The sequence below is a fragment of the Pituophis catenifer genome, unplaced genomic scaffold (assembly GCF_029215685.1).
Source record: "Pituophis catenifer annectens isolate HBS135680 unplaced genomic scaffold, rPitCat1.0.hap2 SCAF_1, whole genome shotgun sequence".
Lineage (NCBI taxonomy): Eukaryota > Metazoa > Chordata > Lepidosauria > Squamata > Colubridae > Pituophis > Pituophis catenifer.
Genome location: NW_027256881.1, coordinates 332,234,151 through 332,306,239, shown reverse-complemented (window position 1 = coordinate 332,306,239; position 72,089 = coordinate 332,234,151). Strand labels below are relative to the sequence as shown.

At 42.2% G+C, this 72,089-nt stretch overlaps 2 protein-coding genes across 2 annotated transcripts; one reads left to right on the top strand and one right to left on the bottom strand.

Annotated features, from left to right (window-relative positions):
- Positions 1 to 15,860: 15,860 nt before the first annotated feature.
- On the bottom strand, positions 15,861 to 48,429 carry PGPEP1 (pyroglutamyl-peptidase I). Its single transcript, XM_070931756.1, has 5 exons — positions 48,352 to 48,429; positions 42,208 to 42,260; positions 20,239 to 20,355; positions 17,587 to 17,819; positions 15,861 to 16,555 (listed from the first exon to the last, which is right to left on the bottom strand). The coding sequence occupies exons 1-5, from the start codon at positions 48,383 to 48,385 to the stop codon at positions 16,363 to 16,365; spliced, it is 630 nt and encodes a 209-aa protein (XP_070787857.1). The 5' UTR covers positions 48,386 to 48,429; the 3' UTR covers positions 15,861 to 16,362.
- Positions 48,430 to 52,957: 4,528 nt separating this feature from the next.
- LSM4 (LSM4 homolog, U6 small nuclear RNA and mRNA degradation associated) lies at positions 52,958 to 65,161 on the top strand. Its single transcript, XM_070931755.1, has 5 exons — positions 52,958 to 53,066; positions 55,047 to 55,088; positions 59,090 to 59,188; positions 61,229 to 61,412; positions 64,563 to 65,161. The coding sequence occupies exons 1-5, from the start codon at positions 53,064 to 53,066 to the stop codon at positions 64,652 to 64,654; spliced, it is 420 nt and encodes a 139-aa protein (XP_070787856.1). The 5' UTR covers positions 52,958 to 53,063; the 3' UTR covers positions 64,655 to 65,161.
- The last annotated feature ends 6,928 nt before the right edge of the window (positions 65,162 to 72,089 follow it).

The following is a 72,089-nucleotide window of genomic DNA, read 5'->3' as shown; positions in this document are numbered from 1 at the left end:
TTTACCGCAGTCGTGAAAGCAAATCATCGTGACTGTTAAGTGAGTTACCATGGCTATGGCTATTAAGCGAATCATGTAGTCGTTAAGCAAATCTAGCTTCCCCAACGGGTGTTTTTTTCCAGAAATTGTCAAAAAAAAAAAAAGGTTGCAAACTGTGACTGTGTGACTGCAGGAGAGTGCAACTGGACATAAATGTGAGCCAGTTGCCAAGTGCTAGAACTGCAATCTCGTGCAATCACATGACCAAGTAGAAGTCATAAGTCACTTTTTCCAAGGCCCTCGTAACTTTGCACCATCGTTAACCAAATGATTATAAGTCAAAGATTACCTGTAAGCAGGGGGCTGAGCTTGATGACTTCAGTGGCCCCCTTTTGCTCTGATTCTACTGTATGAAATACTTCAGAGAAGGGAAGGGTAATACAGGTAGTCCAGGGGTGAAATCCAGCAGGTTCTGACAGGTTCTGGAGAACCGGTAGGGGAAATTTTGAGCGGGTTTGGAGAACTGGCAGATACCACCTCTGGCTGGCTCCAGATTGGAGTGGGAATGGAAATTTTGCAATATCCTTCCCCCATGAGTGGGGCGGGAATGGGGATTTTGCAGTATCCTTCCCCTGGAGTGGAGTGGGAATGGAGATTTTGCAGTATCCTTCCCCTGCCAGGCCCACCAAGCCACGCCCACAGAACCGATAGTAAAAAAAATTGGATTTCACCATTGAGGTAGTCCTTGACTTATGACCATCACTGAGCCCAACATTTCTGTTGCTAAGTGAAACATTTGTAAAGTGAATTTTGCCCCATTTTACGAACTTCCTTGCCATCATCGTTAAATGAATCACTGCAGTTGTTAAGTTAGTAACACAGTTGTTAAGTTAGTAACACGGTTGTTAAGTGAACCTGGCTTCCCCCTTGACTTGGCTTGTCAGAAGGTCACAAAAGGTCACAAAAAATATGACCCTGGGGACACTGCAATCGTCATAAATATGAACCAGTTGCCAACAGTCTGAGTTTTGATCATGTGACCACTGAGACACAGCCATGGTTGTAAGTGTGAAAAATGGTCCTAGGTCTTTTATTTTCAACGATGTTGTAACTTCGAACAGTCACTAAATGAACTGTTGTAAGCCGAGGACAGGTAGTCCTCCACCTATGACCACAATTGCATGTAAGATTCCATTACTCAGCAATGTGGTTGGTAACTGAGTCGCACATAATTTTACAAACTTTTTTGCTCTGGTTGTTAAACAGATCATGTAATCATTAGGCAAATCTGGCTTCCTCCTTTGACTTTGCTTGTCAGAAACTGGCTGGGAAGGTTGCAAATGGCGATCATCTGCCCCCAGCACACTGCAAGCATTGCACATGTGTAGCAATAGCACTTAGACTTATATACTGCTTTACAATGCTTTTATAGCCCTCTCTAAGCGGTTTACAGACTGAACCTCTTGCCTCCAACAATCTGGGTCCTCATTTTACCCACCTTGGAAGGATGGAAGGCTGAGTCAACCTTGAGCCTGGTGAGATTTGAACTGCCAAATTGCAGGCAGCCAGCAGGCAGCAGAAGTAGCCTGCAGTACTGCACTCTAACCACTGCGCCACCATGCTTGTTGTCTAGGGCAGTGATGGCTAACCTTTTTTTCCTCAGGTGTCAAAAGTGTGCGTGCGTGCGCTATCGCACACATGTGCGTGCCCACACCCATAATGCAATGCCCCTCCCGCATGCCCCGCCCCCTGCACATGCGCACGCGACCCCCTCTCCTTTTGGCCTCACATCCCAAAACTGCGCCGGGGGGGGGGGGGGGAAGCCTCGCCTTCCAAAATGGCTGGGAGAAGAAAAAAAGCCTCACCTCCCAAAACAGCTGGGAGAAGAAAAAAAGCCTCCCAAAATGGCTGGGAGGGGGGAAAAAAGCCTCACCTCCCAAAACAGCTCTGGGAGGAGAATCTCGGGAGATCTGGGAAGGCAGGGGCAGCAGAAAGTGAGGAGAAAGGTAGCCCCCCCCCCACAAGCACGCTTGTCTCCTGCTTGCAGGGCAGAGACCCAAAAATCAGCTGGCCAGCGGGAAGCTCTGGAGCATGCGCAGTAGAGCTGAGCTGGGCGACAGCTCACGTGCCCACGCATGCCCACACGTGTGCCATAGGTCCGCCATCACGGGCCTAGGGCCTGAATTTTGATCATTACACCACAGGGAAGCCGCGACGGTCGTAAGTGCAGGGACTGATTGTAAATCACTGTTTTCAGCCCCATTGTAACTTGCAACCATCATTAAATGAATAGTTGTGAAGTATGGACTACCTGGAGCTGCTGCTTCTTTTCCCCATGATGTTGGGCACTCGTATCTGAAAACACCAACTGAAGACTGATTCATTCTGTCTTGCTTTCTCCCTCGCCTGAAACATGTATGGCCATCTGGTTCTGGAATATATTTGAAGCATTATATGTCTCCTCTTCCCCCTTTCCGAACCCTTCTTCTTTGCTGAAGGCTTCATGCTAAGTGTGCAAGCTTCCCTCAGACGGTTGGAATTTGCTTCTCACCTCTGTCCATAAGGCTTTTTTTTTTTAAGGGTGCTTTTAAAATGTAAAGGGTTTTAAAGGGTGCTTTTAAAATGTAACATTGGAAGGAACTAACGTTGGCTGTTAATAAAGATTCTAAAGCCTGTGGGTTTTTTGTTTTTTTTTAATGTCTCTGGGAAAACAATATGATGAGAATCATATTTGCATTTAAGTGTTTAGCCCAGCTGGCATATTTATTATTTGCTTTCTATAGCTGCCCGTGTGTGTGTGTGTGTGCATGTGTGTGTGTGTGTGTGTGTGAGAGAGAGAGAGAGAGAGAGGGAGGGAGGGAGGGAGGGAGGGAGGGAGGGAGAGAGAGAGAGCTGTGTCACTTGGGTTACAGATTAAATTTGAGTTTTCTTCTTTTATTATTATTATTTATTTATTTGTCGAGTACATATTAGATTATATATAAGTATAAGCATGAACTGAATACATAAAATGAATACAATTAAAGGGAACATTAGGACAGGGACGGTAGGCACCCTGGTGCTGCTCTTCTTCTTCTTCTTCTTCTTCTTCTTCTTCTTCTTCTTCTTCTTCTTCTTCTTCTTCTTCTTCTTCTTCTTCTTCTTCTTCTTCTTCTTCTTCTCCTCCTCCTCCTCCTCCTCCTCCTCCTCCTCCTCCTCCTCCTCCTCCTCCTCCTCCTCCTCCTCCCCCCTTCTCCCTTCTTTCTTTTTCATCTTCTACCACTTCAGATATCAAGAGAGATGCAAGGCTCTGGCTCTTGCTCTTCTGGTTAATTATTGTTGCAAGTTCTATAGATATGCCAAAATAAGAAAAATATGTTCCAATATTAACGACAGAATATGATTTTCAAATGTCTATAAGGTAAAAATTTTCTTCTTCCAATGTGGCTCTTCTGGGATGATTTTCTGACTTCCCAGTCTAACCTATGACCCTATTTATCCTGGTGGTTTCAAGTAGTAACTTGATTTTACCTTACACAGGGTTAGGGATCAGCCAAGATTTAACAGTAACAGAGTTGGAAGGGACCTTGGAGGTCATCTAGTCCAGTCCCCTGCTCACGCAGGAGACCTGTACTAGGGATTCGAACTGCTAAACTGCTAACCTTTCTGGTTGACAAGCTCAGTGTCTTAGCCACTGAGCCACCTAGTCAGGATAATATCCTGTAGATTCTGCTTGTCACTGCAGATGCATCTCTCTTTTTCCCCAAAAGTATCTAGACAGGCAGATTTATACATCTTTCTTCGACGTAACACAATTTTAAGGCAATATGGAGCGGAGAATTTCTCTTTCAAACCCTAGAGATTCATTCTCATGAATCAGGTAGGAAAATATGTAATCAGGCCTCTCAAACTGAGAGGCTTGCATTCCGTGTGCAATATCGCCACCTGGTGGTCTTCAAGTGCAACATATCAACTTGCTAGAACATATACAGGTGAAACTCGAAAAATTAGAATATCGTGCAAAAGTTCATTTATTTCAGTAATGCAACTTAAAAGGTGAAACTAATATATGAGATAGACTCATTATATGCAAAGCGAGATAGTTCAAGCCTTGATTTGTCATAATTTTGGTGATTATGGCTTACAGCTCATGAAAACCCCAAATTCACAATCTCAGAAAATTAGAATATTGTGAAAAGATTCAATATTCTAGGCTCAAAGTGTCCCACTCTAATCAGCTAATTAAGCCATAACACCTGCAAAGGGTTCCTGAGCCTTTAAATGGTCTCTCAGTCTGGTTCAGTAGGAATCACAATCATGGGAAAGACTGCTGACCTGACAGTTGTGCAGAAAACCATCATTGACACCCTCCATAAGGAGGGAAAGCCTCAAAAGATAATTGCAAAAAAAGTTGGATGTTCCCAAAGTGCTATATCTAAGCACATTAATAGAAAGTTATGTGGAAGGGAAAAGTGTGGAAGAAAAAGGTGCACAAGCAGCAGGGATGACCGCAGCCTGGAGAGGATTGTCAGGAAAAGGCCATTCAAAAGTGTTGGGGACTTTCACAAGGAGTGGAGTGAGGCTGGAGTCAGTGCATCAAGAGCCACCACACACAGACGGATCCTGGACATGGGCTTCAAATGTCGTATTTCTCTTGTCAAGCCGCTCCTGAACAACAAACATCAGAAGCATCTTATCTGGGCTAAAGACAAAAAGAACTGGTCTGTTGCTCAGTGGTCCAAAGTCCTCTTTTCTGATGAGAGCAACTTTTGCATCTCATTTGGAAACCAAGGACCCAGAGTCTGGAGGAAGAATGGAGAGGCACACAGTGCAAGATGCTTGAAGCCCAGTGTGAAGTTTCCACAGTCTGTGTTGATTTGGGGAGCCATGTCATCTGCTGGTGTTGGTCCACTGTGCTTCATTAAGTCCAGGGTCAACGCAGCCGTCTACCAGGAGATTTTGGAGCACTTCATGCTTCCTTCCGCAGACGAGCTTTATGGGGATGCTGACTTCATTTTCCAGCAGGACTTGGCACCTGCCCACACTGCCAAAAGTACCAAAACCCGGTTCAATGTCCATGGGATTACTGTGCTTGATTGGCCAGCAAACTCGCCTGATCTGAACCCCATAAAGAATCTATGGAGCATTGCCAAGAGAAAGATGAGAGACATGAGACTGAACAATGCAGAAGAGCTGAAGGCCACTATTGAAGCATCCTGGTCTTCCATAACACCTCAGCAGTGCCACAGGCTGATAGCATCCATGCCACGCCACATTGAGGCAGTAATTGATGCAAAAGGGGCCCAAACAAAGTACTGAGTACATATGCACGCTTATACTTTTCAGAGGTCCGATATTCTATGTACAATCCTTGATTTATTGATTTCATATAATATTCTAATTTTCTGAGATTGTGAATTTGGGGTTTTCATGAGCTGTAAGCCATAATCATCAAAATTATGACAAATCAAGGCTTGAACTATCTCGCTTTGCATGTAATGAGTCTGTCTCATATGTTAGTTTCACCTTTTAAGTTGCATTACTGAAATAAATGAACTTTTGCACGATATTCTAATTTTTCGAGTTTCACCTGTAACCTCAGCAATTTTGGCGTAATTCAGAGATGCTGGGCAGTGGACCTTTGCTCTTCAGAACTAAAGGCAGGGGATAGTGGAAAGTTTAGTTCAAAATAGAACAAGCACGGACTTTTCCCCAAGGTCTGTTTCAAGTAAAAAGCTTTTGTTGGACTGCACTAGCCACAGTCAGCGTAGCTAAAGTCACAGAAATTGGTGCCAGGAGTCCAGCAACAACTGAAGAGTCAGAAATTCCCCATCCCTGTTCTAATCAATGCAATTATGGCTTCAGACTCAGGATGGCCTTCCAATGTAAACTTGCATGAAATGGGGGATAACTGAAAGCCTGCAGCTTTGTTCTCCTTTCCAATAGATTAACAGAATAACAGAGTTGGAAGGGATCTTGGAGGTCTTCTAGTCCAACCCCATTCTGAAAAAGGAGACCCTATCATTGCAAACAAATGGCTGTCCATATTTTCCGGCGTATAAGATGACTTTTTAACACAGGAAAATCATCTCAAAAGTCAGGGGTCATCTTATACGCCGGGTACCCGAATCTGAGTTGCTGGCACTGACCGATGACGCTACGGGAGCGCCGACAACATTGAGGGGAAGCTGTGCCGATCTCGTCAAGGCTGCATGCCGCTGACCCAGCTGGTTGCTACGCAGAGCTTCCCCCACTGTCCCAGGCATCCAGGGGGATATTACCGACGCTCCGACTTCCCCAGCTGACCCCCAGTGATGGCGAGCCCCACCTGTCTGGGGAAGTTGGAGCGTCGGTAATATCCCCCTGGATGCCTGGGTGAAGCTCTGCGCAGCAACCAGCTGGTTCCAGCATTGAGTGGCATGCAGCCTTGACGAGATCGGCACAGCTTCCTGTCAATGTTGTCGGCGCTCCCGTAGCGTCATCAGTCAGCGCCAGCAACTCAGATTCGGGAAGCTGTGCCGATCTCGTCAAGGCTGCATGCCGCTCAATGCTGGAACCAGCTGGTTGCTGCGCAGAGCTTCACCCAGGCTTCCAGGGGGATATTACCGACGCTCCGACTTCCCCAGCTGACCCCCCGTGATGGCGAACCCCACCTGTCTGGGGAAGTCGGAGCATCAGCTTTGGAAGCCATATTAACACCAGAAGCTTCCCCATTGCCACCTTCTTGAGCTTGGGAAAGTAGGAGGGGGGAATTTAGTAGAGAGATTGTAATTATTTATTTATTTATTTATTTATTTGTTTGTTTGTTTGTTTGTTTGTTTGTTTGATTGATTTATATGCCACCCTTCTCCGGAGACTCGGGGCGGCTTACAATGTGTTACGCAATAGCCTTCATCCTTTTGTATATACCTGCTTAGTAGGGCTTTCGGCCCCCCATAAGTGGTGTTCTTTTTTTATACAAAGTCAGCTTATTGCCCCCACAATCTGGGTCCTCATTTTACCTACCTTGAAAGGATGGAAGGCTGAGTCAACCTTGAGCCTGGTGAGATTCGAACTTGCAGTAATTGCAGGCAGCTGGTGTTACTTAACAGCACGTTAGTCTGCTGCGCCACCAAGGCTCTTAGTTAGACATAATAGCATTCTTCCCTTCAGTCAAGGTCATGGTGTTCCTGCATCTGGAGGAGGAGGAGTTGCAATGGTGGCTCAAGTTGGGACAGATGGTGATTGGGCCATATGACAGACTGATGGGTGCAGGGGGCTGGATTTGGGGTTTTGATTTACTGAGGGAAAACCCGGAACTCTCAGATTCAGGTTTTCCCAGATGTGTCAGTATACCTACTCTAATAAATGGAAGATTTGAGATGATCTCAGAGTTTTTCATTGGAGTTGGGGTTGTTCTGGAACGCTGCCAGCAGGACTGCCTTCTTTTGTGAATGGTTAGCCTTAGAAAGCCACATTATCCACACTTTCTTTCAGTGCTGGAGGCAGGTTTAGGATAATCCTCACCTCCATCCCATCTCTCCTAACACAGTTCTTCCACTGCGAGCAAACAGGAGCAATGGGGCATTTGGGCAACAGGCTGAGCAACGAAGCCATTTTTTTCCAGGTTCAGCATCAGTTTCCAGGCCACAAGTCACAAGCTGTCTTATCTGCCATAAAAAGGCACCTGATGCACAATGATGTTATGCTACTTTACATCCTCAGACCACACTGGTAGCACCTGGCAACCGTTACCATATCAAATGCAACACAAAGGTGCATCCATGAGCTTGACTGAACCGCAATGGCCATGTTGCGACTCCAACCCCTGAGCCTGTCTTATCGGAGGGAGAAGACTCCGAAGGTGAAGGAGAGGAGTTGGCCAGGCCTCCCTCTCCAGGACCCTCCTCTCTGGCAATGCCTCAGGTGTCTCCCGAAGGAGAAGAGATTGGCCAGGAGCCAGGTATCTCCGAGCAGTCGCAGTCGGACAGTGACGGAGATAAGTCTTGGCTGGATCCATGCCAGCGTCGGAGAGACAAGCGCACAAAGCAGAAAAGGAGGCATGCCAGAGATTAAGCTGAGTCACTGGACCATACCCCACAGGGGATAAAAGAAGGTGTGGTGGCCATTCAGGCTCTTGTGACGGACAAAACTAAACAACTAGCGAGTCACATTGTATCTCTGAAACTACATTATCTGCCTGCCTTGGATTTAATACAGACTGGACTTGACAATTCTTTGACTTTGTGTATTTGTTTTGGTTTATCTGATGGAGGAGGAACACCTCCCTCTGTGAGTAAAGTTCTTGGCAAGCAGCTACTGGGTTGCTGCCAATCCTGTTATTGAAGGAATTTATTGTCTGCAAGTTTTATTTAACCCCTGGCTGACTGTTTGTGTGCGTGTGTGAGACGGGGACAGAACAGGCCAGCTCTGATGGGTGCTTTCACCATTACACCAAGCTGGCTCTCCAAAAGTTTATGGCTTGTAACAGTAATAGAGTTGGAAGGGACCTTGGAGGTCATCTAGTCCAACCCCCTGCTCACGCAGGAGACCTGTATTAAGGATTCGAACCGCCGAACTGCCGACCTTTCTGATCGACAAGCTCAGTGTCTTAGCCACTGAGCCAAACTGAGTCCAAACTGCAAGATGCTGCTGCTGCAGGAGCCCAGACAGAGCAACTAATCTTAGAAGTTTCCCTCCAACTGAAGTCAATGAAAGTTTCCTCTACAAAACCTGGGGCCAGCTTAAAAGTATGCCATTGTTCACTTGTGCTGAAGAACAAACCTCCCATAGACTGCTACCCTCTGGAGATCAATGGGGAAGCTTCAGTATCACATTCCACAAGGGAGCCATGTTGAAAAAAGGAGCATCTCCCTTCCCTTTGTGCTCTATTTCAGCCACTTGGACACTTTCCACAACACAACCATCGAATTCTAATGGGATAGCTTCATGTCCAATTAGGTAACAAATAGAGCCACAAAGATGATTAGGGTACCGGAGCCTAAAACATATGAAGAATGGTTGCAGGAACTGGGTATGTCTAGTTTAATGAAAAGAAGGACTAGGGGAGACATGATAGCAGTCTTCCAATATCCCGGGGGTTACCACAAAGAGGGAGTCAAGCTATTCTCCAAAGCACCCGAGGGTAGGACAAGAAGCAATGGGTGGAAACTCATCAAGGAGAGAAGCAACCTAGAACTAAGGAGAAATTTCATGGCAGTGAGAACAATTAATCAGTGGAACGACTTGCTTCAAGAAGTTGTGGGCACTTGAACTCTAGAGGTTTTTAAAGAAGAGTTTGGACAACCATATGTCTGAAATGGTATAGGGTTCCCTGCTTGAACAGGGGGTTGGACTAGAAGACCTCCAAGGTCCCTTCCAACTCTGCTATTCGGTTAGGTAGCAGCACTTGGCTGACCTCCAAAACTAAACACACACAGAGGAAATCCCATGGCTGTGGACTAGCCAAAGCAATTGGAAAAACATTCTGGAAGTGATGAACTGTTTCTACACTTATGCCAATAAAGTCACTGCAAATTCTAGGTTGACTTAGCATCGGGCAGCAACGAAATGGTTTTTTTTTTAAAGGAATCTTTTTAATAGCCCTTTTCAGCCTGCACCCCAAAACAAATTTAACATTTGTTAGGATATTAAGTTTAGTAGCTGGAATAGTGAAGTATGAAGTGGGCCAAAGCAGAGTTATAGTCGATTGGTTAGAGCAGGGGTCTCCAACCTTGGCAACTTTAAGCCTGGTGGACTTCAACACCCAGAATTCCCCAGCCAGGCAAAGCTGGCTGGGGAAGTTGAAGTCCTCCAGCAAAGCTGACTGGGGAATTCTGGGAGTTGAAGTCCTCCAGGCTTTAAGTTGTCAAGGTTGGAGACCCCTGGGTTAGAGTACTGTGCATGAGGCAATCTGCACTCTGATTGGTTGCTCTAAGTATAAAGGGGGAGTTTCCCTTTTCACCCGCTTTTTTTTCTGTGTTCTGTATGTTGTTTGATTTACCTCATGATGTTCTTGTGTTCCTGTCTTGTCTTTTGTAAATATGTTAAATAAATTTATTTATATAAAACTACAAATTTGTGTCAGTGCCTCTGGCAATACCTTGACAACATTCTTCAGTTAGGTGGCCTCTTTTGGTTTATGAATGAGCAAAAGAAATGTTAAGAACTGATCAATGTAACCAGGGGAGCAGGAGAAAAAAGCGAAGCAGAAAAAACAGAAAGGACACTTCATTTTTAATTGATTAAATAAAAGGAGTTTAATGTAACCATTAAAAAATACTCAGGTGCTTAGTACTGAAGACAGGGGTTTGGTGGAAAGAAAACAACCATCCCCTAAAATTAACTGGTTTGCCAAAAAAAAAAAAAAAAAAAAAAACACCTGGGAAATTATAGAATAAATTACATTTTCTATAGTTAGGAGGGGGGGGGGAAGGTGAAACAAAAGGTCCGGAGTTTTAATGAAGAGAGATTCCTGAGGAGATGAAAACAGAATGAAAACAAAAGTCAAGAGAACTCAGAAGGAAAACAAAACCATTTCGGGCAATTCAGAGGTCAGGATTCCAGACCTTGACAAAATTCGGCAGCTTTAGCAGATGGTCAGTCTCCAAGGAGCTGCAGACCCGAAGGGCAGGCACATGAGCCAGGTGGCGTTTTGAGAGGTAATCTGATGCATTGCCAGAGGTGAGAGGAACTCTTGCTTGAATCCTCTGGAACTGGAGTCAAGTGTCTAAATACAGGCATCCGGGGGTGTCTGCAGCATATAGCAATAGCACTTAGACTAATATACCACTTCATAGTGCTTTTACAGCCCACTCTAAGCGGTTTACAGAGTCAGCCTATTGCCCCCAACAATCGGGGTCTTCATTTTACCAACCTTGGAAGGATGGAAGGTTGAGCCAACCTTGAGCCAGTGAGATTTGAACTGCCGAACCGCAGCTATCAGCCAGCTGAAGTAACCTGCAGTGCTGCACTCTAACCACTGCGCCACCTCGGCTCTTATATACCGCTTTACAGTTCTTTTATAGCCTTCTCTAAGCGGAGACAGCATATCTGCTCCCAACAATTTGGGTTCCTCATTTTACCCACCTCGGAAGGACGAAAGGCTGAGTCAACCTTGAACCTGGTGATATTCAAGCTGCCAAATTGCAGGCAGCCGGCAGTCAGCAGAAATAGCCTGCATTACTGCACTCTAACCACTGCGCCACCTCAGCTCTATATGGTCAAAAGCCCAAGGTGGTGGCTGCAACAGTCAAGTCTCCAGCCACCTAAAGGAGGGGTGTCCAAGCATGGCTGTCTGGGGAAATCTGGGAATTGAAGTCCATAGGGCTTAAGTTTCCAAAGGTGGACCTGTGCCCTAAATGCAAAGGGTACTTTTGAGTCTGTCCAGCATTGGATCCACACTGGAGTCCCAGGTATAAAGGTAGTCCTTGGCTTTGTTTAGTGGCCATTCGAAGTTACAACGGAAACAAGGGACCTGCAACCAGTTCTCCTGCTTATAACTGCTGCAGCATCCCCACAGTCATGCAATCAAAATTCAGGTGTTAGGCATCTGGCACCTATTTACAATGGTCACAGCATCCCAGGGGTCATGTGACTGTCATTTGTGACCTCCCCCGCTGCCTTCTGGCAAGCGAAGTCAATGGGGGAAGCTGGATTTGCTTAACAACCATGTGATTCCCTTAACAATGGCAGTGATTTGCTTAACAACCATGGCTAAAAAAAGTCATAAAATCAGGCACGACTCACTTAACCATCTTGCGAGGCAATGGAAATTCTTGTCCGAATTGCGGTTGTAAATTGAGGACTAGCTGTAGTGGCTGGGTAATTTTGTCGCTCTGACTAAATAAGTTTCTTTTAAATAAATATAATAACCTAACTGATACTAAGGAATGAACAGTGTTCTGTATTTGATAGTTAGCAGTGTGTGATTTATAAACCCATTCTAAAAGGTCTTTACTTTTGGGAAAAAAACACAACTAAAACTCATGTTTTAAGTGCTGGTTTACAAAATCTGGTTTCTTTTAACAAGGGCTGGTAACTCAGGAATTCTGGGAGTTGAAGTCCACAGGTCGTAAAGTTGTCATAAGTGCCATTCCCTGAATTAGAGGACTCTGGATGACGTCTAGGTTTTCAAGTGGCGCCTATTTTTTCGGGATAGTGACAAAAAGATTAGGAATTATCAAACAAGTAATAATTACATTGCTAAGGCTACTAGACTGAGTCTGCCTGTACGGCAAGGCAAATTCTGGTTTAGCAGTGTGGAAGATTGCAACCGATGGGACAGTTCATCAGAGGACACTGTGCTGATGATCAAATTGCTGTTCACCAGTCCCCTTCCACCCCCACCCACCCTTTACGCCAACCCCCATTGTGGAAGCTAGCCAGGCAACATTTTCATTAGAAAAACACCAGACACAGAGGTCCAATCAGAGCTGGTAAAGTGGGGCAAAAGCCCCAATTTGTAGCATAGAGAGATCTTCCTCCTGCACACCCGGGAGTGGGGGTGCAGCTGAACAATAAGGCTTAAAATGATTTATACAGAAGCACCCTATATTGTGCATTAAGAGAAGCAACTGTCCTCTGGGCTGCTGTTTTCAGAGCCATGCCACACCTCCCACCAGTAAACGTCACTCCAAAGCCTGATTTTTCCCTTCCCCCTCCCCAAATTCTGGGCAAAAGGTCTCTTGAGAAGTTTTAGGTTACATGCACACCTCTTTCCTGTGCCAAATTCAACATTCTCAACTGTTTTAAACACTTTAAAGGTATACCATCGAACAGTCTGTTCACACATTTACCAATCTCCCAGTAAAAATAAGCTTCCAAGCAAAGCTCTGTATTTGTTTGCACACAATACTAACAAATTATGTGTGCTGCACTAAACACAAAAACAGCTGGTTAAAAAAAGTTTCAGATTGCCGTCATAATAATTTACATCCCAGTAACTGAAGGTGTCAATTATAGGGACGCAAAATGAATACGTAATCATTTTTAATCTATTTGTACTAAATACTAGTAGTCCTTGACTTACAACCATTCATTTAACGACTGTTCAAAAATTACAAAAGCACTGAAAAAGGGGCTTCGATCAGTTCTCACATCACAGCATTCCCACGGTCTTGTCAACAAATTTTGGGCACCTGGCATATATTTACAGCAGCTGCAGTGTCCTTGGATACACCATAAGCAACCTTCCTAGCCAGCTTCCAACAAGCAAAGAATGGGGGAAGCTGGATTTGCTTAATGATGGCATGATTCACTGAACAACTGCAGTGATCTGCTAAACAACCACGGCCAAAAAGGTCATAAAGTAGGCATGACTCTCTTAACAACTGCCTTGTTTAGAAATGGAAATTCTGGTCCCAATTGTGGTCGTAAGTCAAGAACTATCTGTATGTATATGATACACATTCTAAGTCAGCATCCAAGTTTAGAGTGTCCAGAAAAGGTACGGATTCAGAAGTTTCTGAATACAGCCCATGGTGTGATTATTAGGGGACTGAAAGTTCCACGGAAGGAAAAACACACAAGGGATGGCGGAGGACTAGCAGAAGAATCCTTGTGTCAGTATGGACAGACCAGGATGCTTGACGCTCTTCCTTGAACTCATATTGTCAGAAATGAGGTTACTGTAGGGCACCATTTCCCAACCTTGACAATGTTAAGACATTTGAACTTCAACTCCCAGAATTCCCCAGCAAGCATACCGTGGCAGTGCAGTGGTTAGAAAGCAGTATTGCAGGCTAATTCTGCCCACAACATAGAGTTCAATCCTGATTGGCTCAAGGTTAACTCAGCCTTCCATCCTTCCAAGGTGGGTAAAATGAGGACCCAAATTGTTGGGGGCAATAGGCTGACTCTGTAAACCGCTTAGAGAGGGCTGTAAAACACTATGAAGCGGTGTAAAAGTCTAAGTGCTATTGCTATTGCTATCTTAAAATTAGCAAAGTTGGGAAACACTGCTATAAAGTGACTGTTTGAAAACTGAAGTATTGTCAATTCCACAGAATGAGACGGTGCTACCGGGCAAATCTTCTCACCGTTCCAAGAAGCTTTCTTTCAAATCAAGTCACTCCAAGCAGTGAAGCTTGAAAAATCCCATTCCCTTAGCAAACAGATGATAAAAAGAAAATGTAATTTTAAGAAAGGAAGAATGAGGGAGAGAAATTTCCAGTAAGGGTAACCATCTCTTTAAAAAAAAAAAAAAGATATGGTCCCCTAAAAGGAGGTTTTTAATTGTAACAATCCACCTTTCCTTCCATTTAAATGTTAAGCCATTTCACATCTTAAAGAAAAAAAATATCCAGGTCACCTATTCTTATCATTTCAAAGAGAGATAGCCTTTATACAATGTGCATATCTGCACCCATCTAATAGATTATATAAATTTCACAGCTACACTTTATTAGAACTAAAAACAGCAGCCTTTTGTTCCTCAAACTGCATTGTTGCTGTTTTGTTTTTTTTTAAGAAAAGGGGGCAAAAGGCCCCTTGCACAGTTTGCCATCTTACAAAGTGTTCCAAGGAAGAAGACTGCTTGCAAATCTAAAAAACAAAAACAAATGTAGACCCTATGCCATGACCCCACCTTTGCTAGAGTGGGGATCGGGGAGTGGGAAAAGCACAGAAGCCATCACATTTGGATGAAAAAAAAATATTAAATAAAATAAATTATTAAATGAAGGAGTTGGCTGACTTACCACACCCAAGGGTGCTTGGAATTTGAATGCAAGTGTAAGAGGCTGGTGTGTGCAAACAATTTTAAGAGCAACTTTAGCAACCCGAAAAGGGCTACAGATGAGGTTCACATAAGACTGTCTCAGAATACGGCCACGCATTCAAACCCCAGCATCCCTTTGTCTTGCAACCAGATTACCACTGGGTTTAGCAAGCCGACAAGCACAAGGCAGCTCTCACTGAGAGTTACTATAAAAGCAGGATCAATTAGTTTAAAAAGAGAGAGAGAGAGAGGGAGAGGGAGAGAGAGAGAGAGATTCAAACAAGAATGATTTTACAGCAAAGAAGAACCGGTTTCATTTTAAACCAGACCATTTTTAGCCAAAGTTGCTTATTTTTTTGTGGCCAGTTCAGTTTTATCAGGCAATTCCATTGTCCAAGATTATAGAGTGGCCGAGTCTCCATTCTGCCATACAAGTTGCTTCCTGCTGCTTCATCCCCAAAGTCTCCCTGTTTAGAGTGAAGTTGAACACTGCTCGTTTTAAAAGGAAAAAAAAAACAACAACCCCACAGTCTTTAATCTTTTGAATGTATATTATACCCTAATCCCATCTAGGTAAAAAGTGCAGCATCGTTTTCTACAGAGCCGGCAAGGGCCCACCGTCAGGTAAGCATTTCGGAAGGGAGAGCCCAGGGGAAATTCCTGGAGAACTACTCTGCTGAAGAAATCATGGGCACTTCTGCCCAGAAGCAGCTGAAGCAAAAGAGGCCTCCACCAGGCAAAAGATGGTGCCAGCAAGTCTTCCCTCCCTTCTCCAAGCAAGCAGAAATGCCAAAATCCTAATCTCGAGCCAGAGTCTCATCCCTCCCCAGCAGAGCAGAAAAGGTTAGAAAAGGATATGTACCGTATTATTTTTCTAAGGTACAAAAGGATATTTGAGCAACATCTCACTTTGAGGCACTGGGAAAGATAGCTACGGTAGGGCTATTGGGGATGGGGTGAGGGGAAGAGGCCAGTTCCTACGGCACATTAAGCCAGCAGGCCAGAAGAGAAGAGAAGCTCTACATTTCAGATCGATGGGTGGCTACGGAAGTCAGGAAAGGCAAAATCCAAAGAGATCTGGTCTTTCTTTAAAAAAAAAACACACACCATCAACAGATTTGGCATGAGGTGTCAATTAAAGGAAATTTTCCCGCCTCTCTTTTCATCCCCAAGCATTCCTTATGAAGAGCAGAACTCTACCCTATAAATTGGAGGAATCTGTTTTAAGCAGTGAAGAAAATAAAATTTTCCAAGCTTCCGGGTAAATGTACAATACATCTTCCTGTAAAGGGAACAGCACTTCCTGCGAGGGTCCTACATTTTGAACCGAAAGCACTGCTACAAGTTGAGTGGAACCATCAAATTGTCCTTCTGAAAACACAAAGGCCTTGCAAAATTGAACTGGAGCACATCAGACAACTGGAGCAATTGCCTAACTGGCAGATCCTCTCAATCCGCTTAACGATCTTTGCAGGACCTGAACACCGATGGGGACCCCGAGAAGTTAGCGAGAACTAGTTTGGCTGGAATCAAAAGAGAAGCAAAGGAGGATCTCCCAAAATGTATCTCCACAGAGTGCCAGGAATCCATTTCTGTTCTCAATCCTCTACATGGACGCTGCCAGCTGGGATTCTGTAAGAACAGGAGAAAAGTTTTTGGAAGTGCAACCATGAGGAAAGTAAAGAGGCAGGGACTTTGGCCCGAGTTCAATGTTCGTTGTGACAGTTGATGTTGCTCTCAGATTGTTCTAAGACATTGAGCATTTCCTCTATGATGGCCTGGAGTGCACGGCCCAGCTGCTCTGCGCTGTATGGTTTTCCCAAGGGAGGCACGTGGACAAATGCAGATCGCCCATGGCTCTGGTACAGGGAAGTGTAGTATGTGAAGTCACACAGATACCTACAAGAAGAACAATGAGATTCTTCAGCCAGGGAAGGGGGAGCAAATTTTATAAGCCCTTGCATTTGAAAGCCTACAAAGATACAGTCAAATGAATTATGGCATTTCATTCCTCTGCTCTTCAACAGAAGTGAGTACCTGTAGTTCAGGAATTGAATGGTGGAGTTCTTAGTGCTCTCTAAGCTTGTCTGTTTGCTTGAAATTGTTTCATTACCCAACTAGGCAATGTAAGCAATCCAAGTGCATCAATGAACCCCAACTAGCAGGCAGAATTCATGACCAAAACTCCTTTATTAAATTTTTATGCCGGCCATCTCCTCTATAAAGTGACTCCTTAATCTCACAACACATGGACAGACATAACCACAGTTTCAACTGGGAAATTATTGGCATTTTAGATCAAGCCAACTCCAAAAATGCTAGGGAATTCCTGGAAGCTTGGCATTCAGACAAATCAGCCATCAATATATATATAGAGGATATATATATATCTATATATAGGATATATAGAACTAAACCACATTTACACATCATTTAAAATAAAATCTAGGAAAGATACAAAAGGACTACAGGGTAGTCCTTGACTTACAACCACAATTGAGCCCAAAATTTATGCTGATAAGCAATGCGGCTGTTAAGTGAGTTGTGCCTCCTTTTACAACCTTTTTACCAGTTGTTAAGCGAATCACCGCAGTTAACTGAATGATGTGGTCATTAAGTAAATCTGGCTTCCCCTATTAACTTTGCTCGTCAGAAGGTCACAAAAGGTGATCGCGTTACCTCGGGATACTGCAACCATCATAAATACCTGCCAGTTGCCAAGCACCCGAATTCCGATCATGTGACCATGGGGATGCTGCAACGATCGTTAAGTGTGGAAAACGGTCGTAAATCACTTTTTTTCAGTGCAGTTGTGACTTCAAACGGTCACTAAGTGAATGGTTGTAAGTCGAGGACTGCCTGTACCTCAAACCATCTCTCTCCGCCCCCACTCTTTTCCATCCCCTTGCCCTCTCTTCTCTGCTTCATACCGCCCAGCATCCTCTGATATCGTGACTGTGACATCCAGTCCCAATGCAGAGACTCTCTTGCACACGGCGTCCATGTCGATGATCGAATCAATGCATTCTGGGCCCCCTTCAATGCAGCATTCGGAACCTGGGCAGAAGTGGCAGTTGTCTAAACCCCGGTATCCCACGTTGTGGCCGCACTTTTCCAACGTCACTGTTGTGGCCATGCCAGACAGTCCCACGTGAACTATAAGCTGTTTTGAAAACAAGTCAAAAGCTATCTGTTGCAGAAGTGGAAAAGCAGGTTCATGAAACTGGCACAGCTGAGAGCCAAACTAACGACCTGAGGTCAACATGCCCTTAAATCTTTTCCAAATAACCCCTGGAGTGTACATTCCTCCCATCTGGAAGAAGGAAATGCATATAACCATAGTGCATGTCCTTACAGAGACAGATTCTGGTTAAAAAAGGAACAAAACTCAACCTTCCTCTACCACCAAGAAAATACAGCCACTCTATATAAGTGTGCCATGATCTTTGCAGTATTTGTTGACTCTTTCTTTCTTTCTTTCTTTCTTTCTTTCTTTCTTTCTTTCTTTCTTTCTTTCTTTCTTTCTTTCTCTCTTTTTCTTTCTTTCCTTTCTTTCTTTCTTTTTCTCTTCCTTTCCTTTCCTTTCGTTTCCTTTTTAAAAAGTGGGATAACCATGGGCCTAAGCCATTAAAACAAATTACCCCCCCCCCCCAGCCTTTAAAGATCTCTGGGAAATGCAATCATAATATATCCCAAAGGTGCTTTTTCAGGAGGCAACTGGACTTTCTTGTTTTTTCTTTGAAGAGGTTTCGCTTCTCATCCAAGAAGCTTCTTCAGCTCTGGCAGGATAGTGGGGAATGGAAGGATCCTGTCAGAGCTGAAGAAGCTTCTTGGATGAGAAGCGAAATATCTTCAAAGGAATAAACAAGAAAGTCTAATTGCCTCCTGAAAAAGCACCTTTGGGACAACCATGACCTGGATGACTGATAATCTCTACAGACAATCATAACATACTTGGGTTTTGTTTTTGTTTTTTTTTTCCTTTTTGGGGTTGTATTTGAATCTAAAGTCCATTCAAAATGCTACTATTACCCCTTGAAGCCCTAACTAGCTTGTGACCAGATGACTTTAAGGTTCGCCTTTCTTATATAGAGACCCAGAACCTAAAATTATGCTCAGACAATTTTGCTAGAAAAGATTACCTTGGTTGCCAGATTATTCCCTTTGAATGCTAGCTACCTCATTTATCTGTTTATTTGATTTCTCCAAGGGTTCTAAATTTAAACATACTTATCTATTGTTCTGTTCAACGTTGCTGCTATTGGTTTTACAGTGTATTCAGGTTTAGGATGGTTCAATGTTTTGCTCTAGCTAAAGTTTACAAACTTTGCTGTTTTACGAGGTGGTATGCAAACAAGGTACAGCACAAACAAGCCAATAAAGTCATATGCGGACTGCTGCTTGGATGCTGGAAATACTGCAAAAGAGACCTGCTGGATCAGATCGTGGATCTATGTAGTTGAGCAGCTGGTAGACCCACAGGCTAAATCAGACCCAGAAGTTAAAAAGTAAGGCGGAACAGAACTTGCCTCCTATCATTCCTGGTCCCAGCTCTGAGACAAACTCAGACTGGTGGTTTATTTTAGATACAACGGCTAATGACACCCAGCAAATCCACCTTCTATTGTTTTTGGCCCCATTCCTCTTAAAAATGATCAAATCCAAGTTTTTACTTGGAGTTGGGAACTTTCTGGAACACTGACAGCCTGTTTTCTAAAACATACACAGCACGGGTAGAACAAATCCAAGAAACGGTAGTGGTGGTAGAGTCTAGCTCTGCTCACTGAAATGCTTAATTCTTGCCAAGTTAAAAAAAAAAAAAAATGCTGCCCTCCGTCACCAAAAGTTAGTTCCTTTCTAGCAGGAGTGAAATGATGCCAGTTCGGACCGGATTGCCCAATCCGGTAGTGATGGCGGTGGGTGGTTCGGAGAACCGGTAGCAAAAATCCCTGCCCTTCCCCATGCCCAGCTGAGCCACGCAATCATCAGAGGATTTTTTTTTATTCACCTCTTCAGCTGAAAAAATGCTTTTAAAAGTTTTTTAAAAAGCCTCCGATGATCGCGCGGCTCAGCTTGGATCATCAGAGGCTTTTAAAAGAAAAAAAAAGCCCCTGACGATCAGGCAACTCAGCTGGGATCGTTGGGGCTTTTAAAAGCATTTTTTTTTACAACCTCTTCGGCCGAAAGAAAAAATGGTTTTAAAAGTAAAAAAAAAAAAAAAAAAAAAGTTGGCCATGCCCACCCAGTCACATTAACCCCGCCCCACCAAGCCACACCCACAGAACCGGTAGTAACAAATTTTACATTTCACCACTGCTTTCTAGTCTTCTCCCAATGCATTGCCAGAATGGGAGGGAGAAAGCAGAATGTGCCCACCCTGGAGGAATGAGTCGGACAAACAGGAAACCTGCCCCCATCGTCTGCCAAGTGGGTGAGAGGCCACAGCCGCCCCTCCACTCAGGGTTCTCCCTCGTCCCCCATGATTGTCCTTCGCCTCAAAAATCAGGGTTTTGCAAACTGAGCCAGTTTCCTGACACCGATCTTCCTCAACCTCACCGCCGCTGTCACGTCCTTTCACTCACTTGTGGGCTGTGTTTCTTCCATAAGGCGGGAATGAGCCTCTGCACAGCCTGATACTCAACAGGAATCTCGTAGACATGTAGATCCACATCCTCTCCGAGGCCCATTTTCTCCAATTCCTGAAAAAAAGGGGAAAAAAAGAGGTTTCAAAATAGTTTGTCACCTAGAAGGATCTCAGAAATGTGTGTTTTCTCTGTAGCTGCCCAGGCCCTTTGGAACAGTCTCTCACCTGAGATTGGGGGGAGGGGGGGGGAAAGGATGCGTAGAGGCTGTGAAAACCTGGGATTCCCCCCAAGCATTGGGCTAGGATGGGATTGAATCAGGGGGTTAAAATGATGTATTTTTATGTTGCTGTTTTTAATTGGTCGCTGTGAGCCACATATGATCGTTCTGTAAGAGACGTGGCCATACACATTCTTTAAATAAACAAGGGATTTCCACTTAAGTCCAACCATAGTTATTTGGGTACATGGGCTAAAAGGAACTCATAATATTCAGTGGCAGTCTACTTCTAATTATCAAATGCTGAGCCAGGAGGACTGTTTTATGCTGATTATGCCCTTGCTGGTCTCAGCAGGTGGCACCACCTAAATAGGGTTCAGCCCAATTAGGATTTGGCTAGAGATGCCCAGGAAAGATCAGAGCTATAATTAGAACCGGGAAGTCAAAGAAGCAGGTCTCACTAAAAGGAGAACTATCTTTTTCTTTTACAAAGAAGGGCCATTCTATGAAGTTACTAGGATTTACATTCAACTCAAGGGAGGCTGTAATTTTTTACTTATCCCATAAGTAAAACAGTAGCAAAAAAAAAAAAAAATTATAGCAGCGTTAACTGCAGCAAGAAGTATCTGAAATAAGGATGATCCTCCCTCCTTTTCCTCCCGTTAAAGCAGGTTTTCTCAAACTTGGCAACTTTAAGCTGTTTGGACCTTCAACTCCCAGAATTCCCCAGCAGGCAATGATGGTTGGGGAATTCTGGGAGTTGAAATGCATATAGCTTAAAGTTGTTGCCAAAGTTCGGGAAACAGCGCATTAAAGAAATGTTTCTTAATTAATCAGGCAGATGGTGACTAATTAACAAGGAAATCCAAAGAAGCTGCAGACAAGTAAATAGCTGTTTTGGAAAGGAAGGGCTACTTTGGGATGGTGGACATCTGGCTTCTGATATGGATAAGGTTTAAAATCAAGACACCTGGAGGATACCTGACAGTGAAAGTGAGGTTACTGTCCAGTAAGGAATATCTCTACTGCCTTTGATGTTGTAACCCCCGTCATGAATTTTGAAAGCAAAATCAGAAATGAGGTGATAAGCCAAGGGAAATCATCAAAACCATAAAAAAGCGAAAGTTAGAATATTTTGGACATGTGATGCAACACCCAGAAAAATACGGCATCCTTCACTTAATCCTCCAAGGAAAGATTGAAGGCAAACGAGGTCCAGGCAGAAGAAGAAGATCATGGCTTCAAAATCTAAGGGACTGGTTTGGACAAAACTCAACACCACTTTTTCGTGCGGCTGTTGATAAAAATAGGATCACCAACGTCCGATGACGGATATAGCACAAGAAGAAGAAGAAGGTGCTCTAGAGATGGCCATAAAGATCCTCTGTTATGGGATAGATAGATAGATAGATAGATAGATAGATAGATAGATAGATAGATAGAGATAGATAGATAGATAGACAGCAGGCAGACACAGAGAGAGACAGAGAGAGACAGACAGACAGACAGACAGAGATAGATGTGGATAGGTAGGCAGGTGGATGGATGGATGGACAGAGATAGATAGACAGACAGACATACAGATGTGGGTAGGCAGGTGGATGGATGGACAGAAAGGGATAGATGATAGGTAGGTAAGTAGACAGACAGATAGGTGTGGGTGGGAAGGTAGGTGGATGGATGGATAGAAAAAGGTAGGTTGGTAGGTACCGTGTTTCCCCCAAAATAAGACCCTTATTTTTTTTTTGAACCCCAAAATAAGTGCTTGGCCTTATTTTTGGGGAGGTCTTATTATTTTGGGGTGCGTGGAACAAGATGGGGCTTACCTGATTTCCAGCTCTGCGTTTAAATATTTTCGGGGAGGGTTTATTTTCAGGGAGAGGCTTATTTTAGTGCATGCGCTCAAAAGCCCGATTGGGCTTATTATCAGGGGATGTCTTATTTTTGGGGAAACCGGGTAGGTAGGTAGGTAGGTAGGTAGGTAGGTAGGTAGGTAGGTAGGTAGATAGATAGATAGATAGATAGATAGATAGATAGATAGATAGATAGATAGATAAATAGATAGATAGATTTATAGACAGACAGACAGACAGACAGACACAGATGGACGGACGGACACAAACAGAAAGATCTCCAGGACTACTTTAAGGAACCTCCTGGTGCTTTTGCCCTGTAAGATGCAGGCTCCTGAAATAATAAGTGAAACCCTGGGCCACAGTTTATTTTCTGCATGACCCAGTCAAGCCTCAGAAGACTTGGCCTATGGTCTGAGCCAGAACGGGAAGCTCTCCAGTCTCAATGCTGCAGCCCACAAATCAAACTGGATCATATTGCTCAGCAACAAAACTGCTCACTTGCTCCCCCCCCCCCGCCCGTCTTACTAAGGTGAATAGCAAAATGCAACGATCATTCGACAAGCCCTTCAGATTATCCTGTCACCAGCCGAGAACGCTGGGAAGCTAAAACAAACAAATAAGTAAGTCAAAAGTACAGCCCTCCCCAGCCACGAAAACATTGCCAATCAAAGAGGCACAAATTACAAGCCTGTCTCAGGATCTATCCTGATACGGGACGCAAGGACAACGCTTAGCTCTTAAAACTGGAGGCCACATTTATAGCTAGAGACTTCGGGCTGGGTGATTAAGAAAAGAGATTTTACAGTTTGGAGGACAAGTAGGGGAATTAAATGAGAATGCAGTTTGGGGGCAGTGGAAAGGGTTAAAGTTCCCCTTCTCTTGCAAAAAAAAAAAAAGCCTAATCTAATGAGCTCTGAATCTTCTATTGATTTTGGAGGAAAAGAAAATCACTAATTCTGGAGGCATCTGGTTGACAAGAGCTGAAAGAGAATACGTAGCCTGGGGGACCACTTTGGTATATTAGCAGCCATTAACCATGAAAGCTAGAGGGAAGCTATATTCAGAGGCAGTCTACCTTAGCAGAGCAGAGCAAGGAATGCTGTTGCTGCTGCTTATGGGCTTCAGAGTTGGTGAAAAGTCTCATTTTTAATTCTATGAGCAAGGGAATACTGTTTATTTCTTGTCACAATAAGAACTGCAAGTTCAAGAAAATGGAAGACCTTTGCAGCACTTTTTGTGGCTGTTGCACTAAAACCCATCAGCTTTCGTCTTGGTTGCTACAGGTAGTCCTCTATTTATGACCAGTGAAAATGGAACTTACCACCCAGTTTCGAAATTCTGATGCCTGTTGTCCCCCACCCCACCCCGTGGTCATGTGACCATGTTTTCGGTGCTTGGCAACCAGCCCACATTTATGGCCGTTTGCAGCATGCAAACGAGGTGGTCGTGCAATCATGATTTACGACATTTGCCAGAAATTGGTCTTTACTTCCAGCTTCTGGCAAACCCCCCCCCCCCATCCTCCCATAGTGAATAATGGGTTTGTATAATGACTGCAGAGTTTGCTTTATGACTGCTGCATTCACTTAACAAACACCACAAAAAAAGTTAGTAAAATTGGGCCGCGGTCATGTGACCTGCTTTACAATTACGATCGTAAGGACTATTTGTACCAGAGACGAACAGGGCTCTTCTGCTGCAATGTAACTTCCAGAATGTATTGATTTTGATTATCTCACCACAATCAAATACAACTCTCAGGGGTTGGAACTAACTAAGCTAAAAGAGTATAAATCTTAGAACTAGCTGGGAATTCTAGTCCAGCATATCGGAATGTCTTCAGGCTAGAAAAGGCAGTTCTGGCACTGTGGGTTAAGCCAACTTTCGGGTATTAAGGTAAACCCCTCCTTCCTTTGCGGTCAGATCATTTCAGCGCCCCCCTCCCCATTTTATGAAAAGTTCTGTTTTTTCCCCCTTACACTTTTATTTCAAAATGTTTAAGATTTTATTTATATTTCGAATTTACATGGCTGCCCATTTTACAAGAAGTGACTCTGGGCAGTCACTTCAAAGAAATAAAACATACATGTCAAAAAAGTCAGTATTAAAGAGTTTTAAAAGCGTGAGGCACGCAACAGTTTAGATTAGCAAGGGAAGCCACCTCAAAATCTCATCAGTTTCCTGGGGCCCCCCAGGCCTGGGACAAAGCTAGGACTTCCAGAACATTAACAGAGATGGAGTGGCTTCACTTCAGGGAGGAGAATGTTTCTTAAGGCAGGTGCAACAGCAGAAAAGGCCTAGCACCTCCGGGCTTTAGAGTAATTCCCTGAGACATGGGACCCACAGCAAGCCTCTTTGCTGCATGCTGGATCTGATGGGACAGGAAGATGTAATCAGAGAGAAGCAGTTCCTCAGATCAGGGGTCCCCAACCCCTGGGCCGCGGCCCACTACCAGGCCATGGTCTATTTGGAACTGGGCCCTGCAAGCGGCGGGATGGCACACACATTGCGTACGTCGAGCTCCGTGTATGCATGCTAGCCCGCCGCTCACATGGCCCAGTTTCCTTCTCCTCCCTGCACCAGGCCACCAAGCTGCAAAGTTTAGAGACCGCTGCCTCAGATAACTTATATTTTGTTATGTTTAAGGTAAAGGTTTCTCCTGCCCAGGGGGTGTGCTCATCTATGTTTCTTAGTTGAGAGAGCCAGCATTGTCAGAAGACACTTCCGTGATCATGTAGCCAGCATGATGATATATCGAAAGGCATGGAACACTGTTACCCTTCCACTGCAGTGGTACCTATTTTTCTACTCACATTTGCATGCTTTTGGACTACTAGATGGGCAGAAGCTGGGGCAAATAACGGGAGCTCAGCCCATCTTGCGGCGCTCAGCTCTCCAACGCGGACTGTCAGCTTTCCAAGCTGACAAGCTCAGCGTCTTTAACTGTTGAGCCATTGTGCCTCTATCTAGTTATGTTTACTAGAACATAGATAACTCAAATAACCTATACCTGTGATGGCGAACCTGTGGCACAGGTGGCACGCATAGCCATATCAGTGGGCACGTGAGCTCAGCTCCGGCACGTATGCACGCGCCGGCCAGCTGATTTTCGGGCTTTCCGGTCCCACTGGAAGCTGGCAAACGGGCCGTTTTCAGCCTCCGGAGGACCTCCGGGGGTGTAGGGAAGGCCGTTTTCGCCCTCCCCAGACGGGCTTACTGGGCCATCGCATGCCAGGAATGGGGGGGTTTTGCGCACGCATGTGCGGGGCGCATGGAATTATGGATGTGGACACGCGTGACCCCCCCGCCCTCCCCTCCTGACACGCAATGGAAAAACGGTTAGCCATCACTGACCTATACTGTCCCAGATCTGGGAAAGGTTTATTAAAGAACATGTAAGTCATCTTCCTCAAGAGGAAGTGCCCTGTGAGACTACAACTCCCAGATTCCTCAGCTATGACGGGTTGGAGAACATGGATGTCTCTCCCGCATGATGTCTCTCCCACTGGCCTTCTACTTTTCACTTCTACAGTCTTGGATTCTGTATGCACACAAGTTTTTCAGATCCAGCACCTGTTGTTGCATCTGGTATTTCCATAAATGGATAATGGAGAAGGAAGGTGGAAGACCAGCCGAAGTAAGACTCATCAACATCTTCGCAGATGGCCAATTCCTGACAAAGCCTCAACTTTCTTTTTCTGGCAGCTGGAAGTATCCAGGATAACTAGCGTGGCTGCATCACGAGCAGCTTAGCAGTATCTAATGCAAAACACTTGTCTAGTCAGCTCAATGGGAAGCAACCTACAACCCACTTTTTCCTGTCTCCAGACTGCGAAAGCAATGCTCTGCCTGAACTTTCGACAAGATTTAAAATGCATCATGAAAGACTGTGCAGGCAGGGCAGGAAGCAAAGAAATTCCAAAACATTTTGAGCTATTTTCACATCCACTGAACCACTCTAAACCTCGCACCTCACTGAGCTCTCCACAGATTTCCCTGGGAATGGAAGTAAATATACCACACGATTCACTTATATTTTTAATAAGGGTGTCAAGTTAAAACCAGAAACCATTTCAAGAAAGGGAAACAACATGTAAATATAAAAATGGAGTGATTGAGAATGAGAAACTATCGACCCAGAACTGCCAGTCCTGATGAATTAAGGATTAAAAAAAACCCAACTCATTCTGCAATATCTGGTCAATGATGCAAGGCAGCCTTCCTCTCACGCCTCTGGCAATCTGGAGTTGCTTGGACTACAACTGCCAGAATTCTGTTTGTTATCTTTGTTGCAAAGCAGTAGTGAAATCCAATTTTTTTTGCTACCGGTTCTGTGGACGTGACTTGGTGGGCGTGGCAGGGGAAGGATACTGCAAAATCCCCATTCCCACCCCACTCTGGGGCTAGCTAGAGGTGGTATTTGCCGGTTCTCTGAACTACTCAAAATTTCCGCTACCGGTTCTCTGAACTGCTCAAAATTTCCGCTACCAGTTCTCCAGAACCTGTCAGAACCTGCTGGATTTCACCTGTTCCAAAGCAAGGGAGAGCAACTATGGCCCCTTCACAACCTGTAGATTTCAACTCCCACAATTCCTGGAACAGGATTTTTTTCTGCTACTGGCTCAGGAATTCTTGGAGTGGAAGTCCAAGGTCATAAAGGGGTCATAATTGCCCACTTCTGTGGCAGAGTCTCAGACTTGCAGTCTCCAAAGTACATATGTGGATAGAAGATGATGAGAAACATCAGTGCTGAATCAGCACTGAAGGCTAGATTGGGAAATTGAAAAATATTATGAATTCCAGCACGACAATGGCAAACCATTTCTGGACTGCTGCCAGGTGGACTTAAGGACAAAGTTGTTCAGACTTCAAACTCAACACGGTGGGAGGTTTTAAAACCAAAACAGATCTTGAAGGCATAGGAAGAGAAAGGCTGATTGAAGGGTGAAATGGTTAGGAACCTCAAGATCCAGCAAGGCACAACAATTCTCAGAGAGAGTGCTAATGACCAGATAACTGCAAGGAATATAAATCCTTCTATTCTCCACCATTCAGTCAGAACTGAAGAAGCTTCTTGGATGAGAAGTGAAACGTCTTCAAGGAAAAACAAAAATGTCCAGCTGCCTTTTGAAAAAGCACCTTTGGGACAATCATGACCTGGAAGACCGAGACTCTCCATGAGGGGTCCTTGGTTTTTTGTTTTTTTTTAAATTTGACTTATATGCCGCCCTTCTCCGGAGACTCATGGCGGCTTACAATGCGTTAAGCAATAGCCTTCATCCTTTTGTATATTTATACAAAGTCAGCTTATTGCCCCCACAAACTGGGTCCTCAATTTACCTACCTTAGAAAGGATGGAAGGCTGAGTCAACCTTGAGCCTGGTGAGATTCGAACTTACAGTAATTGCAGACAGCTGGTGTAAATCACAATGCTATCAGTCTGCTGTGCTCTCTGAGCTTGCTTGTTTTCTTGTAGATATTTCATTACCCAAACTAGGTAACATCTTCAGTGCTGATAAGGAGCGCAGTTTGCTGTCAAGTTTATATTCAGGTGGCTTGCCCTGTCAGTGTTGGTGGGAGTGGTTCTTAAGAGATTCTTTGATTGGGCTGTTTACTGTTGGCTCCTTTGGCAGTTTCTTGATTGGGGTATTGGTTGCTTGATGGTTGGCGTGAGGTTAACCTTGGAGTTAATCTATGCTGATCTGGGTGTGGATTGCGGGTAGAGAGGTGCTTGGGTATTTTTGTTTCTTTTTGGGCTGAGTGATAGTCTCTTTTGCATAGATGTTATGTTGCATAAATCCAAACTGCAGAGTTAGAGATAAACCAAAAAACAAGGGAATAAAGCCAGAGCTAAAGACCCACACGCCCATCCAAACTGATGGACTGAGTCAAAAGCTGGTCTACCCGGCAACAAGGGCGGGACTTAACAGTGATGACAGACTCAGTCCATCAATCTGATTGGGCGGGTACAACCCATCCTGGCTGCTGTCTCCACCCACAATGGAGAAGTTAATATCTATGTGTCTACTGAAAGCTGATATGTCAGTCCACACTATTAAAAAAGGTATTGAGACTCTAGATAAAGTGCAGAGGAGAGTAACCAGGATGATTAGGGGATTGGAGACTAAAACATATGAAGAACGGTTACATGAACTGGGCATGGCTAGTCTAGTGAAGAGAAGGACCAGGGGAGACATGATAGCAGTCTTCCAATATTTGAGGGGCTGCCACAGAGAGGAGGGGGTCAAGCTGTTTTCCAAAGCACCTGAAAGCCAGACAAGGAATAATGGATGGAAACTAACCAAGGAGAGATTCAACCTAGAAATGAGGAGGAACTTTCTGACAGTGAGAACAATCAACTAATGGAACAGAAGTTGCCTTCGGAAGTTGTGGGAGCTTCATTACTTGAGACTTTCAAGAAAAGATTGGACTGCCATTTGTCAGAAATTGTGTAGAGTCTCCTGCTTGAACGGGGGGTTGGACTAGATGACCTATAAGGTCCCCTCCAACTCTGTTAATCTGAGTGTCATGCTTCTAGAAATTCCCTGGCATTTTTGGACTTGGCTTGGTCTAGGATGGTCACATTTTCCCAATTGAAACTATGGTTAAATCTGTCTATATGAGAATCTCCATAGACTTTCAATTAAGGAGGTACATTTGTACTATTTGGCATCTTTGTTAAATTCCCAAAGCAGTTTTCAATATTTTTCTTTTAAAGTATTTAAATATTTTTTTTCAGATAAGAGACAGCTTACACAAAAGAAACATCGTGTTTATTCGAAGTTTTTTGAGTGAAGTTTTTCTCCCTGTGAATCACGGTTGCATTGTTAAAAAATAAAAATACCTTAGTTTTCTACACCCAGAATTGTTAATATAGCTCAAATGCAAAATGCTAAGAATGTTTATTTATTTATTATTTATTAGTCGCATTTCTATGCCGCCCAACTCCCTAGGGACTCTGGCGGCTTACAGCAAAAAAAAAAAAAAAAGTTCATTTTTTGCCATCTATGATGTAAGAAAAAAAATTGAAAACAGAAAAGATAAGCAAAAACAAATAAATTATTAAACAGCTTTCTTCTCATTAGTGCACTATTAAGAACTAGCGATGTATAGTACCTGGATACTAAATTAACATTTAACACTGCAAACATTAAACTGCATTATTCTCAGATGTGACTGTGTTTCATGTAAAATACATTTGCTGCTTTTCAGTTTTCTTCCAACGTTTTCCATTGGTAAACTAAGCAAGTTCCCAGGAAGAAAAAAACAAAATTCTTGACTTTTTGCATTTCAGTTCATCCTTTTCTAATTTGAGACTTCCTCTGTTCTAAAGGGATTCTTCTGCAAAACCAGGGATTATATGCTTGGGTGACAGTGGATAAGGACAGCTGGGATCCATGCATGAAGCAGTAAGTTGGGAAGAAACTACAAATAAAACGAAACAAAAACCGCCTTACTAAAAATCAGACCATTTGAGGATTTAATCCAACACTGCTTACTTTGATTAGCCAAAAAGAGATAATTCTTCTCTATTTCCTGCTACCCAAACCTTCTCCATTGCAGGCTTAACGGCAGGTTGCTGGAACTAAAATCAGTATTTTCTGTATACCAACTATTCTTTTATTAGGCTTTACAACTCTTTAAATCTTCCCCAATGGGCTTCCCTGAATTGCCTAAGGACACTCAAACCCCATCTTTTGTGCATCTGTTCAGGGTCCAAAGATCATGCTTGACCATCGTATCTCAAGTTGGGTGGTTCCAATAAAGGAGAGTAGCTCAGGATTGAAATGGGGGTCCTTGGTGCTCTCTTGAGTTTGGTTGTTTTCTTGCAGACATTTCATTACCAAACTAGATAACATTATCAGTGCATTACTTAGGTCAGGTAATGAAACGTCTACAACAGGGGTGTCAAACTCAATTTCATTGAGGGTCGCATTTGACCTCGGGGAACCGGCATAAGCATGGCCAAGGTGGGCGTGGCCAGCTCAACGTCACTCGTGTTGGAGGCGCCGGTGGTGGCCCGAGCGCTTTGCCAGCGAAAATGGGCTCCCGAGCTCCATTTTCGGCTGTGATGGCCTCCTGCAACCCTCTGCCAGTGAAAATGGAGCTTGGGAGGGCTGCGTGCGGCCCTCCCAAGCTCCGTTTTCGCTGGCAGAGGCACCGTGGGCTGGTCCTTCACTGTTTCCAGGGTGGCCCCACGGGCCAGATCTAAGTACCCTGCGGGCTGAATCTGGCTCCTGGGCCTTGAGTTTGACACCCTTGGTTTACAAGGAAACAAGCAGGCTCACAGGACCAAGGATCCCTCATATTGGATGGTTGCCCTTCTAAAGGTAAGCAGGGCTGCAATTATTTTTGTTTTAATATGGGTTTTAAATTAAATTAACTACATCTATACACAAGCAGGATTGTTTTCCATATAACAAAACAATGTTTCTCGGCTTAAATAGCAATTTTTAGATGCAGCTCTCAGGACATTTAAAGCTTCGTACAATACTCTTAGGACTGGAAATTCTGTACTTGATCCTAAACATTACATATAGAAAAGCGAATTGGATGATGTGGAATACAAAGAGTCAGAGCATGAAACCAAAGCACAATGCAACGTTATTTGTGGTGGAGGACAAGTTCAGCACACTGTTCAAAAACAAGAGAAATTGAACAATTCAGGGCTTTGAAGCTCCTTCTGGACATCAGAAGCGGACTAGATGACCCTCTTTCGTCTGACACAGCTGGCTGACTTTTAAGTTACCACTGTCTTAATTCTTTCTTTCCACTCTAGTCCTTATAATTTCTACTGTTCTCTTTTTTTCTTTTGACTGAAGAGCACAATATGTCCGGAGGGGAAGCTGGGATTTGCACAAAAGGGGTTTTAAATTGGTTTACTTGAAGAACATTTTTTTTTAAATCAAAATGTGAACATTTTATGTCTTCTTCTTCTTTCTTTTTTTTTTTAAAGTAGAGACCCCCTAGAAAAACAGGGTTACTAGCTACTGGAGAGAGGAGAGGCAGGGGGTGTCTCAAGCAGGCAAGTTCCAGAAGCAACAATAATAAATCACATGGCTGGGCCAATGCTCCAAAGGCAATTCTGGGTCTTAACAGTACATCATTATTGATCCGCGTTTGAAATGCTTGGATTCATTAGCAAAGGCAGGGGCTGGAAGGCAACGTTCAAACACACCGTGATAGAAGCAGGAGGGATGAAGGAGGAAAATGATCCTGGTGAAGCACCAGGCAGAGTGGGGTCCTTTTAAAGTAAATGTTCCAAGATTCGATTCTTGAAGTCTCAAATTGCAGCACAGACATTTCATCTGAAAGCAGAAAGTACTAGACATAACACACTAGCAATCTGTATACAAGAGTGGGGGGGAAGCCCTCCAGGCAGTCCTCACTTCTGATTTCCCTTTGAAGCTCATAGGGAGAGGGGGAGAGAAACCAAACCTAACTGAACTGTTTTCACCAGCTTCAAAATCTTTTGTGTGCGAGTTATCTGCATTTCTTGCAGATAAATTGGATGTATCACCCCAGTTCTACTAACTGGGTATTCTCGCAACTCCAGCTTGATTCCCAGACTGAACCCAAGGTTATTGCTATATTTTCAAGAGATGCCACTGAAATTACTTACTACCCTGAAAATCTCACCTATTGCAAAAAAGACAGATGTGAAATGCACTCAAAGAGACCTAAGAGTCCAAGTTCGGATACCTGCAGAGAGGATGTTGACATAGAGCAAAGAAGCATGAGCGTAAACTAAAGTTAGTGTAAATTCCCATGCATAGGTTCCTACTGCTATCTTCCAAACCATGCAAAGTCTGCTCATGATTTATATAAATAATTCACACCGGCTTGCCCATGTTACAGGCCGGTAATTCTATTTTTGCTAATTGCATACCATGTTGCCACAAAGTAAATAGACACGTACAGGTTGCCTCTGACAGTTGGAAGTCAAGCGCTGACATTTTTCTGCTTTCTCTAATTCTACCAAGCTTCACTTATATGTGTATTCAGTCTCATTTCTCAACCACAAGGACCAGAGTCTTCCCTTCCTTGTTAAATATGATAACTGAAGTCTAAAAAAACATTGAAAAATCACTTATTTTTTTCCCTATGCCTCAGTGAAGCCACACTTATAACTGGTACAGAGGAAAAGTGTTAAAAATACGATTGACACACAATAGCAAAACGAAAACAAAAAATCATGCGGCCCCCACACGCATACCCCTCCCACGGACGCCTCTGCATGGGTGTGTGCACCCCCCCACACCTCACCCCTGCACATGCGCACACGCCCCCCCCCGTGTGCATGGCCCCCTCATGCACCCCACCCCCTGCACAGCAGAGACCCGAAGACCAGATGGCTGGCGGGAGGCGCATGCCCATGCGCAGGAGGGCTGAACTGGGGCGACGGCTCACGTGCCATCAGAGAGGGCACTGCGTGCCACCTCTGGCACGCATGCCATAGGGTCATCATCACGGGTCTATATCAAACAAATGCAATTTTCACAAGGGACAAATGCAACTTCTTGCAAAAATACATTCCTGGACTACTTATAAGTTGATAATCAACAGCATGATGCTTTGGAGCAGCAGTGAAATCCACTTACCGTCGCTACCGGTTCGGGAACGGGATTGTGTGTGCGCTATGCACGTGCTTCTTCTGTGCATGCGCAGAGGATAAGAAATGGGATGTAATGACGTCCCGGCAGGTGGGCAGAGCCTCCCACCACCGGTGCTACCGGTTCGCACGAGCCGGATAGAACCGGCCGGATGTCACCGCTGCTTTGGATACAAAATAGCTTACACAGGTAATTGACCACATAGCAAATGAGTGATAGACAGAGAGGAGTATTTCTTACAAGATATATTTTTGTCTGATTCCATCCGGACAGTGCCACAAATCAACCGCAAATCAGGGTAATGGATTAACTCAACAATGATTTTATTTCAGATGTCACTTTCTTACATTTCAAAACATTTATTGTGGTATGACAATGAAGCATCGCCTGAATAAGGAGCAACTAATCTTGCTCCTCTGAAAGATCTCCCCAGTTGAGGGTGGTCAGGGGGGGAATCTAAGAAGTTTGAAAGTATATGTTTTAAATGAAACACATTCCTTTGAAGTAGCTATACTTCTACCATCAAAGCTTCAAAAAGTATTTTTTAAAAAACTTTCTGACTTGAAAGCAGCTATACATTAAATATCAGCACACCAAAAAGTCTGAAGGCATTTTAAAAAAGAAAAGTTTACTTTTTCTCTCTGTGTGAAAAAAAAAACTGCAATAGATGTGCAACTATACATATTATACATTCCCTCCCTTCCCCTCTCTCAGTATAGGAATTATACTCAGTTATAAAGGGGAGGGGGGAACAAATCCCTCCTCCAGTCAGACAAACTTATTATCTGCTGCCTTGTGTACCTGACAAACAGTAAAACTGAACGTGTGTGACCGATTCCCTGGCCCTCCACAATGGGCTGCTTTGTGAGTTTCTAATATCCTTATCTGGCCTGTCTAGACACTCTGACAGCAATTGTCCATGCGGATGTCGGGACGCGCTCTGACCTCACTCCTCGCCGGCCGGGGGGAGGGGGGGCGAATAAAAGGCGACAGGAGCCAATTAACTTCACAGTCTAGAGGGCACACCTGGGCCCCTAAGCAACCTGCTGGAGGCAGGCAGGAAATCAAAGTTAACACCCCCCCTTTAAAAAAAAAAGCAACTTGGAAAGCAAGTTCTCCAAAACAGCAAATAGCACGTTTTAACTTTGGAGCCCCAGAGGAGTTGGGAATATAAGCATTTCAAGTTCGGAAAAATTGACCCTTTTGGACGTCGGTATTTCATTCTGCATCTGTGTGTGTGTCTGTGCAGGCGTGCGGACAGGCGCACAAATGGGTTTTTGTTTCCAGCAGGAGCGATCGCCTTCGACTCAAACCTCTATATTTAAGCCACATGAAAATAACTTTGGTTAATATTTGTAGACGGCCTGACAACAGATTCGGAGGATTTTTCCAACCCATTCCTCTTTGGCTTTGTTGAAGATTAAGCCATGGTTTTCCATCCACACACCCCCCTCCATGTCCCCTTGAGCATTTCCAAGTCGGACAGTCCGGGATATGTATTCAATGGCAAAGAAATCCTTCAACAAGAGAAAGGAATTGGGGAAAGAGGTTTCTTTCTTTCTTTTCCCCCTTCTTCTTCTTCCTTTAAAGCTTTAGGATGCAGGATAATGCCCAAGACGCAATAAACCAAGAGTCCGCTTAGCCTCCCTCAAACCGGGGAGGATTTACAAAGATTGTTTAATTGATTTTTTTGTCTATTAAAATGCAGATCACACTGTCTGGAACTCAGAAACTCAGACACAGTTCTTTGTGTCCACTCAGCTCCATGAAGTCTTGTCTGCCACAGGCACAATGCTTTAGTTGCATGCGTTCAAAGGCAGGCTGTTCCTTTTCTTTTGTCTGGGCCTCTTCAGGCTGGGGACAGAATTGTGCGCAGTTTGTTGCACACAAACATGCTCAAGGGAAACTGCAGGCTGGGAGGGGAGAAAGAGGTTTTTTTTTAAAAAAAAGAACGAACGAACGAACGAGCCCAAGTTTCTCTTTAAATTGAGCAGAAACTCAAGGAAACCCAACAACCCTTCACAAGTTTACTCAGTAGGTAGCCTTGACTTCCAGGAAAATGTGCACTGAACTGCAGCCACAAATCAGTTGAGGGAGGGGGAAGAAAATGGAAGAATTAAGGAAATGCTCTCAATTAATTATACTGTCGTTTTAAAATATCAAGCCTTCCCAAATCATTGAAGAAATACAAATGTGAAGAAGTAGTCAGCATTCCTCCTACCGTCACGATGCACATACTGGGTTCCACAATTCTCGACAAAAACATAGGAAGTTTCTCACCCAGAAGAAGGGAGATGCCTAATCCAGCACACCAGTTCTCACCATGGTCAGCAAGATGCTTCTGGAAGGACCATGATTAATTAATTACTCAATTAACTTTGCATGTTGCCTACTCTTTGTACAACACACTTACCCACATCAGAACCTCAGCTGTCACTTTAAAAAGGAAGCTAAAAGGTCCTGGCACCCAAGTTCCAAGCCCTTAGGTATGAAGAATGTGGAATGTGGAAGAATGTGACACTGTCCCCAGAATTTTGGCTCATGCCTTAAAGCAGGAAATGAGGTATGCCTCTTTAAATATGGAGGCTCTACATATATATACTTTTCATAGCTGACAGCTTCTGATAGTCAGGAATTACAGTATTCTAAATCCTACCTCCCACCAATCTCTTTATACCAATCACGGCTTTACCGCCCCTATTTTCATTTTTTTTAACTGAAAAGTTTCACACACACACACTAGCTTGTCCTTCAACACATCAATTGCCTGGTTTGATTGCTCATTTTCTGCACCTTCCCTAACTCTACTACTGTGTGTCCTTCAAAATACAGCAACAAGAAGAACTGTGTGACCTTCAGTTCATTCAAAGGCTTAAGAGACAGTTAGATCTGGGATTCCACTGGAAGAATCCTCCAAACTCCAAAATTTATTTTACGCTGTACTTTATAAACAAAACTTTCAGAGCGATGCGCCATTACAAATGCACGTACGATAAAAAAATCATTTTAAAAGGAAGCATTTGATCATACATCCCAGATTAGTCAACAGGAGAAGAAAAATCACTGAACTCTTCAACAAAAATGCCTGCCGGGGTAAAAATGTCATCTTAAGTAATTAAGTAAGAGCTCCAAAGAATAACATCTATATTACCAGCACACTTATGCAAGTTTGGGCAAATTTTAAACCTATTCAAATCACTTTTTAAAATCCCCTACAATTAACTAAGGCAAACAATCTTACATATAACTTCCCTAGATAGCAGGCCGCACTGAATCCTGAAAAATTACTTGCCGAGGAAATATATGTAAGAACAGGGTTGTGTGACTTACACACGTACAAAAAAGTAAACCAACCCAAAACAACTGGATATGAAGAATAAAGATTGACTTTAATTTACAAAATTAAAAATCAACTCAGCACACATTTGCGCTGTACAGTAATAGAAAAGGCATCTAATTTGGGCTCCAAATTTGTGGGTCCAGTCAGTGTGACAGTTCACGAAGTAACGGTACTAAATGGACACTCTTCTCTTTCACAATGCACGCTGGTAGCCAGGATTATCTTAACTGAGGCTCACCTCCACCCTGGAGACAGTGCGGGTCCGTATCAAACACAACTAGCTGCTTAAAAAAAAAGAAAAAAACACCAAGGAGGAGACACAAACATAGACAGCTTTAAGCCAGACATCTGGCTGGCCATTAGTTGGCAGCAATTGATTAGAGTTGGGGAGGGGGGGGTTAATTTAAAAGCATTTGAGGAGAGTATTCCCAGAGCTCCAAACTCAGAAGGGGAGGGAACTGGCAACCAGACAGGGGTAAGAAGGAGAGGAGATACTTCTTAGGTCACTGGATGAGTTAGGCTTGAAATGTTATTTCCAGGGAGGATCACATTTAGCTCCACAGTTGCACAAGATAACACACCATATCAAGCTAAAAAAGAAAGGAAAAAGCTCCCCCTACACGAATTCCTAATTCTTACGGGCACAGAATGCTAACCCTGGGAGATCTCCGCTGCATATAAAGCCCTACTTCTACTGCTCTATTTGCAAAAAAACTGGAGTGAATGATTTAAATGCCTCCTGAGAATTTCAGAAGCTAGGAGGAGAGGAGGCAGTGGAAACTGAAGGCAAGCGAGACGGTTTGATGTCCATCCTTTGGTCGAGGGTCAAACACACATTTTTAATGGTAAGGATCATGGGAATTTGAGGGATTATAATAATCATGTATGTCGGCAAGAGAATTTCAGGAGGAAATGCATGGCACAAACGCCCATCCTGCCCCTCTTGAAGACCAAGTCTGGGAAAGAAGAGAACAGGATTTACATCCAGGATAGAAAAGAAAAAGTAAAAGCAAGGTGACAATTTGTGTATGGGTGGGGGGGGGGGGGTTGGAGGGGACGGAGGGTGTTCAGAAAAAATATCTTAAACTTTAAAACAAAGCTTGGAATAGCGGCGACTTGGTGTAGTTGTAAATTTGAAAGACGCTCGCAATTCACCAAGAAAGAAATGTGTATTGGGAAAGAGGGACATTTCCAAGAAGGACCTACGCAAAATTAATAATAGCAGAACAACAGAGTTGAAAGGGACCTTGGAGGTCTTCTAGTCTAACCCCCAGCTCAGGCAGGAAACCCTATACCCGTGATGGCGAACCTATGGCATGCGTGCCACAGGTGGCACTCAGTGCCATATCGGTGGGCACGCAAGCTCAGCTCCCACCACCTGATTTTTGGGCCTTCTGGGCCACCAGAAGTAGGGAAACAGGCTGTTTCCAGCCTCCGGAGGGCCTCAGGAGGATGGAGAAGGCCCGTTTTTTGCTTTCCCCAGGCTCCAAAGCCTTTCTAGGAGCCTGGGGAGGGCAAAAATGGCCTTCCCCACCCCCCCTGGAGACCCACCAGAGGCCGGAAAGTTGGCAAACGGGCCATTTCCTGCCTCTGGACGGCCTCCATGGGGGTGGGGAAGGCCATTTTCGCCCTCCCCAGGCTCCTAGAAAGTCTCTGGAGCCTGGGGAGAGCAAAAAAACGGGCCCACCATGCCATCGCGTGCCAAAAGCGGGGGGAGCGTGCACTCATGCGCAAGGGGTGGGGTGCGTAGAATTATGGGTGTGGGCATGCACGCGGGCGGCCCCCCCATACTCCCCCCGCTTTTGGCACACAATGGCAAAAAGGTTAGCCATCACTGCCCTATACCATTTCAGACAGGTGGTTGTCCAATCTCTTCTTAAACCCCCCCCCCCTTGTTGGAGAGCCAACACTGCAGGTCAAATCTAGTAATGGGATCCTAGCTAGATCCTAAACTTCAGTTGTTTAACTTCAACATAAGGCCAGCTTCAGGCTATGGTAACAATTCATGCACAGCTTAGACTGGCAGCATTGACAGTCCACATGATATCTTCTACATTATATATGAATGCACAAGAAGTCCGACACCCCAAGACAATTAAGACAGCACATATCTATGGTACTTTCAAGGTACAGGTAGTCCTCGACTTATAACAGTTCATTTAGTGACCATTAGGAGTTACAACAGCATTGAAAAAAAGTGAATGATGACCATGTTTTACAATTCTGACTGTTGCAGCATCCCCATGGTCATGTGATTTATTATTTATTTATTTATTTATTTATTTATTTATTTATTCATTCAACTTGTATGCCGCCTTTCGAATGCTTGACATTCGGATGCTTGACAACTGACTCACATTTATGACGATTGCAGTCTCCCGGAGTCATGTGATCCCCTGTTGCGACCTTCTAACCGGCAAAGTCAATGGGGAAAAAACAGATTCACTTAAAAGCCTTGTTACTAATTTAAGAACTGCAGTGATTCACTTAGCAAATGGGGCGAGAAAAGTCGTAAAATGGGACAAAACTCACTTAACAAATTTCTCACTTAACAACATAAATTTTGGGCTCAATTGTGGTCGTAAGTTGAGGGCTACCTGTAATTCACGCTTCCGACATTAGCATTCTAATCAGGGTGGATTTGATTTAAATCGAGCTGATTTAAATCACAATTTAAATCATGATTTAAATCACTAGTAAAAAGGCTTGATTTAAATCAACTCGATTTAAATCATAATTTTTAAAGAGCAACTGTCATCTCTGCTACTCCTTTGACCCACTGTTGACTCACCGATAGTCCCAGTGTTGCAGAATATACAGCCTCATGCTACATAACTAAGCTCCATTTCATGCTGAATAAACTAAATTATTTATGTATCTTAAATAGAAAACTATCTAACGATAGATTTTTACCCCAAAAGTTTTTTTATTAAAATAAATTCGATAAAAATCAAAAAAATCCGATTTAAATAAAAAAAAAATCTGATTTTTTTTATTTTTTTTAAAAAAATCATTGATTTTTATCCATCCTGATTCTAATTATGTTTACTGGGCTGTTCTCTAATTGAAAGGCATGGATGAGGTCACTGAACTCAGGCAGAATTTTCTATGACAGATCACGGCAAAACTATGTTCCTCCACCCGCCCCAAATTTTTAAATTGCTGTTCAATCAAAGTCACGCTCCTGTACCCAGTCTTCCCGCAGAGCAACCCCTGGGGAAGCTACTTTCTCAACAGATCCTTGTAACCCTGACAAAACAACATCATTCGGTTTCACATCAATGGCACTTTCAACTTTACAGGAAAGTTCATAGCCAACTGTTAACAGCTGGCTGTGCCAGATGTTCAAATGTGGCCAGTTGAGTAGCCAGGTGTCCCCAAAGAAGAACTTTGAGCCTTACCACCTCCACTTCCCCACAACACACACATACAGTCAGGAGCACAAGTCATCTTCACTACAAGCAACAGATGTCTGGCAGAGGTGGATGTTACACAGTTGTGTAACAAAGACAAAGAAAACCACATATTCATGCATCGAGTTGGTCGGTTTTATCAGCATTGATCTGTAAGAAGATTTATTCATCTTGGCCTACGCTTTAGCCTCTGCAAACGTTCCACCATCATTTTTTCCAAGCAAAAACTAAGAGAGGGGGCAACATCACAAAAATTGCTTTAATGATGACAGCATGCTAAGGGAAGGGTTTACAAGAGGTGGAAGATGAACGGGTAAAGAACAGGTATTTTTTAAAAAGGCAGATGCCTCTTGGAAGCCCAAAAGCAGGAAATGAAGTTCTTCCTTGCTACAGTCCCCAAAGCAGATGGAGATTCTCAGTCATCCAGCTTCAGCTCAGAGCTGAGGAAGCTTCCTGGAGAAGTCTTCAAGGAAGAAACAAAGTCCAGTTGCCTTTTGAAAAAGCTCTTTTGGGTCCCCAAAGCAGGTAATCTGCCCCTGAATCTACCAGTACCTGGATTTCTCAGGCACCTGAAACAAAAACATAGTCCAGAAGTCCAATACATTTGCTATCAGTCCAGAGTGCGGGACCTAGAATCATGAACTTAAGACACAGGAAGGCTAATTCCATTTGAATATTAGTAAAAAAAAAAAAGATTCCCTACAGTACAGGCAGCCTGACAATTAAATCAACTACCCAGAGATCTAATAGATCTACTCTTCACTGGATATATTCAAGCAGAAGCCGAACACCCATTTATTCGGAAGGCTTCTATATGGGTCCTTCCAAACCAATGTTTCTATGGAAGTTCTATTAAGTTTAGACTAAGCTAAGTTTACTTTCCAGAGATTTAGTTATTGGTTTTTACACACTGCACAGAAAAAAACAGGTGGAACTTCAACTGCACCACTGTGGTTGCATCTCGGCTAAAGAGCTGAGGTGGCGCAGTGGTTAGAGTGCAATACTGCAGGTTACTTCAGTTGACTGCTAGCTGCAATTCGGCAGTTCAAATCTCACCGGCTCAAGGTTGACTCAGCCTGCCAGCCTTCCGAGGTGGGTAAAACGAGGACCCAGATTGTTGGGCAATATGCTGACTCTAGTAAACTGCTTAGAAAGGGCTGTAAAAAGCACTATGAAGCGGTATATAAGTCTAAATGTTATTGCTATCTTGATTTATTTTTGACCACATCAGGTGGACACCCCTGAATTCAAGGATAGGCATTCCTGTTGTGAACAGCCATTCACAGATTAAAGTGTTAAGGCTCCCCACATTGGTTGGTTGTGAAATCGGTGTCCTGATCCTGTACCACTGAGTCTTAAGTTTCCTCTGTGAAAAATATGGGAGAAAAAAAGACCCGCTTGATCAGGGGTGTCAAACTGGCAGCCCGCGGGCCGGATGTGTCACACGCAGGCCATGCCTACCCCAGTTCCACAAATGTCACATGACAGCAAGGTGACGCGGCGAGTTTGAAAACTCTCACAGCTGACAGCAGCTGTCTGCTAGTAATTTTCATGCTTTGCTTACTTTGAAAATAATTTGGAAGAAGTATTTTGGGACTTACTGAAAGGGTGGATTTCTTGATGTTTTTTAATGCAGCCACACTGTTTTCATGCTCACATAGAAACCTGAAAAAAGTTGGGCTGCTTTCACAAACAGCCAAAAAATGATGCGCTCTTGCAAGGGCCAAATTATTTTGCAAAAAGTGCACAATCCAAGTAATTATCTTCATCTTGGACTTTATTCACTCTCATCTCACAAGGCAAAGTCATTCCCATTTTTTTAGACCTCCTCAAATAGGAATAGAATATTACAAGGAAAATGTACAAAAATTGGAAAGAAAACATTTCCCAGCTGAATGTATGTCAATGATTTTTTTTTGCCCTTTGTAATGATTTCAGGAGTTTTAAATAACACAGGACTAACACTAACTTAGCAGAGACGTTGCCTCAAAATGCCTCATACACACACGATGGCGTGCCTTTTCAAAAATGCTATCAGCAAATATGATCTAAACAGGAAATGCTGATTTATCCCTTTGGAATCGCTGGCTCATTGAAGTGTTTTAGCTGATGAGTTTTAGTTAATAATTTGGTTGGGGTTATTTTAAGTAACTGAAAGAATCTTAACTTCATCTATGCAGATAATCATTACACAAACATTCCTCTTTTGCCTAGAAATCGTTACAGTATTATTAGTCTCCAGAGAAGTCAGCAAGTTCCTAAAAAACTCCAAACTGTGAAGCCAAGAAGACAGGCCAAAAGGAGGCAAGGGCAAAACACTACCATAACTCTATCATTAAAACTGAATGGATGTAGTCACTACTAATCAAATTCAACTTTAAGGCTGACTTTATGTAAAAAAAAATAAAGTCAAGAAGGATCACTTCTTAGAATCCGGCTTAAATAGTTATTGGACTTTTTTTTAAAGAAATGAGTGATTAAAAAGTAATGCTATTATGATTGAAGCATTTGAAAATATATCTTTTACCTGAACTGCGATCCAGCTGGCATTGACAGAATACTCCCCAAATGGACCGAACCCTGAAATCATAGAAAAATATTTCTTTTTACCATGATGGCATTTTGTTTCTAGGCACTAACGAGCAGTCTAAATTGGCCATTTTATAGATCACGTACATCAAAATACAGCAAATAATTATCGTAAGTCATTGTACATTCTTTCTCTCACCAGGATTGGCTCTCTCTTCCTACTTCCAAACTATACTTTAAAGGAGGTTAAAAAGAAAATGCGCCTAATGAACTTTCTCTAAGGATTTGAAGATGAGTTTCCTGCATCTTCGTCACCACCATGAAATTCTCACTGTTTTGAGTTCATGTACTATACTAGTGCAAGGGATTGTTAATTTGCTTTTGGCTTGTGTTGTATGAACCTGGTCACTAAATTCATATACACGATTGGATTTTATTATAATTAAGCAAATCACAGCTTACTATGATAGGTGAACTAGGTGGGACATGCACAGGGTACCTGATCCATGAAGACACCCATTTTAAAAGTCGGGGGGGGGAGGAAATAGATCTTTTCTCCATTACTCTGTTTGAAATGTGATAGCAAGTTACCGTAGTTAGAACCAGCTACAGAGATTTGCCACGAACGTGATGGAATTCAGATTATACAGGTGCACATGCACAGCGGCTTATTTATTAGCCCAATTAATTTCACAGGCAGATGTCTTTTCCTGGTTAATCAATTTAGTCAGAAGACCAGACTTACACGATCTGTGCTGTCCTTCAAACCTACTTACCCACACTCAACCCTGATCCTGGGCAAGTGGGCATGCTTGCAATACTTAGAAAATAATGGATACTTTGTTCAATGGAACTTAAGAAAAGAGGCATAGGTCTAACTATCTTGGGAATTTCTACAAATAAGGAAATATACTGCTCAAAAAAAATAAAAGGAACACAAGCAGAAGACATCCGAGATCTGAATGAATGAAATAGCCTTATTAAACACTTTGTTCTTTACATACAGTAGTTTATACACTGCTCAAACAACTAAAGGGAACATAAAACTACTGTGTGTAACGAACAAAGTATTTAATAAGGCTATTTCATTCATTCAGATCTCGGATGTCTTCTGCTTGTGTTCCCTTTATTTTTTTGAGCAGTGTATATAAGCATCAATGCCTGATGCTTCCAAGAAGGAAAAGTCTTTACATAGCTCAAGGAGAACAAAGTGATTTTTCTCTAATTGAATCACGGAGATCTGCTAACCGGACAGTGTATACAGATTTGGCCCCAAAAGATCAGTAGTTTGCAGGGTCTTTGATGCTCTCTGAACTTGGTTGTTTTCTTGCAAACTTTTCATTACCCAGCCTAGGTAACGTTATCAGTTCTCATTCCAACCCTGGACTAAAATATTCTCCTTTATTAGATTAACAGTTTGCTGTGATCTCACACAGCTCCTTATACATCATGGTTTAGAGTCACCTGATATGGATTGAAAAATATTTTTGAATGTTTATTACATTTCCCCCCCCACAAAGATCCAAATTAGTTTTTTTTTTCTTCTTCCACAACCCAAAGAGTCCATTATCTTTTTTAAAAAATGTTGTGGTTTTTTAAAGTCAAATATACAGCATTGTTTTATATTGCACTTCTTTATATTGTACATCTTCAGGAGGAAGAGCAATATAACATTAAAATGAATGTATTGTCCTCAGCATAAATTATGCATAACATAAGCATAAATTATATCTTGATATTGTGCTGGATCAGTTATTCATTCTGCACACTCTTATGAATGCTTACTGAGAAGTAAATATATTAATCTCCATGGGATTTTATTCCAAAGTATTGCACATATATATCATAGGTGAATTCTCTTCCTCACATTCCTTGCCTTCCCATCTTTTTTGCTTTGATCTCCCCATTGTCCTTCTGCCTTGGACAGTGAGATGGGTGGAATATAAATTTAATAAATATAAATAAAATTAGATCAAACACACTCCTAGCCCAAGAGAGTGGCAGAATTTACAAGGTCTATTTCCACTTCAAAGCTTTTCAAACTATGTAAAACTGAGATACAGAGTGACAAAGTTTCCGTTGCACTAAGCCATAATTCACTTTGTCATCATAGTTTATAAGACAGGGCTTGTGTTTTAGTTAATTCAGTAAATAATGGTTAGTGAACACTGCATATAAACCTAGTTTATATCTCTAGGGTGCCCTTCTGTATTAACTATTTCTAACTTTCCAGAGAATTTGTTGCTCAGCAGTTTGTCAAAGAAAACAAAATCTTTCCTTAAATCTATTTGGTGTGAAGTCTTCCATATCGGGTTTTACACACTAAGCACTTTTTTGAGGACAAGCAGATTTCCAAAAGAACATATACAGTATCTGAAACTCAAAGCAAGAATGGCATGCTTTGGCTTTTTAATGAATAACTTTGTTAACTGGCAAGCCATAACTGGAATTTGTAGATGTTCTGCCTTGAGTAAAGGTAAAAATGTTCGAGACATGTGAGATGCCACTCTTTGCCAACGAGGCGATCCTCGACGTACAACCATTCATTTAGTCACTGTTCAAACTTGCGACTTTAGGACCAGTTTTCAAACTTATGAGTGCTGCAGCATCCCCATTGGTCATGTGATCAAAATTCTGGTGCTTAGCAACTGGCATGTATTTATGACAGTTGCATTGACCCAAGGTCATGTGATCACCATCTGTCATCTTCCCAGACAGCTTCTGACAAGCAGAGTCAATGGGGGGGGAGACAGATTTACTTAACAACTGCAATGATTCACTGATTAACTGTGGCAAATGGTTGTAAAATGGGACACAACTCACTGAGCAACTGTCTTGCTCAGCAACAGAAATTTTGGTAGCAATTGTGGTTATAAGTTGAGGACTACATGTATTATGCTTGAATAGCTGCTTCATTGCTCCTAGAGCAGGGGTCTCCAACCTTGGCAACTGTAAGACCTGTGGACTTCAACTCCCAGAATTCCTTAGCCAGCTTTGCTTAAATCTAGCTTTGCTGGCTGAGGAATTCTGGGAGTTGAAGTCCACAAGTCTTAAAGTTGTCAAGGTTGGAGACCCCTATCCTAGAGCACCAAATGGAAGAACCAAGGAAAAAAAGAAACTACTAGAAAATAATGTACAGGCATTCAAAAAGGCCTAAATATTTTTTTAAAACTTTTCCTAACTTTACCACGCAAGACTCTTGATTGCCTACAGCAGCATTTTTACCCATCATAGCTGAACAGGGTTTCTAAGTCAGGTATAAGTATTCAAGTAAGACACAAAGCCTTATTTCCAAATAGTTGTTTGTATCATTACAAACTATTACAGGTAACCCCCCAAAAAAATCAGTAAGTTCTTCATGTCCCAATGATATATGGAAACTAGCATGTATAATTCCTGAAGCAATTGATCTGGATTGTATTTAATTTTAGAGCAAAGAGATACCGAATGATTAAAAACAAGATTCCTAACATTAGATTTCAAGACAAAAGCAAGACACGTTTCGAGAAAAGGGGTTTTGCATGTATTGTACTGCAATGTGGTTTGAATCATTTTGCTGCCGTCGTGTGAACACAGCCGCTGCATTTTTGTAAAGCACTATTTATGGCTCAACATGTGGTGTAAATTAAACCTATTGTGGTTCATTGATTATACCATGGTTAAACTAATTCCATTTAGTGCAACATGTGAACTCAATCAGACTTATCATTTGACCCAGTCACATCCGTCAATATATGCCAATCCCTCAAAGACATTCTCCAAAAGGCAGTATTTTGCCAGCATGCCCCACTATATATAGTTCTCTATATTCTTTGTTGTCAGGAAGAAAAATAAGGTTTTTCACCAAGGTTTCTGCGCCTGATTGTACTCACCAGAGAAAACCAATTAATGGCGAACTAGGTACATCTGTTCTGATACCAAAGTTTTTAATTCTCTAAAAAGGTATGTTCCAAGAATCTTTCCTCTTTTTGAAAATATAAAGTTGTAAAGGTTATCTGTAATTCCAGGGGACTGGACATTCTACAGGTGCCGGCTACATAGCCAAGGCACCAAGAAATGAAGAGAAGCCCCCCTCCCCTCACCCCCAGGCAGAAGGCTCCTTTGTGCTCCCTTCTTTCTTGCTTAACCAAGGCTGTTGCCATCAGATAAGAATTCAATAGAGTATTTTGGAATCCCTTTGGGCACCCTCTCACTAGAAGCTGCCAAGGCTAATTAGCAGGAAACCAGCTGCTCCCAGCTGCCAGATTTTTATGGGATTAGCTTGATCCTGAAAGGAGCTACACAGACACGCACATGTTATTCAGGGTACTTGGCATGAGCTGGTGCATCGGAGCATGCCAATGATATAGGTACCAGTCAGACTATTTGAAGATTTTATCCTGACAAGGACGCAATGGGTCTGAAAGAAATTACTTTGTATATTCCACAGGTGTGCGGCTACTTCAAGCCACGGAGCATGAACTGTAGCTTACCAGAAAGCTCCCATTTCGGCTTCTGCAAGGGGACATCATCGCCTGGCACCCGCCAAGAGTTCACTGGACTCTTTCAGCTCCAATTAAGGCTGTATCAGTAAATCTCAAGGGCGCCTCCCTACTGCCACAACTCCAGCCACTGATGGGGCAAGGCAGGTGGAGCTGCGTCCATCAGTCCCCCAGTCAAAAGACTGTTCTTATGTTAGCCTCACCACTAACAGCAACCCCCTTTTGTGCCCCGCAAACCTTTCAGAGATGGGCCTCTCCTTCCCGCAACTTCATGCCGCCCCTCCTCTCCAGCCCAACTTGCTGTTTCAAATAACCACTGCAGGGCTCTGAGCGAGCTTCAAGCAGTTACTCTTCCTTTGAAAGCAATCCTACTGTTACCAGGGTGTGGTTTGGGGGCTACACTGATTTAGGAGCTCAGGACCCCAGAGGGAATCACACGGGGGCGGAGGGGGGGGGGAATGTGACTTCAAGACCTCTTGAATGACTTCAGATTTACCAGCTGCCATCAGACTTGTCTTTTGGGAACAGAAGGAAGGTATCCAACAGCAGAGAGGGGTAGGAGGGGAAAAAAAGCTGTCACACAAAACCAATTTGCAGATCCCACAGACAAATGTCCACACAGAGAAAACACATTTCATGGGATTTTTCTCCCAGGAAAACAATAAGGTATTTTCCCCTTAAAACAGGGAAAATTTTTTAAAAAACCAATATCTACCATATTACCAACAAGTAGCACCACCTTGAAATGCTGGCAACAACACACTTTCTATTTCTATATCAGAATAACCCCTAACCTTCTTCTAAAGAAGTCACACCCGAGGTTGTGCAATGAAGAACTAGCACCAAAATATCCTCACACATTTTATGTGTAGCTTACACAGAGAGGGATCCCTTCTACTCCTCCTTCTCTCCTCTCCCTTCACCAACCACTGCTAAGGAGCCTCCTTGCTCATCCACCCCCAAAACATTCATTTCCAATAAACCCAAGTTTTTGTAGAAAACAGATGAAGAATTATGAATCAGGAAAGTATAAACAAACATGACAAAAAGCTTCCCACTAGTTGGCAACAGCCTCTGGGGGCATTATTACAAGAGGCGAGTTAGCAAGGCTAAGGAAAATAAAGAGAGAATAAAAGATTTACGGGAGAGACAGGCACTGAAAGAGGAACACGGGGAGCAAGTCATGGGTGGGATACATTCGCAGATAAATCAAACGGGACCGTTTTAAAGGAGGATTATGCATTGCTCGATCCAGTTAATCCGGAATATCAATACTCCGGAGAACGCAACATTCAGGAGGGAAGGGGGAAAAGACATACTTCAAGTGGAAAACACCAGACTCAAAGAGTTTATTTTTTTTTAAAAAAAAGGACGATCCACTCTGTTATATGCTTAAAAGAGAAACTTTATTGAGGGATAATGAAGGAAGAACAAATTACTTGATGGGGCGTATTTTACATCTCCCCTAATCAGCAAAAGGAATGTCAGGTTTTTATGTTCATGCTGGGACCAAAAGAAAAGAGGAACTATTTTGGGGGGTTACTTAATGCGGGGGGAAGACGAAGCTCAACCCTCAAACCGTCCACTTCCCTCCCCCTTTGGAATGGTCCCACACCTCATAGCCCCCCCCTTCCTGTTGTCCTCCCCCCGCCCGCCCTTACCAGTCACCACTACGGGCCGCCGGGTCTTCTCCATGGCTTTGCTTCTTTCGCTCTCTTCTGCCCGACCAACTTGAGGCGACTGACTGAAGGAGTGAGCAGCAAACCCGCCCCACTCAGGGCCTAGACCCCGCCCATTGGAGGAGATCGCGTGACCACACCCAGGCCCCACCCACTCGCGGCAGAAAGAGGCGGAGGCACATCGCTGGGAAGGAAAAACATAGAGGAAGCATGTTCGCAAGGCTAGAGCGGCACACCATACTTATACCCTTGCTTTTTAATAGCGCAGTCACAAAGCCCCTTCTTTCCCAATCTCCTTCAGTACAGAAGGACAGAAGAGCATCAGCACATCGTCCGTGCTAAACTGCACTGATTAATAGCCATGACTTCCATACCAAAGTCCCCTGGGAGTTGTAGTTCTCTCCCATTAATCCTTTAGTCTAATATCGTTTTTATTTCTATAAGGGTATTGTTGCTGTTATTATATGCTGCATATAAAGAAATACATACAAAATAATTGTATGGGAATGCCTTACCCAGGGACTATCAGATCTAGGCTTCAAAAATCCAGATGAATAGCATATTGTTCTTGGTTGTCTTTTTACAGGCTAGGCTGTATATATATTCTTACCAAGTTAAAATACCAGTCCAATTATTCATTATTGTTACCCTTAGAGTGGCAGCACCTCTCTAAAGCTTTGGATAAATATTTTCTAAGCCCCACCAAGCTTTATAAGGTAGACCTTTTGCACACAAAGTATGTGGTGTATTACTCAGCTAGCCTAGGAAAAATCAAACTTGTCACAGTTGTCTGTACTTTAATCTTGGTTACAGTACTTGTAATAAGAGAGAATTTTTTATAAGCAGCTGAGTCAGCTAAACTATGTAATGAAACCCAGCCAATATCATAGCAAGAACAAAGGTTGCATTCCTGTTACTATTAGTGTATGGTCTGAAAAAGATTTTGAAGCAAACAATTACCAGATACCATTGATCTGCTTGACTACTTTTTCCAGGAAAAACTGCCGGATGTTTAATCTGTATACAGTATGTACCCTTTTCCTCTGACAAAGATCTTCTCAGGTGTTTGCACTAAGTGTAAAATGTGTTTATTTCCAAACTTTCATTTAGGAGCTCAAGACAGTAAGGTAGCCTTAGCAGCCCCTCTTATTTTTCTCCAGAACAACAAACCTGCCTAATAGATTATGCTGAGATAAATCAATGGGGCCCTTTCACCCAGGAAAAGTGCACTAGAATCCAGCTCTTCTTACACTGCAAGATATGGAATATTTATCATATTGTATTCCTTGTTCTTCTCACGAAACATTAACTTGCTGTAGTAGAGATAATACAGCTTTTTGCAACATGACTTAAATCAGGGTTGTAAAGATCGGCAATTTCTAAATAGAGTTACAGAAGTTGTTTTCTTTGTTAAAATACCTGTTAATGTTTTCACCTACCCATTATGAAATAATTTCCCACTAAACACTGAGATTCAGCTCACGCAAAACAATAAGCCATATGTATGGTTGGCTTTTAGTTTTTTGAAAAGTTGACCGAGATGGAATCTAATTGTACATTGGTGTTACATAGAGAAAAGTGCTTTTAAATTTACATTAAAACACTTTTCAGTGGAATGGGTACTGTTTATGTGTGTATCTTTGAGTCAGTCTTGACTCCTGTTGACTGCTGGGACTAGCTGTGGCAATATGTTTGGACTTGTTTTGCCATTGCTTTTTTTCCTGAGAGTGACTGGCCCTAAGTCCACAAATGGCTTTCTGCTTAAAATGAATCTACAGCAGTGTTATTCTGCTTTGGCAACTTTAAGATGTGTGGACTTCAACTCTCATGCTGACTGAGAAATTCTGGGAGTTGGAAGTCCACACATGTTAAAGCTACCAAGGTTGAAAAAACATTGTCTGGTGTGCCCTTGTGCTTGACCATTTTACACCAAAATGGCTCTTGGTTGAATGGTATTATTGGGAAAAAATATCCTAATAGAGAATGCAGTTGAGAGGAGAATCAATTACCAAGACAAAGAGTGTTTCACTGAAGTATCTTCACTGAATTTTTTTCAAGCAGCAGCTGGACTGCCATCTGTCAAGGATTCTTTCCTTTGGATTCCTGCAGTGAACTAAAAGTTAGCTTCAGTGACCCTTTTCATTTCTATGAATAAACCAAAGTTGACAGACTTGTGCAACTGTCTAAATATACATAAATCTAAGAATTACATTTCTGTTACCTTTTTTGCAGTCTGACATTCTTCTTTTCATGGCATTGGACTGAATAGATAACCCAATAGCCTTTAAACAGGGGATTTGATGCATTCGTGGAGAATAATATCATAAAGAGCATTGATATTATATGCACCATATTAAGAGATAAAGTTCAATTTATCAATTGTATCAAGTTGTATCAAAGTTATAGAACTCTTTACTGGCCAAGTGTGATTGGACACAAAAGGAATTTGTCTTTGGTGCATATGCTCTCAGTGTACATAAGGAAAATAAAATACATTCATCGAGAATAAAAAGATACAACACTTAGTGATAGTCAAGGTTACTAATGAGCTATCAAATCGTACTAGGAAACAAATAAAAACAATATAAATTGAAAGATACAAGCAAAATGGTTATAGTAGCAAGTGGGAAGAGATAGATACTAGTAATGAAGAGAATAATATTAATACAGTCTTAGTAACTTATTTGACAATGTTGTGGGAATTAGTTGTTAAGCAGAGTGATGGCATTCGGGAAAAACCTGTCCTTGTGTCTAGTTGTTCTGGTGTGCAGTGCCCTATAGCGTTGTTTTGAGGATAGAAGTTTATGTGAAGGATGTGAGGGGTCTGTAGATATTTTCACAGCCCTCTTTTTCAGTGGTGGGTTTCAAATTTTTTTACTACCGGTCCTGTGGGTGTGGCTTGGTGGGCGTGACATGGCTTGGTGGGCATGGCAGGGAAGGATACTGTAAAATCTCTATTTCCACCTACTCCAGGGAAAGGATGCTGCAAAATCCCCATTTCCTCCTGATCAGCTGGGACTTGGGAGGCAGAGAATAGATGGGGTCAGGGCCAGTCAGAATTTTTACTACCAGTTCTCCGAACTACTCAAAATTTTTTGCTACTGGTTCTCCAGAACTGGTCAGAACCTGCTGCAACCCACCTCTGCTCTTTTTGACTCGTGCAGTATACAGATCCTCAATGGAAGGCAGGTTGGTAGCAATTGTTTTTTCTGCAGTTCTGATTATCCGTTGAAGTCTGTGTTTGTCTTGTTTGGTTGCAGAGCCAAACCAGACAGTTATGGAGGTGCAGATGACAGACTCAATAATTCCTCTGTAGAACTGAATCAGCAGCTCTTTGGGCAGTTTGAGCTTTCCGAGTTGGCGCAGAAAGAACATTCTTTGTTGTGCTTTTTTGATGACGTTTTTGATGTTAGGTGTCCATTTTAAGTCTTGAGATATATTATATATTATATATATCAGTGGTGAAATCCAAATTTTTTTGCTACTGGTTCTGTGGGCGTGGCTTGTTGGGCGTGGTATGGTTTGGTGGGCATGGCTTGGTGGGCGTGGCAAGGAAAGGATCCTGCAAAATTTCCATTCCCAACCCATTCCAGGGAAAGGATCCTGCAAAATCTCCATTCCCACCCCATTCCCAGCCAGAGGTGGCATTTGCCAGGTTTTTTTTGTTTGTTTGTTTTTGATTTGATGTATATGCCGTCCTTCTCCAGAGACTCAGGGCGGCTTACAATGGGTTAAGTAATAGCCTTCATACTTTTGTATATTTATACAAAGTCAGCTTATTGCCCCCACAATCTGGGTTCTCCAAAGTGCTCAAAATTTCCGCTACCGGTTCTCCGGAACCTGTCAGAACCTGCTGGAATTCACTGATATAATAATATAATTAATATAATATAATATAATATAATAAAATGTTTATATTATACTATACTATATTATATTATATTTATTATATAGTGAAATGTTAAGACATCAATTAGAAATGCTATATCACTGATCCACAGCAGCACAATGCATGGTTGTTATTTTGGATAAATTCTTTCAATTTCAATTTTAGTACTGTATGTATCATTTGCTAAATTATTGCTATATTTATTATGCTAGATTATGTTGAGTGACATCATAGCAAATCTGTAACTATTTTCTTTTGTCACGGAAAAGGGGTTGCAAAACTCTGAAGTATTCACCTGTAGGATTCTTACAAAGTAATGTTATAAATCCTACAAGGTATAGAATTACATCAAAATATTTTGCATGCACGTTATTATTTATACACGACTGCAGAAAGTACAGTTTTATTTAAAGTTAAACAAACTTTCTCCTTGAAGAAAACACAGAAACTCTCCACACACATGAAAAATAATATTGCACATGTATAGGATAAGCCCTGGTGCGCAAGCGCAGATCATTCCTCCGTCAGATGGTAGCAGAAGATCCTAGTTACGGCTTGCGTTGCATTGTGGGTATTATCCTCCTTCCCTCCCTCCGTCCCTCCCACGAGGCATGCGCTACAGTAGGGATAAAAATACTGTAAGTCTCCTGTAGGATTGAATTTCAAGACCCTGGACGGAAGCTTCTCATTGGACGTCCGGCACTATATGCTGATTGGCTATAGAACTAAGTCTTGGCTTAAGGCGGGCGGAAGTCCGGCAGGCGGAAGTGGAAGTTGACGTTCCTGTGGCATCGCGGATAGAAGGATGGTGAGACTTGCAAATGGGGGGGAGGGGGGGAAGGGAGCAAGAATTGTTTCTTTTTAAGAATAAGACTTAAGAATACGAATTAAATTTAACGAGCCTCGCTGTTACTTAAGGATAATTGGGGCTTACTTATCCCAGCCCCGTTTACTTGTAAGAATAATGTTGTCCTGCCCTTTAAGGAGGCTTAGAGACTCTCCAGGCGTGAATTATTTAGGATCGCCCCTTTGTAAAATGTGGCTAGGCCGGGGGGGGGGGGGCAACTGTGGCCCTTTTACAACCTGTGGACTTCAACTCCCAGAATTCCTGAGACAGCTTGGCTGTCTCAGGAATTCTGGGAGTTGAAGTCCACAGGTTGTAAAAGGGCCACAGTTGCCCACCCCTGGGCTAGGCTGTTTCTTACTTCGTGAGTAAGACTCACTGAGTAGTAGCATGGGGTTGTGTAATTGGAGCCTGTAGAACTAAAACAGGGTGTAAAGAATGTGGGGGGCAGCTTGTTGAGAGAGTAGTTTTTGCATGAAACAGGAAAATGAAGTGTTATTTAAGCTGTAGATATTTCTCTCGAGTTTTAATTCGGTCTGTAGCTGTTTGTTTTTATAGTGCTGCTTTTTATAGGTATAAAAAAGGCTTCGCTGGAAAAAAATGTATATTAAGAGATAGGTTTAAAGCATCTCAAATTAGTATTACCATACGTCTTGTTTTAGTTTACTTTATTGTCATTGCACCTCAGTACAACGAAATTAAAGGCCATCTTCCGTGTACGTTATAACTATAATAAAACACAAACACACATCCTTCACATCAGGGGTGAAATCCAGCAGGTTCTGGAGAATTGGCAGCAGAAATTTTGAGTAGTTCAGAGAACCGGCAAATACCACCTCTGGCTGGCCCCAGAGTAGGGTGGGAATGGAGATTTTGTAATATCCTTCCCCCAGGAGGGAGGGAAAGGGGATTTTGCAGTATCCTTCCCCTGGAGTGGGGTGGGAATGGAGTTTTGCAGTATCCTTCCCCTGCCACGCCCACCAAGCCGCACCACAGAACCAATAGTAAAAACATTTGGATTTTACCACTGCTTCACATTGTTAGACTTTAGACTTAACCTGCTAATATTACTCTTGATTATTTTACGGTTTACTGTGAAGATAATTAATTGAAGGATTTTCCTGGAAATAAATCCTGCTTTAGCACGAGCAAGAAGATGTTGGTGTTTGTATAGCTTCACATCGTCATCTGTTTATGATGTGAGATTAAATGCAATTTTGGTCTGTTGGCCAAAAAAATACTATTGATGTTAGATTAAATACAATTTTGGTCTGTCCATTGTTCTTAATTTGACTTCTTCCAATATGGTTTTAGAAATTGAGACTATGTGGACCTACTTTTCAAAATATAAAAATGATTATTGGATTAATACCATTATGGCTAACCAAATTTGGCAGTGAAAGGCATGATCTGCTGGTGTATGGAGAACTCTTTAGTCTAGCTGCTTAAAGAATAGCAGTGAAAGGATATTTTCTTCATAAACGTTAGAGCGGAGGGCTTGGTTGAAACTTATTTCCACCTTAAAATATCTCAGTTAAATTCTAAGAATTTGTCAGTGGTTGTTGGCCATGAAAACCTTGATCTTCAGAGATGGTCCATTTGAAAACTGTGCTGCTCACGAACACACAATAAAACAAGGCAATTGTCTTTCCATTCTGTTGATGCTGTTGTTGGAGGTGCTTTGTGAACCATAATGGGAATAGGCTACAATAAGAAGATGGTTTTTGATCCAGATGAATTTTTATGTTAGGAACTTGAAATCAGGAGGGGATGAAACATGCCGTTTCTTCTTCTGTTAAGAGGAGGAGGAGTACTTGTGTGAGGCAGTCTCCTGACAAGAGGGACAGAAAATATTGTAAAAAAAACCTACAAGATGACATTGCTCTGGAAGCTTATTTATACACTGGGTATGTTTCTCAAGCTGTTGAACTTTCTCTATTACAGCTTCCACTATCCTTGCTGAAAACGGCACAGAACCACCCAATGGTAAGTTATCAGACTTGGTTATTAGGATCAAAGTTGTAAGTCTTTTATTTGTAAAGAAAGCTTTTTGGAAGTTCCAAAGTACAAGTATTCTTCAGTTTACGACCACAGTTGAGTCCAAAATTTCTGTTGCTGTGACATTTGTTAAGGGAGTTTTGCCCCATTTTACAACCTCTCTTGCCACTTGTTAAGTGAATCACTGCAGTCATTAAGTTAGTAACATGGTTGTTGAGTGAATCTGGCTTCCCCATTGACTTTGCTTGTTGGAAGGTCGCAATATGACCCTGGGCCACTGCAAACATCATAAATATGAGTCAGTTGCCAAGTGTCTGAATTTTAATCACATAACCATGGATTGCAATGGTCATAAGTGTGAAAAACAGTCATAAATCACTTTTTTCAGTGCCATTGTAACTTTGAATGGTCACTAAAAGAACTTTTGTAAATTGAGGACTACCTGTATTTGCTGTAGCTCTTGATGCTTTTTATGACTTCTATCTTTTATATATCTTATGCTAGGATCAGAGAATAACCTGCAAATATTTAATGCTTAGCAAAGCTATTGTTCCAATTAGTGTCTAAATGGAAATTTGCTAACAGTGCTTTGGTTTTTTCAAAGGAATAAATTAGTACAATTTTAGAAAATAATATTTCTTTGGCCAATTTATTGTACATTATGCTTCCATATCTATTGGCCTGTAAAGATTTTCAATAATATAAATATGCAAAGCAATGCATTTATATATAATACTTTTCAAATGTAAGCACTCTGCATTCATTTTAAACCATTCTTTATATGCTATATTACAAATATTTTCCTGGGTAATCTAAAATATAAAGATATGTAACATGTAGAAGACCAATAATACAATCTCATCTTTTCAAAGATGAGAACAAAGTTTCCAAAATTGTAACAAAAAACAGAGAAGCAATCTGAAAATGTTAAAATGAAAATACTCTTAATGATATAATATACATTGTAGTGTTAATTTCCTGAATATCAAACTTGCTCATTTAGTGGCCCATAGGTGGAAATTTTTGAAATCATAAAAAGTGCTTAACAGTGTGATTGATAGCATGTAGTATGCTAATTTAAGTGTTTATTATAACTTATACATTGTTCCATTCCCAGACATTTTGAATGGCTTGCATTGTTAATGCCATGGTGATACTGGTTTTTGAACTATAACATTTTTCATGGGTCAGCATTTGTGTACTTAGAGATTTTCCTGTTCCAGTCTGAACTAATCTGATCTATCAGATCCATCAGGAGAAAAACACAAATAAAGCAGGAGGCATTGCTTCTCAGTGGCAGTACCAGTTTTCTGGAAAAGTCTCCCTGCAGAGATCAGGTTGCTGCCATCCTGGAGTACATATAGGGAAATTATCGAAAATAGATCCATTTTCAAGAGCATTTTAACCTGTCAACCCCATTTTTTCTTTTTCTTTTTCTTTTGTTGCTTTATTATTTCAATTGACAGGAAGTTTGTTTTCATAACTATGGATACTTTAAATTTGCTTTCTATTGTATAAATTCCTGTGTGTTGGACTGGTAGCAGAATATAATTATAATGCGATAATGTATTCTTGTTTTTAATCTTAATTATAATGAAGTCTATCTGATGTACAGATGTTCAAGTGGAGCATGATCTTACTCATCTCCTAATGCCTTTTTGAAGACCCAGATGTTTAATGATGTCAGAAAATAGAGGAAAGACGAGATGATCTGGATATCTGAGAGGAGGTTGTCCCAAAGGAGGAAAGCCATTGTTGAGCAAGCTCAAGCCCAGAGCCCCTCAAGATGGCATTCCTTCAGTGTTGAGTTCCCCCAGTGAGTCTCCTATCCAATGGCTAGATTCAGCTTGGAGATATGCAAGTCTTTAAAGGTGATCCCTTGCACCTTGAATTGCAACTGAATCTTGGAGACAGTACAGTTCCTACCAGGGGCAGCCAAATAAAACCCCTATATTGGTCCTCACTGCTACTTTTGCTTAAGATAGGGCTCTTAGCTATTAAAAAAAATACATAATTGCTGATGAGGTACAAAAGCATGCACACACATCAGCTAAATTTAGCAGTGCAGCCCTAATGCAAATAGTTATATTTTTGCGTGTGTTGTGGAAGCATCTCTCTCTGAGCTCTGGTGGCTCAGCAGACTAATTAACATCCACTTACATCTGCTGCCTGCAGTTACTGCAAGTTCAAATCTCACCAGGCTCAAGATTGACTCAGCCTTCCATCCTTTCTAAAGTAGGTAAAATGAGGACCCAGATTATGGGAGCAATAAGCTGACTTTGTATAAATATACAAAACTATGAAGGCTATTGCTTAACGCACTGTAAGCCGCCCTGAGTCTCCGGAGAAGGGCGCCATATAAATCAAATTAAAAAAAAAAAAAAATTCACCAGACCCAACCAACATTATCGTAGTTGTTGTGCATTGATCTACTGTGGTGCTTAAATGTTTGTGAACCTTTTTGAATTTTCGATATGTAGCTTTGGATTATTTTCCTCAGTAAATAAATGGACAAATGTCATGTTTTGGACTCATTTGTTTAATTGGGTTCTCTTTAGTTTTAGGAAATATGGAGAAGACATTATGTTTTGGGTATATTTATGCAGAAATATTGGAAATTCCAAAGAATTCACTAACTTTTAACAACCACTAAATGAGATGCACAGTCCTATGTATACATGTCCCAGTTTTCCCAGCTGTGGAATCTAGTCCCTCATATTCACTGGGCCCTATGCTATTTTGTGTCAGTAAATCCCAGATGTTCCCATCCACTCTGAAGCAATGACAAGAACTAGGTTGAAAAAATGCTATTTAAAAGTCCAGTTGCAGTATGCGAAACAGTCAAAACACTCAAAATTATAGTATACAGGGCCTAAATGTCTCCTGAAGAAGTTTCTTGGATGAGAAGTGAAACATCTTCAAGGAAAAACAAAATCCAGTTGCCTTTTGGAAAAAATGCACCCTTGGTACACATGGCCTATTTTGTTTTCAGGACTGGAACATTCAAAAAAGTTGTTCTGAAGTCACCTCTCGAATTAAATGCTCCTATGAAACTGAATTCACTGGGTGAAAAAAAAAATGCATTTGTCAAGAGAAAAATTAATTGGAATCCTCCCCAGTGATGGGTGGGGAGGTTGGCAAACGTTTCCAAATAGAGTCTGAAATTGTGCACAAAAGTTTTTTTCCTAACAATATTTTGTTAAACTTATTATGTAACGTTTATGTGTGTTAAATGATGATGATGATGATGATGACGATGACGATGATGATGATGATGATATCCAGTTAGTCCTGTCCGACTTTTGGCGATACTATGGGCCAAGTCTCTCTACATCTTCGTGTCTTGGCTACTTTGAGTTGTTCTGTGCTCTGGCTGCTGTCAGCTTTGATGGTGTCCAGCTACGGTGTTCTTCGGCAGTCTGGTTTCCCTTTCCCGTTAACTCTTCCAAACCTAATTGTTTTCTCCTGCATGACATAGCCAAAATAAGTGAGATTTTGCGATTTTGCCTTCTAGTGATATGTCTGATGTTATGCACTCCAGTACTTGCTTGTTAAATATTACCATCTAATAACTGTGGTGCCTTCCTCTGAAAGGCAATACCTTATTAGCAATAGCAATAAGACTTATATACCGCTTCATAGTGCTTCACAGCCCTCTAAGCGGTTTACAGAGTCAGCCTATTGCCCCCAACAATCTGGGTCCTCATTTTACCCACCTGGGAAGGATGGAAGGCTGAGTCAACCTTGAACCAGTGAGATTCGATCTGCCGAACTGCAGGTAGCAGTCAGCTGAAGTAGCCTACAGTGCTGCACTCTAACCACTGCGCCACCTCGGCTCCTATTATTAGATACGTTTGTATGTATGGAGGAAATAGCAATGGGTGAGGAAGGACACGGCTTTTTGTTTTACGAGAATGAACTATTTCTTAATGGAATTACACTACTGTACTCTCTGTGATCTTGTTATATTGCCTGCTTTGCCTTTTCAGCTGGTGGAGCTCAAAAATGGTGAAACTTACAACGGTCACTTGGTTAGCTGTGATAACTGGATGAACATCAATCTTCGAGAAGTTATCTGTACATCAAGGGTAAGGACAACTCCTCTGCTTTTCTGTTATGGATGCCGACTGCTAATTTTTAGAAAGTAGGAGGACAGAAATGAAATCAGAAGAATGACCGTGTAGAAAAGAATTATATAGGCTTTAGGAATTGCTTGAACTTTGACCTTTGTTGCTGCAGTTAAGCGAATCACCAGGGTCATGAAATGAATCACGTGGTTGTAAGCAAACCTGACTTTTCCCATCCATTTTGCTTGTTCAGAAAGTCACAAATGCAATCATGTCACCAGGGCAGCAGTAAGTGCGAGGACCAGTTGTACGTCAATTTTTTTCAGTGCCATGTTAACTCTGGACATTTAAGTCTGCACTACTATTAATCTTCTCATCTTCTCACCGTTCCCATCACCCATCTCCTCCCACTTATGACTGTATGATTGTAACCTTGTTGCTGGTATCCTTACAATTTATATTGATATTGTTTCCTGATTGCTTATTTCTAACCTATGACTATCATTAAGTGTTGTACCTTATGATTCTTGATGAACGTATCTTTTATTTTATGTACACTGAGAGCATATGCACCAAAGACAAATTCCTTGTGTGTCCAATCGCACTCAACCAATAAAAATTCTATTCTGTTCTGTTCTGTTCTGTTCTGTTCTGTTCTGTTCTATTCTATTCTATTCTATTCTATTCTATTCTATTCTATTCTATTCTATTCTATTCTAAGCAAATAAGGCATTAGTCGAGTGCTACCTATAACTCAGTCTTGGTTAACCTAGTTCTGTTTCTGAATATTTTATATTTGTACCAATAAAGGAGAATATTTGTAGCTCAGGGCTAAAATGAGGGGTCCTTGGTGCTCTCTGAGCTTGCTTGCTTTCTTGCAGACGTTTCATTAATTTAATTTTAATTTAATTTAATTTATTGAATTTCTATGCCGCCCAACTCCCAAGGGACTCTGGGCAGCTTACAGCAAAAAATAATACAACAAAGAACATAGGAAAATTATTAAAAAATATTTTAAAAACATTAAAAGCCCATGCACACCATTCATGGCCGGATCTTGCAAGATTGCAACAGCGAGATCAATGGCCCCAGCCTGCCGGAAAAGCCAGGTCTTCACCGCTTTCCGAAAGGCCAATAGGGTGGGGGTAGTCCGGATCTCAGGAGGTAACTGGTTCCAGAGAGCTGGGGCAGCCACAGAGAAAGCCCTCCCCTGCAGGCCCGCCAGCCGGCATTGTTTAGCTGATGGGACCCGGAGGAGACCAACTCTGTGGGATCTTACCGGTCGCTGGGAGCTATGTGGTAGAAGGTGGTCTCGAAGATAGCCTGGCCCTGAGCCATGTAGGGCTTTAAAGGTAATAACCAACACCTTACCCTAACTAGGTAACATCATCAGTGCTAGTAGTTGTTTGCTGCAAGTTTATATTCTGTGTGGGTAGGGGTGGTCTTAAGAGATTTTTTTTGGTTGGGCTGTAAACAGCCACACAAACAGAATATAAACTCACAGCAAACAACAGTCCTTACTAGCACTGATGATGTTACCTGGTTTGGGTAATGAAACATCTGCAAGTAAACAAGCAAGCTCAGAGAGCATCAAATATTTTATATTTGCTAGTTGCCCACTAGGTGGTGCTGTCAGCCTGACTTCTCCCTTCAGATACCAAATTCACTGGGCCTTGATAGCCTTTTTGGGAAATAAAAACATTTTGCTTTTTGACAGAAAGAAATTTGAGAGAGAAAAACAATATTTGGTTCAGAAAGACAAAACATAATATTAATGGGTCACAATCAATGGGGAGGCAGTGAGAATTCTCCCTGTAAAACTCATTTTTAATATGACAAAGACAACTTTTGACATACATCTGACATAAGGAACATTATTATTTTTGGAAGACTCAGAAAAATATTTGGTGTATCTTTCCATGATACCGATTTTTAATCAGACCATTGTTTTGTAAAATGATAAGGAATAAATAAACATAATTCAACATTCAAAATCCAGGCTACTGAGAGTAACAACAGTCTGATGCTGCATCCTCCTTTCTTGTGTATTTTCTTGGAAAGGATGGAGATAAATTCTGGAGGATGCCTGAATGTTACATCCGTGGCAGCACCATCAAATACCTGCGTATTCCTGATGAGATCATTGATATGGTGAAAGAAGAGGTGGTCTCCAAAGGCAGGGGTCGGGGTGGGATGCAGCAACAGAAGCAGCAGAAAGGTCGTGGCATTGGTGGCCCTGGGCGAGGTAAGTCCTCTTTTTAATCTTTAGGAGAAGTTTGGAAACTGCTTTCCAAGGTCATTAAAATCTCAACACTTGCAGCAGTGGGGTTGAAAACTTCCTGAACAATCCCATTCAAACTTTGCACTAGAATAGAATAGAATAGAATAGAATAGAATAGAATAGAATAGAATAGAATAGAATAGAATAGAATAGAATAGAATAGAATAGAATAGAATAGAATAGAATAGAATAGAATAGAATAGAATAGAATAACAGAGTTGGAAGGGACCTTGGAGGTCTTCTAGTCCAACCCCCTGCCCAGGCAGGAAACCCTACACCACTTCAGACAAATGGTTATCCAACATCTTCTTAAAAACTTCCAGTGTTGGAGCATTTACAACTTCTGGAGTCAAGTTGTTCCACTGATTAATTGTTCTAACTGTCAGGAAATTTCTCCTTAGTTCTAAGTTGCTTCTCTCCTTGATTAGTTTCCACCCATTGCTTCTTGTCCTGCCCTCAGGTGCTTTGGAGAATAGTTTGACTCCTTTTTCTTTGTGGCAACCCCTGAGATATTGGAACACTGCTATCATGTCTCCCCTAGTCTTTTCATTAAACTAGACATACTCAGTTCCTGCAACAGTTCTTCATATGTTTTAGCCTCCAGTCCCCTAATCATCTTTGTTGCTCTTCTCTGCATTCTTTCGAGAGTCTCAACATCTTTTTTACATCGTGGTGACCAAAACTGAATGCAATATTCCAAGTGGGGCCTTACTTAGCCATAATGTGTTGCTTTTAGATAGGTTTTTGTTTGAAGTCATAACATGGTTTATTTAGGAAATCCTGACTAAATTAATCCTGACTAAGCAAAGTTACCAGTCTTACCCATTCACCTCTGTTTCAATAGGAGCTTAGCTCTATAGCAGGAATGGTAAATTCTGTAGCTATTCAGCCTCTGGCCAATGTAAGGGATTGGATTAGTATCCCCTTGCTTCAGTTCTTGTAGCAAAGTGTAGGATACAGCCTTCCAGTAAACATAGCTGATATTACATCTGGAATATATTACATTTCAGCTCTTTAGTATTTAGGGCAGATGTCAATAGAGGTGGAGTGTTCTGTTACTACTCCTCAGAAGTTCTCCATAAATACTAAAGTCATCTAACAGTGAACTCCATAAATTAGATGCTGTGTGAAGTTCCTTTTCATCTGCCGTACTTGCCAGCAGTTTATCAGATCATCATAATTTGAAGAAGAGGAAAATCGCTCTATCTACTCCTTCTCCTGAATCATCTATATTTATGTCTCAGCTTGGCCGTATTTCCTCTGAAGGAGGAGACTGAGAGGGCAAAACAAATGTTCTTCCAGTTGTCATTTTTCCCCCTATATACTGCAAGTTCCAAGACAGAGTACATTCCTCCCTTTTTGTTAGCTACATATACCGTATTTTTCGGAGTATAAGACGCACCTTTTTCCCCCAAAAAAGAGGGTGAAAAACTGGGTGCGTCTTATACTCCGAATGTAGCCCTGCCCAGCTTCTCAAACTGAGGTTTCAGAGGCTGAAAAAAGCATCAGAAACGAAGCTTCAGAAAAGAAGCCCCCAAACAGAGCTTCAGAGGCTTTTTTTCTAAAGCTCTGTTTCAGAGGCAGAAAAAAAAGCCAAAAAAAGCAAGGCACAGAGCTCACAACCAAGGAACCTGTTGCTAAAATTCACCTCTGGGAACAGCTGATCGAGGGTATTCCAGGAGGCCGATCCACCTGCCAATCAGCTTTTTTCTTATTTTCCTCCCCAAAAACTAACGTGCATCTTATACTCCGGTGCGTCTTATACTCTGAAAAATACGGTAATTGGCATAAGAATTGTTTAAAAGATAAATCATTCGTATCCTTGCAGTCTTCTCTGGAGGCATTTGGAAGTTCACATGTTACTTTCCTAGGATATTACAAGAGCAGTAACTCTCAATGGCACTGAAAATTTGGCTCAAGCTCATCAACCAGTAAATCAGTGGAATAGCTTACTTCCAGAAGCTGTGGGTGCTCCTCTTCTTAAAAAACTGTGGAGGTTTTTAAGAAGAGACTGGGCAGCCATTTGTCCAGAATGGTATAGGGCAGGGGTGTCAAACTCGATTTCATTGAGGCCCACATCAGAGTTGTGTTTGACCTCGGGGAGCCAGGGGGGCTGTGGCCAGGGTGGGCGTGTTGAGGACGCCTGTGGCAGCCTGAGCGCTCTGCCAGCGAAAACAGGCTCCCAAGCTCTGTTTTCAGCTACAACAGCCTCCTTTGACCCTCTGCCAGCAAAAACAGAGCTTGCGAGGTCCACATGCAGCCGTCCCGAGCTCCATTTTTGCTGGCAGAGGCACCGCAGGCCGGTCCTTTGCTGTTTCCACGGTGGCCCCATGGACCGGATTTAAGTACCCCGTGGGCCGGATCCAACCCCCGGGCCTTGAGTTTGACACCCCTGGTATAGGGTGTCCTGCTTGAGCATTCTTTCTCTTAATACCAAAAGTTGGAGGGCAAGTATCTTGTTTTCCCGAAAATAAGACCCTGTCTTATATTTTTTTTGAACCCTGAAATAAGTGCTTGGTCTTACTGCCATGTGCTCAAAAGCCCAATTGGGCTTATTATCAGGGGATGTCTTATTTTGGAGGAAACAGGATAGGAGGAGGCAGTGAGTTTCTTTAGCCTGGATGCATGTTTCTGGCACCTATTGGCAACAAGTTTAGATTGTTTGGTCCAGCAAGATTCTTCCTACATTATGGAGCATGCTAAGTGCTAGCGTAGAAACCAGGAGATGGCGAGTTCTAGTCCTGCCTCAGGCAAGAAAGTTGGCTGGATGACTTTTTCAATCCATCTATCCCACCTTACGGGGTTGTTGTGGGCAAAATAGGAGAAGGGAAGAATATTTATGTCCACTACCTTGAGTTGCTCAGAAAGTAAATTAAAGTTGAGATAAAAATGTAATAAATTTAAGTGGCTTATCCAGCAACCAATTGTTAAACAAAGCACCTGAACCCTGACAGTGTTGATCAATACTCATAAAGTCATAAAAACCTTGCAGAGATTGATCTCAGAGGGTTGATATCTGGTTGATATGTAGTTGCTCATCATGGTGTGCGGTGTGGATGGCATTGCCTCCAAGTCTCTCCCTCCCTGAGTTAATGCTTCCCTTTCTGTTTACAGGAGTGTTTGGAGGTCGTGGTCGAGGAGGAATCCAAGGGAGTGGTCGAGGACAGCAAGAAAAGAAGCCAGGGAGACAAGCAGCAAAGCAGTGAGAAGCTGAACTGTGGCCAGGGAGTGCTCTGCGCCCAGATGCTATGTCATTGGGACATACTGGTTTGCTGTCTCCCCTTAACAAAACAAAGTTGTACTTTTTTAAAAATGTGAATAACTGGGATATTCGGCATCTTATGAGGGTTTACAGGTGTTTTACCACTCAAACATGTATTTTAGCTTCCGTTTGAGTGGGCACCGATGGAGAGTAGTGCTCAACTGACTCCCTTCTTCTTGGAATTACTACGGTAAAATGACTAGCTTAGCCAAGTTCACGTTTTTGAAATTGGAGAGATAATGTGCAGTTTTTGTGTGAGCCGTTTCATTCTAATTGATAAACCATGAAATGCATTTAAGCGAACAAAAAAAAATAATTGATTGTGTTGTGCAGAAGATCTGCAATCGTGGGTTCTTGGTAGCCAAAAGTTCCCAGCATTTAGCAGCTGGGGAGTGAATGTTGGTTTTTTCCTCCTAGCTGGGGAGAAGAATTAAAGCAATGAAACAGCTTACCTCGCGATCTTTTTATTGTGCAGCGAGATCGTTTTTTAAAAGATTGGACTACTTTGAAGAGGGAATTACCTCTCTAACAACTTCATCTTTCAAAAGTTTACTTTTTCGCCCAGTTTGAGAAATAATACCATCAGTGACTTATAGAGACTATTTTCAGTGCTGAACTTCTGTTTTAAACAACTGAACTATGGCCTCCCTCACCCACATGGAGCAGGTTTTCTGTAGCCCAAAAAGAGAACATCCGTAACCCATGACGAGCCTCAAACTAAGGCAAGATTTAGAAAAAAGCTGTCCTTCAAAGGTCTGGCTCCATCCGTTCTGACTAACTTTGCTAGTGATCCACACACAGGAAGTGAAATTTCACAAGTTCCACACACAATATGCTTCAAAGTGTCCTAAATGGAATTAGGTGCCTCAGCTGAAGGGGGGGGGGGGGGCGGCTAAAAATGGGATTTCAGATGAAGAGTTTCAAAAATACCGTTTTAGAAGCAGCACTTAAGACAACCCATTAGTCAATACTGATTAAAAAAAAAGCAGCTACAATATTTTGGGTAAAAACATTTTTACACGTTTTTGGCCTGCTGTCTGTTACAAGTGGAATAAAGTTTTATCTGTTACTGTGTGTGTATGTTTTAGAAAAGGGGGTGAGAATGTTAACGAGGGGCCCTGTAGAAATGTTCTCCAGGTATAGTAATCACACTCAAGAATAGGCAAGCTCCCTTTTGCCTGGCCTGTGCCGGATTTCTTCTCTTGCATGTAGCATCTTTTTTTTCTCTTGGACGGATCTTGTTTTGCTTTCTACCTTTGAAAACTCCAAGTGAATGTTGTCTTGTTTTTGAGGCCTCCTTTTTCTTCAGTAGGAAAATGGGACTGCATCTTTTCTTACAGATGGGAAGGACAGCATTCATGTCATTTGGGAGTCTTATTTGCTATGAAAGTTATTACAGGTAATCCTCAATTTATGGCCGGTCACTTAGCAATCATTTGAAGTTACAACAGACCCTATCCCTACCCCAAAGGTTTTTATGACTTGCATTTGAAGTTCTGATGGCTGCTTCCCACCTCCACCCCACGAGTCACTTGATTACATTTTGGGCACTCAGCAACTAGTCTGCATTTATGGCCGTTTGCAACATCTTCAAGTTCATATGACCACAATTTATTTATTATTCGTATTTATTATTCGTATTTCTATGCCGCCCAACTCTCCGAGGACTCTGCGCGGCTTACAACAAAGACAGTATAAACAATATACAATAAGAGACATTAAAAACCCATACACATCGCTCATGGCCGGATCTCACAAGATCGCAATGGTGAGATCAATGGTGAGATTGATTTTTTGGGTTTTTTTTGTTTTGCCAGAAACCAGTATTTACCTCTGGTTTCTGGCAAAAAAACGCCCATTGCAGAAAATGGGTTTGCTTAATGACCACTTCAAATAAAAAATGTTAAAACATGGGTTGGTTACTTGAGTGTCTCTACTTACAACCGTCATGACTTACAAGGGAAATTCCATTCCATTATGGTTATAAATTGGAGACTTTAACTTACCTGTATATGATTTTTAGGATGGGGAGGTGGCAGGGCAAATGCAAATAGTGATTCCAGAAAATTTAATTCTTTCCTAGCCGGAATCTGGTGTTACCACTTCTTCTTGTGCCATATCCGTCATCGGATGTTGGCGATCCTATTTTTATCAACAGCCACACAGAAAAGTGCTGCTGAGTTTTTTCCAAACCAGTCCCTTAGGTTTTGAAGCCTTGATGTTCTTCTTCTGCCTGGACCTCGTTTGCCTTCAACCTTTCCCTGGAGGATTAAGTGAAGGATGCCATATTTTTTCCAGGTGTCGCATCATATGTCCAAAATATTCTTTCGTTTTTTTTATGGTTTTGATTATTTCCCTTGGCTTTCCCAGGCGGCGTATCACCTCCTCATTTCTGATTTTGTCAACCCAGCTTATACGTAACAGCCGCCTGTAAATCCACATTTCAAATGCTACCACCTCTTGCTGTTCTCTTAATCTGGAATGCATTGTTTCTGTGTGTGAGGCAATGGGGTTGCAGGCACAATACAGTCCCTCTCCTGTAAGCAAAACGCACCACATGGTATGACCCTCAAGGAAAACCAGCTTTTCTGTTGCTCTTTCTTTGTTTGCCCTTTGTTTCGGGGGGCGGGGGAGGTGGGGTGCAGGTGCCTCCCCCAAGAGCATTTTCTTCAGACTTGCTTTTGCAGGCCTGGTGCTGGCTCAGCTGTGTGGTGACTCACTCACTCCTCCCCAGGTCTGCGTCTAGAATAGCTGCACAAGAGGAGGAGCTGTACAAATACTTGGAAGCCTGTGTTAAGTAACTAAAAATAATCATGTCTCAATCCTTCCTCCCTCTTTATTTTTATTAATGTTGTTCTTCCTTTCCTGATGCATTATGGTTAGCCACCACAGCCTAAAAAGCCTTCAGGCTGTGCTCCAAGGAAACTGCAGTTTGAAAAAACATACGTAGAAAGCTCACCCTGAACCCTGGAGTACAGCAGGAGAGAGTTCTGCCTTTGCTCTTGGCACCTGCTCAGCCTCAGCTGCTTTGCCCGTCTTGATGAGATGCCCACAAAAACAGCAGGTGAATGCTGCCGTACACGAAGAGGCTACCTGCTTAAATCGGGCAGATGTTTTCCAGGCCTTCTCCACTTGGGAAGAAGCCTTGCTTGGCCATTTCAAGCATCTTTTCTTTAGCACTGGTCAGGCCAGATGTATCAGGTTCGTAAAAAGTATTTTCCTTTGTTGAAACTCCAGCAACTGAGAAGCAAAACGTCGTCAAAGAAAAACCAGAAAGTCTAGTTGAGTGCCTCTTAAAAAAAGCACTTTTGGGTTAGCTATGGAGACTTTAAGAAGCTGTTGAGTAGAGCTGGATTATTTTCCTACGTTCCCAAATCTTGTTGACAGCAGTGAGTACAGGTAGCCCTCGACTTACAACAGTTCGTTTAGTGACGGTTCAAAGTTACAACAGCACTAAAAAAGTGACATCGTTTTTCACACAAACATTGTAGCATCCCCATGGTTACATGATCAAAATTCAGAAGTTTGGCAACTGACTCATATTTATGGCCGTTGAAATGTCCCGGGGTCATATGATCACCTTTTGCAGCCTTCGGACAAGCAAAGTCAATGGGGAAGCCAGATTTACTTAACAACCATGTCACTAACTTAATAACTGGAGGGATTCACTTAACAACTGTGGTAAGGAAGCTTGTGAAATGGGACAAAACTAACTTAACGAATGTTTCACTTGGCAACAGATTTTGGGCTCAATTGTGGTCATAATTCAAGGACTACCTGTTTCCTTTCGCATACTAGTAATCAGCAGAATAATCTTTTTTTTTTTTCCTGCCCTCCTTGGGGGCCAGTACAACACAAATTAAGAATACCAGAAGGAACACAAGGAAAAGGATTTGTGCTAAAAAGCTGTAAAATGGTCTCTCTGGCGGAGAGAGACCATTTTACAATAAAGTATAAATTGAGCTGGCCTTGTCTGGTCAGTAAACATCCAGGTGGAGGACAATCCGTCTGGAGTGGTGTGAAGCCAACCCTCTCTTCCCAGCTTCTAAATTGTGATGGGGAGAACAGAGCTCTAACAACTCGAGTAAAGATAGATGCATTTACACTAGGAAAAGGTTGAGGATCTGGTCAAGAGTACATTTCTGTCTTGCCAATCCAAAAACTGGATTTAACTGTCCCAGAAGGAGTTATAGACAGCCCCTGAGCCAGACAGATAACGTGTTTCCCCGAAAATAAGAACCAACCAGAATATAAGTCCTAGCATGATTTTTCAGGATGCTCATAATATAAGCATTACCCCAAAATAAGCCTCAGTTAAGAGCGTCAGCCAGACGGACCGTATTTAGTAACGTATTTCCCCCAAAATAAGACCTAACAGGAAAATCAGCCCTAATGTGTCTTTTGAAGTAAAAATTACTATAAGACCTGGTCTTATTTTCAGGGAAACACGGGTAGCTGGGTGACCTTAGGGACCCCTCCTAAGAGCTATATTTCTTGAGCAGCCTTCCCATGTAAGTCCATCCGTGTCGTGCTCTTAGCCTTTGAATGTGTGCATCTTAAATCAAAGGGATGACTAAGAGCACACTCAGCTCTTTTATATCCAGTTCTAAGTATAGTGCAGTAGTTGGCTAAGTGTCAACTAAGTACAAGGCTCCAATAACCTTTAGGGCTGCTGCTGAACTGGAGCCATGATGAGGTTTGAAAGGCATATGACAAAGGCATCCTTTGGCTTCGAGACAAAAAGATTCATAGGTTTGCCTTTGGGGTTTCACACAGTAGCGGTGTCTTTAAAAATGGACATTCTGTTGACCAGCATATTACTGGAACAATGAATGAATGAAATACAGTAGAGCTTTAGTTAAACAAACTTCTCTAGAAAATTTTGAAGGATGAGGTGAAAATCTTTTAAAAGAGAAACATGGGAACATGAATTTCTGAACTGTTCTTTTTCTTTGCAACTCCCCACCCCCCAAATTTAAAAGCAGCATTTTTAAATGTCCCTATTAATTCCAAAGTGCAGTGGGTGTGGCCCTGATGTATACTGTCAGGTGCTGTTTAAAGGTCTTTGGGAGAAGCAGTGCAGATACTTAAATCTATTATCTAAGTTTCTAGCTCTCATGTTTTCTGACTCAGAGAATTTCTAAGAATTGGTTATCTAGTTCATTTGCTCTTGTTTTAACCTTACTATTAATCGGGTTTGAATTAAACTTTAAAATGTTGCATATTTTGTGTTATTACCCTGTTTCCCCAAAAATAAGGCATCCCGTGATAATAAGCCCAATCGGGCTTTCGAGCGCATGCGCTGAAATAAGCCTCCCCCGAAAATAAGCCCTCCCCGAAAATATTTAAGCGCAGAGCTGGAAATCAGGTAAGACGGCAAGAGGAGCCCCATCTTGCTCCACACGCCCCAAAATAATAAGACCTCCCCAAATATAAGGCCAAGCGCTTATTTCGGGTTCAAAAAAATATAAGACGGTCTTACTTTCGGGAAAACACAGTACATTCATGAGAGGCCATAACATCCATAACATACAGTAAGAAAAGCAGGGATTTGGCTCTGATGGCCCAATAGGAAACAACATTACAATGACTGTGAATTGCAAATGCTTGCTACCTTTTGTTAACTTTTTCAAAATACATTTTAAAAATAAAAATATTCATCATGGGCTTAATTACCCAGATTTATTTTGTATGTGTTAAAAGTTCCAAATTACAAACCGCTGTACAGGATTTACAACCACAATTGGGACTAGAATCTCCGTTGCAAAACAAGGATTTTGTTATCTGAGTTGCAAGTCTGATTTTATGAATTGAATACTTTTTATTTGGCCAAGTGTGAATAGACACACAAGGAACTTTTCTCTGGTGCAGAAGCTGCAAAGCAACAGAATAACTATAGTACTGATAAGAGGGGAATGATCTCTTTAATGACTTTTTTGCCATGTTTGTTAAATGAATCACTGAAGTTATTAAGCGAATCTGACTTCCTCAATTAACATTGCTTGTTAGAAGACAGCTGGGAAGGTCACAACAACAATCAAATGATCCAGGAAGCTGCAGTCATTGTAAATACACGTTGATTGCCAAGTGCCCAAATTTTTATCATGTGACTGTGAGGATGTCGCAATGGTCATAAGTGCAAGGACTAGTTGTAAGTTACTTTTTTGACTGCCGTTCGCTAAGCAAAAGGTTATAAATTGAGGACCACCTGTACTGTATCGTGATAATATTATGTTAGAATTTTGCATCTCTGCATAATAAAGCCCTCTACAAAATTCTGGATCCCCAAACCATCACAGCTCGTGGCAGTTCTTGATCCCAAGATATCCCTATGGCTTCAACAGAACCTGGTTGCCTTAGACACCACCGCGAATTATTGCCAAAATTTTTGAGGAGGGGAGGGAGGGTTGAGCTGGAAACGCCTGTGTTTTAATTACCGGGTGCCTGTGCAATTAAAACTAGAATTCTGATTGAGCAGGGCTGGCTTTCCTTCCTTCCCTCCCTCCCATTGCGGCTGCTCTCATCCCTGGCAGAGATCCAGGAGAGAGGCCTGCAACAGATTAAAGGCCCTGGAAGCTTTCTTAACCACCTCTACTAGCAGGGAGGGAGAGGGTGGGTGCAACATGTGCAAAAGGAGGCCCAAGGCTGGGTGAGAATCTGCCATCGAGAGGGGCTCCTTGAAAACTTGCATCAGGATACAGTGTGTTGGGCTGGAACACTTGCATCCGTTTGGAATCTGAATACCTTCATGGGGGTGGTATCCCTCATTAAAAGGAGGCTCACATTCCTGCAACAGCAATTGGGGCCCTCCCGAAACCTCTAAGGCAAGCTGTGGGTGTGTCCCACAAGTCACAAAGGTTTAATGGCGGCCTCTGATTCTTTCTTTCTTTTTTTTTGCAAAATGTTTTTATTTTTAAACAAAACATAAAACATCCTTCATCCATTATAATTTCAAGCAGTGTGTCGATCGGTTACAAATCCCTTGTGCTTCTTCCCCATAATCATATTTTACTAATTATCTAATTTCTCATATTATCAACCTGATATATATCTTTATATCATTATTCTCATTTGTCATTTATTTAACAATGGCATTATCATTCCAAAAAAAATATTATTTTCACATATTATATTCTAACATTCATTTTATATTTCATGTCCATGTTTTATTATCTAGCCATTGGTAAAATAAATCCCATATCTTTGGGATATTGTTTATCTTCTCTAATTTCAAATGTCAATTTACTCATTTTGGCACATTCCATAATTTTCTTAATAAATGGCGGCCTCTGGTTCAAGCTACCTTTCCACAAAGCTCACCGATGATTGACAATGCAGAAGGATCACAAACATCTAAAGGGGGGGGTGGTCTCCAATCT

Coding starts and splice junctions, on each gene's coding strand:
- LSM4 (XM_070931755.1), top strand. Junction 55,089..59,089: donor CGGCACAGAACCACCCAATG/GTAAGTTATCAG, acceptor TTGCCTTTTCAG/CTGGTGGAGCTCAAAAATGG. Junction 59,189..61,228: donor AAGTTATCTGTACATCAAGG/GTAAGGACAACT, acceptor TTTCTTGGAAAG/GATGGAGATAAATTCTGGAG.
- PGPEP1 (XM_070931756.1), bottom strand. CDS start 48,385: ATGGAGAAGACCCGGCGGCCCGTAGTGGTGACTG. Junction 42,261..48,351: donor GCGGCCCGTAGTGGTGACTG/GTAAGGGCGGGC, acceptor CTATGATTTCAG/GGTTCGGTCCATTTGGGGAG. Junction 17,820..20,238: donor GGAAGAAACACAGCCCACAA/GTGAGTGAAAGG, acceptor TTTTCAAAACAG/CTTATAGTTCACGTGGGACT.